This window comes from Ursus maritimus, unplaced genomic scaffold, assembly GCF_017311325.1.
Source record: "Ursus maritimus isolate PB19 unplaced genomic scaffold, ASM1731132v1 scaffold_8, whole genome shotgun sequence".
Lineage (NCBI taxonomy): Eukaryota > Metazoa > Chordata > Mammalia > Carnivora > Ursidae > Ursus > Ursus maritimus.
In genome coordinates this window covers 79,237,411-79,306,912 of record NW_024426996.1, presented here as the reverse complement: position 1 = coordinate 79,306,912, position 69,502 = coordinate 79,237,411, and the positions used below count along the sequence as shown (strand labels likewise).

The 69,502-nt window shown below is 59.4% G+C and overlaps 1 protein-coding gene across 2 annotated transcripts; it reads right to left on the bottom strand.

The window, feature by feature from the left end:
* Positions 1–23,205: 23,205 nt before the first annotated feature.
* CPZ (carboxypeptidase Z) lies at positions 23,206–47,104 on the bottom strand. Of its 2 annotated transcripts, none has more exons than XM_040624846.1 (11): positions 47,017–47,104; positions 41,360–41,392; positions 39,605–39,979; positions 36,684–36,896; positions 33,773–33,969; positions 33,019–33,180; positions 32,396–32,554; positions 28,835–28,970; positions 26,821–26,960; positions 23,944–24,043; positions 23,206–23,659 (listed from the first exon to the last, which is right to left on the bottom strand). In XM_040624846.1, exons 1-11 carry the CDS (start codon positions 47,102–47,104, stop codon positions 23,298–23,300), a joined length of 1,965 nt encoding a protein of 654 aa, XP_040480780.1. In that variant the 3' UTR covers positions 23,206–23,297. The 2 variants fall into 2 exon arrangements, with proteins under 2 accessions (XP_040480780.1, XP_040480781.1); XM_040624847.1 differs by having other exon boundaries at positions 36,684–36,893.
* Between the last annotated feature and the right edge of the window lie 22,398 nt (positions 47,105–69,502).

Here is a 69,502-nt window from a genome sequence, read left to right as displayed (position 1 = left end):
ATAGCACACTTGAGGGTGAGCTGTTGTAAATGTCCTCATTAACATCAGGACCGAGGCAAGTGTGTTTACCCCAAGTCAGCACAACTGGGACATCCCTGTAGCTCAGGAAAGCAAGACAAAATATAGAGGATAACAACATTTTTGGGGGGGGGATCCACGTTGTCACTATGGTCATCGGACATGACTCTTCTCCACAGAAAGCCCCAAATAATCTATGGATTCATTATTAGAATGAATAAGAGATTAACAAGGTTTCTGAATACCAGATTAATCTATTTTTAAATGCATTAATTAAAGGCAGGAGCTAATTTTTACAATAACAACAGCAAATACAGAACACCTAGCAATAATTCCTATAAAAGACAGGAAAGACCCCTGCAGAGAAAGTCATTAAGCATTATTGACAGAACTTGGGAAGACCTAGGTAAATGGAGAGGTGCACCATATTCATGGAGACAAAGACTCGTGATGTCAGTTCTCGAGATATCAAAAACCTCAAGATGTTGGTTCTCCCTAAACTGATGGACAGATTGTGATTCCAACTACACTTCTTTGTGTCTGTGTGACTTAATAAACTGATTCCAAAGTGTTCGTGGAAAAGCAGCATCCGAGAACAGCGGGAAGAGAGACTTGCCCTGCCAGATATCAGAAAATGTTATAAAGCTACAGTAATTCAAACCCTGTCCCAGCAATTCCGCTCTGAGGCATGTGCCCTAAAGAACTGAAAACATACGTTGTGTGCAGGAAGTTGCATGTGAACAGTCATTGCAAGGTTCTGAATGTTGGCCACACATGCGTTGACAGGGGTGGGTGAACAGGACATGTCCACGTGATGAGTTTGTGGGATACAGGTGAGGTTCAGTGGGGTGGAGTCTGGAGCCGACGACCAAAAAGAGTTCTTGAGGCACCTTTGGTGCAAAATGATGGTTTATTAAAGCACGGGGATGGGACCCGTGGGTAGAAAGAGCTGCTGCCCCAGGGTTGTGAGGAATGGACTATTATATACCCTCAAGTTGGGAGGGGCTTAGGGATAGCGTAAGTCTCTAAGGAATTTTGGAAGCAAGTTTCCAGGACCTTGAGGGGGCTAGCTACTGTTGGGAAAAGGTCATTACCGTCTAATAAAACCTTAGTCATGAGACCCTTCAGATGTATATCACTAGGCCATATGCTTGGGGGATGATTGCCAACACGTATTTTGGGGGTGGTTAGAGATAAAGGAAGTTTCCAAAGGAATTTTTATATGTTAAAGTAGACTTACAGGATCTTGGTGGAGGGGAGGGTGTCAGGCTAGGACTGCCTCTGGCCCTCAGCAAAGTATTAACATCCAGGCCGCTGAGTTCCTAGAGGAATGTCACTGTGCCTGTTTCAAGGACTTGTCAATGGGCTGCAGGTAGTAAGGAAATTTCATTGTGTCTACATACGTTCCCTTCTGGAAGCCAGGTTACTGATAGCTTTGTTCTTGTAAACTGCTAAGCATTTGTAAACTGAAGGAGACTCAAGTCTTGCAAGATGGTGGTATCTATAGGTTAACTGTTTCTTTGTGCTTTAGGGCAGCCAGGAGTGCCTGAGGAATGCTGCATACATCCCGGGGGAGGGGGTTGCAGGGTGTCAGCTTCTGCTTTGTCTTCAGCTTGCCCTCTGTTCCCTCATCACATGCACACGTGTCCACACTCACGACGGAATCTTACTCAGCCATAAAAAGGAAGGGAGCTCTGACACCTGCTACTGATATAGGAAAGATGACGTTAGCGTTTGAAGCCAACGGCCAAGAAGGAATTCTTGAGATGTCTTTGGTGCAAAAAGGTGATTTTATTAAAGCACAGGGACAGGACCCACAGGCAGGAAGAGCTGTACCAGGGTCGTGAGGAGTGGTCCATTATATACTTTCAAGTTGGGGGAGGTTAGAGAGAGCCTAAGCCTCTAAGGAATTTGGAAGCAAGGTTTCCAGGACCTTGAGCGGGCTAGCTGTTGCTGGGTCATTTACTACCGTCCAATAAAACCTTAGACCCTTCAGATGTGTATCAGTGGGTCATACACTTGGGGGATGATTCCCAACATGTATCTTGGGGAGATGGAGATAAAGGAAGTTTCCAAAGGAATTTTTATATGTTGAAGTGGACTCACAGGGTCCTGGCGGTCGGGCTAAGATTGCCTTTTGCCCTTAGCAGAGTGTTAACATCGAGGCAGCTGAGCAACTAGAGGGGGGTCACTCTGCCCGTTTCAAGGACTTGTCAGTGGGCTGCAGGTAGTGAGGACATTTAATAACTTTTCTTCTGCCTGTGTTTCCCACATCACTACCACTTGGATGAACCCTGCAAACGGGATGCTGAGTGAGGCAAGCCAGTCACGGAGGCCACCTGCTGCACAACCTTGTTGTGGGAAATGTCCACAAGAGACCACTGCACGGACGCAGAAAGTAGGTTCAGGCTGCCAGGGGTTGGGGTGGGGCAGGAATGGGGAGTGAGTGCTAATGGGTTTGGGGTTTCTTTTGGGGACGATGAAGATGTTCTACAATCGATCACAGTGATGGTCAGGTTACTCTGTCAGTGTACTAAAAGCCATTGAACTGCACATCTTAAATGGGTGAATTTTATGGTATGTGAGTTATATCTGCATTTTTTGGAAAAAGGCCCTCTTGGTACAGAATTAGGCAAACGGACCAGAGCAGGCTTCGGAGGGCAGGTCCTTGGAGGACTCACGCACCAGGCCTAGGTGTGAGCACACTTTCTGGCACAGGCAGACGTGCAACTGATGTTTGTTGAATGAATGCATGCACGTACGCCTGTGTGAATGAATGAATGAGCAAGGCCGGAGTTGTTTAGTGTCTGCCCTGGGGCAGCCAGCTGGTAGGTACATGGAGAAGCTGGAGTTTGAGTTCTGGTCGCTCTAGCCTCTCAGGCCCACCCCCTCCAGACACACTGAGGAGGGAGGAGAGCATAAGAGCTGGAGGAGGTGAGGGAGGGGGTGAGGGAGGAGGTGAAGGAGGAGGTGAGGGAGGCTGGTCCGGGAAGACGGGATAGTGGAAGCTCATGCACGATGATGTCGGAGGGGCTGGCCTCAAGACAGGAGGGCGAGGGGACCCAGAGTGGGAGGGTCGAGCCAACGCCAGTGGCCGTGCAGGTGACCCTTGGGAAGCAGCTGAGACATGATGGGAACAGTGGGACTACCTCCTGTCTGTGTGGTGACGGCCAAGGCTGGGACTTCTGGGGTTTACTGAACCTCCCCTCCACTTCCCCCCAAGCCACCCCCAGACAAAGAGGCCCCCAGAACACATGACGGCAGAGCTCAGGAAGCAGTAATTCTGACCTGATATGCAGTAAGGTGAGAGCCATGAGGCCCTTTTTATTGTAAACCTGTAATGAAACCCTTCTTCCCTCACCCCTCCCCGCCAGGGACCCTCTGGGCCAGGTCTCCTTCTTTATCAAACCACAAGGTAAAGATCGGTGGTGGCATCTGGCTTCCTCACGGCAGAGGGAGGGAGCAGCGCTCAGGAAGGCCCGGGGACGCGGTTGCATGAGTTAGGAGGGTGGAGCATTTATTCTTCTGCTGCAGTGAGAGCCCTCCCCACATGGCCTGAAAACAAGTTATTTTTGGCAGGTGCCAGGAAAAGCACGGGGGAGGCCCTACAGTGCAGCGGGCCTCAAGATCCCTCCGGGGCAGACGGACCCAGGCGCTACCTCTCACCCTCCAGAGACCTTGGCTGGGTCTCTTGACACCCATGCCTCAGTTTCCCTATCCTGGGCTCATGCAGCCCCAACTCCCGCCCAGGTCTCCCTCCGGTTGGCCAAGCCACCTCTGTGGTGTAAGCATGGGCCCCGTGGGATTTTTTCAGTGGATTTTTGCCTGGCAGCCCCATTTGCTGAGATCCTGCTGTGGGGTGTGTGGGGGGCCGTGGATGGATTTGACTCTGAGACATCTCCACTTGGAAGCTGGAGAGAGGCGGAATTACGTGGATGGCTGCACGCGCAGCGCCCGCCCTCTCCCCCACGCCCACACGGAGGCTCCCTGGTGGAGGAGGACCCACCGCCAGGGCAGGTGTCCCTTTGGGAAGGGACTTGTCACATAAGAATCTCAGCATCCTGGGACCTCTGGGACCCTCTGTATCAACATCGTCACGTAGAGAGAGGACCCTGCTCTGGTGTGCTTCACACCTGGGCCCTGCTGTTTGCACCAGCCTCTCCGGGCTGCCCCTCCCACTTCCCCACATGGGAGCCTTTGCCTCCCTGGCTCCTGCCCCAGCACCAGCACCCGCTGTGTCTCCCAGGACTGCGTCTCCAGGGTGGACTCGAGTCTGACCCAATCACGGCATCATCAATAAATCTTCTCGGACCCCCATGGATCCCTCCTCTGTGAACACCCCTTACCAAGAGCAGGCCCACTCGGGAGTCTGCCTGGAGGGGTGCATTCCTCTGAACGCTCACATCAGTAGGTTCATTCAACACCAACTAAGCAGGGGTCTGCCCGGGAAGAGAGAACACAGAGAGCACAGCGCCCCCTCCCTCCTACCGCTGTGCGTGAGTGTGCATGCGGAGGGCGCTACCCGCAGCGCCACAAGCACGCTGCACACGAGCCCGTGTGACGAGGAGCTAGCCTGCAAAGCCACAGAGAGCCTGGCTGGAGGTGGTCGTGTTTAGGTGGGGCCTTGACGGTTATGTAGGAGTTCGTTAGAAGCAAATTACCCAAAAAACAAGAAACCACATGAGGAATGGCAGGAAAATACCCTGCATCCCGTATGAGCTCCTGGCAGCCACCGTAACAAATGCCAACAAACTTAGTGTCTTCAAACAACACAGGTTTATCTCACACTTCTGGAGGTTAGAAGCCTGAAACGGGTCTCACGGGGCTACAATCAAAGTTTCGGCGGGGCTGGTTCCTTCTAGAGGCTCCCGGGGGGAAATCCCTCCTCTCTTCACCTTCCCGAGGCCGCGTGCGTTCTCCAGCTCACAGTTGCATCCTCTCCCATTTCCGTGTCCAAGCTCCTTCTGCTTCCTCTTATAAGGACCCTGTGTTACATTTAGGGTTCACCTGGATAACACAGGACCATCTCCAAATCTCCAGGTCCTTAACCACGGCTGCACGGTCCCCTTTTCCATAGAAGGTAACCCAGGCTTTGGCCGAAAGCATGAGTGGACCCTGCACAGCCACATCTGGCCGTTACCTGCCATGCTGGTCCCTGGGAAGGGTGGGGGAGGTGTGGCGGGACACAGGGCTGGGGGTCGGTAGGTAGAGTCTGGTCGCCAGTTTGGAAAGTGTTCTTAATATGACGAGTGCCCACAGTTTCAGCATAAAGTGTCAAGGTCAGAGCACCTGTAGAAAGTGGCTCTGGAGGCACGCCAAGCTGCAAACTGCAGGTGAGCTGCACCCAAAGCAGAAGTCTGGAGCCCCAGAGAGCAGTCCCAGGTCACGATGCCAGTGCTGGTCCTGAGGGGTGACAGAGGCACCACAGAGAAGCACACAGGCTCAAGCACCACTCACCAGCTCTAAGCACTGGGCCTTTGCACATGCCGTTCTAGCAGGAACACCCTTTCCTAGCTCTGCCCGGCGTGGCTGACGGCCACCACCTGTTGCTACGGACAGGCACATCCCCTGCGAAGCAGTTCAGAGCTGGTTCGGCTTGCCTGGCGTCTGTCTTCCAAGGACAGGACCTGTGTCTGTCTCCAATCTGCAGCCTCAACACCAAAGCCCATCGTCATCAGTGCTCTGTGAGATGAAGAATGTCGGGGTTCCCATGTCAGCTGGCCAGCAACGGGGACCCCCCACCCTGGGTTGCTCTCCCTTTCCTGGGCACTCCAGCTACCTGCAAATGCTCACCCAGCCCCTGGCTCAGCCCACCCCAGTCTGGTGGCCATGTTTCCTTTCTACCCCACCAACACCCCAGGCTCAGCCTCTTCACCCCAAACTCCACCAGCAGCAGGCAAGCACAGAGCTGTCAGATTTGGCCCAGCCCGGACCTGCCTCTTCCCAGCTGGGCGGGCGTCTCTGCCCCCCGGCCTCAGTCTCCCTTTCCTGCCAAGCCCTGCAGTCCAATCAAACCCCGCACACAATCTTATCCGGGAGCCCTGGCAGGACTGGGCACGAGCTCCTGCTCATGGGACGCTCCTCGTGCAGCCTGTCCCTCTCGGGGCGTAGGATTCCCGCTGGCCTTCTCTGAACCCGCACACGTGGGTGCCGGCCTCCAGAACCTGTGCGAGGGAAGGAAGGGGAGGGGAGAAGCGGGGAGGGGAGAAGCTGGGAGGGCACTGGGGCTGGCGCCCTGGGCATTGCGGAGGAGTACGTGCTGCCCCGTCCTTCCGTCTAGGACCAAGACCCCCACTGAGCACGCCGCCCGGGAGTTCAGAGGTGAAGGAGGCCCGTCCCATGTCCCTGTTGCCTGCGGACCTTTGTGCTCCCTCACCCCAGACGCAGCAGCGGTGAGGGGCACCTCAAGGCCCCAGCACCCCAAAGTGCATGGGGGCCCTGCCCTCTGACGAACACTGTGGATAGGCCCTCCGTGGCTGTCTGCTGTGGCATTCTCAAGCTGATGCTCTCTGCAGGCCGGCGTGTGCTGCACTGGGGTCCTCTCTCCTGGAGCCTCAGGACGGCTCCCCCTGCCCAAGAGGGAGGTGGGGTGGGCATGTGGGGTGTGAGGGCACCAGAGGGTGGCGAGGGAGGCTCACGTCTGGTGTGGTCAGGCTGCTGGGCATGGCGCACCCACATTATGGGGTCACAGTGTCCTCCTTCCGTGCAGGTGAGGAACCCTTGCTTGCCATCCCCCCTCCCAGAGCTGACAGGAACATGCCCCCAGAACCCTCGTGGCTGTCCCCATTTGGAGGCTGGTCAGGGTCAGGGTCAGAGACTCTTGTTCGACCCTCTCGGTTGGCCATGGGTGAGGACGAAGCTGAGAGCCTTCACCACGGTTCCCTCCTGACACACTGGGTTCCCACCTTCTGCTCCCAAGGGGCTCATCCTGCAGAGGGGAGGGCTCGTCCCGCGGGGGGGGGGCTTGTCCCACAGAGAGGGAGGCTTGTCCCTCAGAGGAGGGCTCGTCCAGCAGAGAGGGGGCTCATCCTGCAGAGAGGGGGCTCGTCCCTCAGAGAAGGGGCTCGTCCCGCAGAGAGGGGGCTCGTTCCACAGAGAGGGGGCTCGTCCCGCAGGGTGGGGCTCATCCCACAGAGAGGGGGCTCGTCCCGCAGAGGCCTCCTGCTCCACCACGGCCCAAAACCCAGCTCTGAGGGTAAAGTGTTAGCACCTCACTGCCACACGCCCTCAGTAACACTCTCCTCTGTCATTTGCCCCAAAGGGGGTCGACCTCTGACCGCTGGGCTGTTGGCTGTCAGGTGGGTGAGAACAAGGCCACCTTCCTAGTCCCAGCAGGAGCGAGCACCCCGATGCATCTCGGCCTTATTACGTACGTACGTGTACTTTCCCTCGTTAACCCTCTCCGTGCAGGTAAGGAGCTGGAGGCACAGAGAGGTCAGCCGCGCTCCTAAGGTCACACAGAGCTAGGAAGTGGGCAGCTAAGGAGCCCACTCGTGGGTTGAAGGGTGGACCGGAGGACAATCCAGGCGCTGACTGATGCAATCAGAAGGGAGAAAGGGTGGCAGACCTAAGAAGCCACATGTGGGGTGAGACGTCCCCTCCCCTCCAGGGCCAGACCCTGCGGACTCTGCAGCCCACCCAGAGCCTCCGTCCCTGGCCGTCCAGGTGAGCTCTCTGCATGAGAGACCTGCCGAGGTCCTCGTGCTCTTCTCCGCCCAGACCTCGTGATCGGCATCACCCAATGTCCCACTGTACCCACCTTGCCCACCCTCCAGACGGTGGCTCGGCGTGTGCTCAGGGATGTGTGGGAGGGGTGGGCGACGGCCCTGGGCCGGCGCAGGCTGGGTCCCAGAGAAAGGCTGCATTCAGCCAGCGGCCAAGACACGGCACCTTCTGTCATCTTGATGAGAAAACAGCCTTTCCATGTTTACCATCCCGGGCTGCTCCAGCTCGGCGGGTCCACGAGGCAGAGCCTCAGGCCCCAGGGGAGGGGCCCCAGCAGCATGCACGCTGGGGAGGGGCACTGGCCGCTCTCGCCCCATAGAGCTCCCTGCCACCCATGCTCTGTGCCCTGCAGACAGCCTGCGGCAGGGAAAGGGATTCTGGACCCCCAGGAGCGGCCGTTCTCGGGCGGGCCTGGGCGGGTGCCGTCCAGCAGCGGGGAGGGTGCCCCACCCCACAGTCTCCCCTGGGGTGGTCTACGGAGCGGCGGTCTGCCGGGATGGGAGATGTAGTTTGTGTATTTAGTTTCCCAAAACATCACCGCAGCATCCTCTCTGGAGCTCCGGGGCCGCCCGAGGGGCTGCCCAGGGACCCCAACTCCGGCCTCGATTTCCTTTCTCCAGCAGCAAGGACAAGCGCCCCAACGGAGGCTACTAGAGCCCTCCCACGACAGCAGCACCAGCGGCTCATTGTTCCAGCCCAGAAGTTTGGCTACTTAATGTACTGAAACAGCCGTGGACAAATTCTGCAGGTGCTCCACGTAGAGCTAGTTTGCTTTCCGGGGAGCCGGCGTCACTCCCACTTGCCCCTGGGGTCTTGCAAACACGTGGCCACACAGGCCAGCCACGCCACCACCGCCAGGCGCCCTCCTGGGGTTCCCAGGCTTACGTCAGCTACATCAGCCTCTCTGACAGGTATGGGCGCCACCCAGCCCACTTTACAGGACAGGACACTGAGGTGCAGAGAGGCCCGGTGACCATGCAGCTGGCGGACGTGTGGAACGGGGGCCAAGAAAAGTGAGCAGAAAGTAAGCTGGCCTCCCTGACCTCGATTTCCCCATCTGTAAGGTGGGAGCGATATCGCCCACCACAGGTTAATGAGTGCCTGGCTCCCAGGAAAGGCTGCACTGCTCTGCAGGGCCCAGACCCCCAGCACCCAGCTCCGGGGAGGTCTTGGGGCCACACCCCTGCTTGCAGCGTCCCTCCCACGGGCCTCGGCCCCAGACCCGCATGCAGCCTGCTGGGGCCCTGGAAAGAATTAGGCACCCCTCCTGCCTCTATATTCTCAAGGAGACTGGGTTTTATTTAAGTCTTTGTTCCCGAGAGTTGCCCTTCCGGGTTTTAATCCAGTAGATCTGGGCGTGCAGAGGAAGTCTGCTTCGTAGTGTGGCAGCTGTGGTGCAGCCTGGAGGCCGGGGAGCGTTCTGGTCAGTGGTCAGGAGGCATTCCTGTTCGGCCGCTCGTGGCCGGCAGGCAGCCGGCTTTGAAGTGTGTGGGGAGGGCCAGGCCCTGCTGGGGTAAGCGCCAGGCATGATTTCCAGCCACCTCTCGCCCCAGGCTGCACCCTGTGCCTCTCCGAGACCGACGACACGTGCCGGCAACACACTCAGGTCTCAGCAAGTCCGGGTGCCCGCTCAGGCTCCTCACAGGGCTCCCAGTCCTCTCTCCAGCCCCCGGAGAGTCAGAGGAGCTCAGCCGGGTTGGCACAGCCGGTGAGCGTCCAAGCCGGTATGCAAACGCTCCACAAGTCCCTTGCGTTCTTGCAGCCCTGCTTCTGGGGGCAGTGATCTGCCGAATGCCCGTCTCCCAGGGTTCCCTCTGCGGTGTGCAAGAAGGCGTTCCATGGTCAGTGGGTGGAGATCACTGGGTTAGAGGGAGCTGGTTTCCTTACTGCAGGACTTCTCAGAGCCTTTAACAGAATAACATGCACCAGGAATCTCTGAGATAATCACCCAAACTTCCTTGACCAATGGCCCCTTTGTTCCACGGGGCGCCTCAGAGGCCAGCTCCTCCACAGCACGTGGCACATGCTTCAGGAATGAAAGGAGAAAGCCCAGCCCCGAAGGCTGAGCCAGGCAAGTCCATTTTCTTCTGGAAGATGCTGCCCCTTCGTCCCAGCCTGGGCCCCACAGAATGTATTTCATACCTCAGCAACTTCTCCCTAGTGCCCTGCCCCACTCGTCCCTGGGGAGCTCTGTGATCCCATCAATAACCACACTCTGTCTCCTCCTCTGGGAAGCCCTCCTTGAACCCTCCCACCCCAGTCCAGGCCGAGGGGCTCACTGCCTCTTTCGTACAGTGACTGCATCTCATACTGACATCTGTCACAGTGCCTTTCCCCCGTCCTTCCTGGTGGCCACGTTGTCCCCCATCTTCATGGTCACCTCAGCCTCCAGCATGACACCAGGAACCACAGGCTTGCAACGAGCTAGGAGAGGACAGCTAGAGGGATGTTTAGAGATGGCCTGAATAGGCTGAAGTCACCCAGGTGGGACACCCACCGCCAGGGTCCGGGAAGGAGCCCAGGGGACCATTCTCCAGCTCATGGGTTTTTCCCTGGCACCAGCCCTGGGGGTACGTTCCTCCGCAAAACACTGAAATGAATTCATCACTTGAAATATTTCCCCTGCTTTGTTCTCTTCCAGACGTGTGTCCACACGTCACACTGAGTGCACAGGCCGGCAGCTGGCTTCTGTGTCCCAAGTGTTTAAGGAGCCCGTGAGCAGAAGCAGCGTCAGCCACGAGTCCTGTAAACAGCAGTTACGATATGAACTGGCCCAAGGCTGAGGCGAAGACCACGTTTCTACACACGTTGAGAGTCAAGAGGAGAGGTCCCATGGGGCCCCTTCCCGCCCCCCACCAGGGAAGCCGGGCTACAGGCTCCTCATCGTGAACCAGGGAGCAGGACCCCCACGCAGGTGGCTTGACCAAGGCCCTCCGCTGTAAACCGGGATAGACACCACCAGCCCGGCCCTGTCCAGTCACAACAGAGGTCTGGGGCTCTGGCCACATGGGAGAAAGGGGCTTTCTCAAAGGGTAAAGTCCTGAAAGCCCAGGGGGCCACGGAGGGTCGGCATTCTCCAAACTGCCCTGTGAAGTAGTGAGCTGCCCGTCACAGGCTGGGGGCCACCTGTCAAGGACGGGGCACCACCCTGCCCCTCTACCCACTGGTGATCGGGCCTCCTTCTCCCCTGGAATCACGGAGGCGTTGGAGCCGGTGGGTCGGAAGCAGCGGGGCCCCAGGGCCCTGGGGGCCCAGGCTCGGGCTGATGCTGATGTGCTCGGGCAGCCGAGAGCAGCTGCAGACAACTTTCTCGGGCTTTCTGAGTAATGAGTCCACTCTGACCGCTCCACCTCCCCCAAACGCAGCCCCCGAGCCGCCCGCCTGGGGGTGGGGGGGCAGTGGCCGGCCCGTGGTCAGCCTGTCTGGCTGCACATATTTGACCCCGGTCCTCCCTAAACCTTTTCTCACACCTCCAGAGCAGACCTCTGACCTGGGCCTGGAGAATGTGATCAGTGCCTCCACGGGCTGTTTATCTTAGGTATTAATTCTGGCGACGTGGGCTTGGCCGGGAGACCGCCTGACCCCTGATTCTGGGGCGACAGAATTGAACAGATTCTCTGGGCAGACTTCTCTGCCTTCACTCACTGGGGACAGCTTGTCCACCAAGCCAGTCGGGCCGTAACCAGCAGTGCGTGCTTCCTGCCTGCCTTCTGTCCAGGGTGCCTGCTCGGGGCCGGGCTGTGGGCCAGGAGCCCAGCTGTAAGAAATTCTGTCCCTACAGGCTGGTGGACCAGAGGCTCTGAAACCCACCTGCTCCTCCTGCTACGTTGGGCCGGACCAGGGCGGAGTCTGACTCTGGGTCAGATCTGAGTGCCGTCCATCCCAAATGCCTCTTCCAAACTCTGGGCATTGTCAGATGCAGCTGGATCCGACGGGGCCGAGAGACAGGAAAAGCTTCACCGGGAGCCTCTCCCCTGAGTTATGGGGGCTGAGACGGAGCCTCGGTAGCGGGACGAAGCTGCTCCCAGCCCGCGCTCACTGCATGTCTTAGGGCAGGTCACACGTCACCTGTAAGGGGTGGTGTCTCTATGGTAGGACTGTTGTTAGGGTGGGAGCAGCCTCTGACGTGAGCCACGCCTGGATCACAAAGCCCTCCCCACCCACAGATCGAGCTCATCACCTTATCCCCAACACCTGGCACGTAGTAGGTCCTCAGTAAATGCTTGCTGAATGCTGGGCACCGTGAATCACACAACAGCCCTATTTTCATCTTTGGTTTGAAGTCCAGGCTGGAATTTCCAACATGCATCACACGCGTGTCCAGGGGCCCCGGGGGGCATTCTGTGCCTTATCCTTACCTCTGACTTCACGTCGTGTTTCTCTTCCGTTTTCCCTTTGCCCAGATTCCCTCACTTCTAATTCTAGCCTGCTTTATGGCGGTGTCTCTCTAAGCTAATCTCGGACGTGCTGGGATATGGGATAGGATATTTTTTTCAATACCCCGTGAACAAATTCTCAAGGGCAACTGCATCTTAATTATAACCTCGTAATAAAGGAGAAATAAATGTAAGCAGGGGCTGTTGAGGTGTGCACGCCGTCCTCCCTCGGCCACGGAGGGCTGCGGCAGAACCTGCCCCACGAGGGACCTCACACCCCTGGGGCCCAGCACATTCCTAGCTCACGGCAGCTGCCGGCTTTGGAAGCCCTACTGTGTGCCAGAACCTCAGTGACCATTTGATTGGGTGGATACGATGCCGACTGGATGAAGGAAGAAGCCGATTCAGAGGCTCGAGCTGCTCCAGGTGACCCCACGGGGTGGAGGGGTTGGGAGGCAGCCCGGAATCTCTCCCAGGCCCGCGCCCTCGCTCCTGTACCACAGTCCCCGAGAACGCCGGGCATGCGTGTCCAGAGCCCAGAGTGGATCTTCTAAATCTCCGTCTGGGCTTCTCCTGGGACACGTCCCTGCTCTGCCACCTGCAGACAGGACCGGTGAAAGGGTGTCCCGCTGCACCATACCGCAGGGACAGACCCACTGTGTGGAGAGGAGGTGGCTCCGAGCCCTGCCAGCCCCAACAGCAGGCGGCTCCACACAGCCCCGCGTGTCTGAGGCTACAACAGCCCCCGGCCGCCTCGGGGCCTACCTGGGCACGCCCTGCCCCCACTCCCGCCCCCACCACCACCACCGGGCTGTGCCCCAGCAGCCCTGCCTGCACCCAGCAAATCCTGTCCCCTAACGAGACAGCTGCCCCCCAGTGACAGACCATTTCCATGTACAAATCAATTTGTCTCCACTGAGGGGAGAGAATTGCAAAGCAAACAAATTATGCACGCCCACCGCGCTCCGGGCATGCGGCTGGGGGCGGAGGTCGGAGGGATTTTCCTTCCTCCATTTCCCCCACAAAGTGCCCCCCATCCCCTGGCAGCAATGCTCCTTAGCTGCTGAGGGATAACCCCCGAATTCTGCGGCCGCGGCAGCGGGACTGAAGACCGGCCGACCGGCACTTGCTGAGGGTCTGGGCTGGTGTCCTGTGGTGACTGCAATTTACCACCATTGACTGAAATTCCCAGTCCTGGAGGCCAGGGGCCCAAAATCAAGGTGCAGACAGGGCCTCCTCACTCCCTCAACAGCTCCAGGGAGAAACCTTCCATGCATCCTGCACTTCTGGCCGGGCTGGCGATTGTCTCCTTCCTAACGGCCACATCCCTGGGCCCCTGCCTCCAGCGTCACGTGGCCTCCCTCCCCACCACGTATGCATGTCTTGTCCTCTTCCTAGAAGGACACCAGTCATTGGATTGGGGCCCACCCTACTCCAATGTGACCTCATCCTAACTTGACTACATCTGCAGACTAAGGCCACACGTGCAGGTCTCGGGGACTTCGGGGAGGGCACAATTCAGCCCACAATAGGGTCCAACTGCAGTCACCATCACCACAGACCCCCTGCATGGGGACTCAGTGGGCCCTGGCACCTGCCAGGGCTCCCAGGCACTGTCCCATCTGGGTCCCCAAGGAGGGAGAGCTGGCACACATAGGTGAGGGGAACATCCCCGGAGTGAGCCCAACCCCCCCTCTGTCCAGAATCGGATGTCTGTTGGCATGCCACAATGAGAACTCAGGCTGCACGGTGCTGTTCAGGCCCCAGGTCCTGGGGGAGAGAATGCCCTCCACACGCCCGTGCACGCAGAGGGCAGCCAGCCCCCAGCACACCCAGCTCACTGTCAAAGGCCACAGGGGCTGTCCATGCTTTCCCTCATATAACCCAGAGAAGGAGTATTTTCTCATCATCCCATTTTCCAGAAGAGTAACTGGAGGCTGGAGAGAGTTTAAGTAACTTGCCCCAGATGCTTGAGAAGGAGATGAGGAAGCTGGATTCCCACTCAGGCATCTGGGTCAGACGGGGGCACGTCCTGCATCCATCCCAGGGCCTCTCATTCGGCGGGACCCCGGGAGCGCACCAGCTCCCCCACCCTGACATTGCACAGCAGCTTTCGGCTACTTCATTGGGTGTTTTTCTCCATGCAGTGTGCCGGCATCCTTGGAAACTGCGCAGGGAAGCCTCTGTTACAGCAGGCTGACAATGAGGCACGGAAGTCCCGCACAGAGTAGGGGGAGAAGCCATGTCTGCTGTCATTCCAAGTTGGGATTGTTCCAGGAAGAACAAGGAGGAAAACCCAGGTGACACCCAGGGACCGAAGCAGAAGTGAGAGGTACCAATGAGGGGCCCGTTTCTAGTGGGGGCCACGCAGAGCAACCGCTCTGGGAGGGCAGCCAGATGATGGTGTGGGTTGAATTGTGTCCCCCTCAAAGTGCTGTAGTCCTAACCCCCAGGACTTATGCATGTGACCTTACTTGGGAGTAGGGTTGCTGCGGATGTAGTTAGGATGAGGTCGTACTGGAGCAGAGTGGGCCCAGAGTCCAATAGGACCAGCACCCTTCTAAGAAGAGACACACAGAGACAATACCGCGAGGGGCCACCAGGAACTGGAAGAGGCAGGGAGGATCCTTCCCTAGAGCCTCAGGGGGAATGTAGCCCTTCCCACCTTTGTCCCAGGCTTCCAGCCTCCAGACTGCGAGAGAAGAAGTCTGTGTTAAGCCCCCGGTTGGTGGAGCTTTGTTGCGACAGCCATGGGAAACTAATACAGACCCCACGACCTGGCAGGTCTCTTTGGCATTGTGTGATGCTTAACTTCCTGTTTTTCAGCATTCCAAATTTCCTGATTCTGAGATTGTCAGTGTTGAGGCTGGGTTGAAGCCTCACTTACCGACCCCCTGAACCCCCCTGTTCACACCCTGTTCCCAGCCCTGCTGGGAGCCACAGAAACCCCAGCCTGAGGAAGGGGCCAAGCAGATCAGATTAGAGGAAGCTCCAGTGAATCAATGGGGGGCTATGCTCCCCTTCACAAGCTGGTCACAGGCCACATGGCATGGCGAGGGCCCAAGGTCAAGGGTCAGTGGCTACTTGGTCAGGCTGGGACTTCCCACGGCCGTCGCTCAAGGTCCTCTGGCACCTGCAAATGCACAACAAATGCCCGCACACCTGCCTGTCACTTAGGGGGCAAGTTGAACGCAGAGAACTGCAGCACCCAATAACCATGAGTCACAGCTTCGGCTTCACCTCCCCTTGCCACCACAAGAACCCTGGAAAGGCAAAGGTGGGGGTGTGATGTGGGGTCTGCTGCAGCCCACCACCAAGGACCCCACAGGGCAGGTCTTCCTCTGTCTCCAAGACGCCCCCAGATCTCCAGTCCCTATGGGGTCAGTGACCCAGTGGGATCCCTCATTTTTTCATCTGTAGACAGGTGTTTACCATCCCTCCTTTCTCTCCATAAGGTTAGGGGCGTGGGGAGGGAAATGTTTAGAAATGGTCTGTCCTGGAGGAGCTGCAAAGTTGGCTTCCTAGAGGTGAGTCTCCCAGGGCCTTGATGGAGAAGGACAGCCTGAGCCTCTGGACCCAGAACAAGGCCTAAAAACAGTGTCCACTGTTTCTCGAATGGTCTCCACTGACAATCAGATGCCCCCTCAGACTTTCTCGTATGTTCTCGTAGCGGCTTCTCATGACAACCAGTTGGGGTCAGAGCCCCAGAGATGATTCAATAATTCAACCTTCTACTAACCGGTAGACCTACCAAGTGCCCCACACGGAGCACTGAGGGTGCAAGGGTGCCACTGAGGCAGAGCTCCGAGCGTGTACGTGCCCAGGTGCACACACTGGCGTGCAGTGTTCCCCTTGTTATTCCTGCAAGGATTTAAGACAGCGCCTGCCACAGGGGTTACCAGAGCAGGAAAGGAAAGCCCACAGCAAGGCAAGGTCAGCCCATGTGGGTCGGTAATACCCACAGCCCAGGAGGGAGGGGAAGAAGCCTTCAGGGCTGGGGGGGGCTCCTCCACGAGACACTTGTAGCCCTGGTGGTGAAGCTCCCTCCAGGGAGAGAGGAGGGAAGTGTGCTGGGTGAGAAGAAGCAAAGTCACAAGGGAGACAGAGAAGCAGCAGAGAGGTTGTTGGGAAGATGGTGCCCAGAGGCCCCTGGGGAGGCCGACCCAAGCAGGCCCCGCCATGCAAGACCAGGCAGGACCAGACTGGCCCATTTCCACCTGGCTGGCAACAAGCGGCTCTGTGACTCGATGAGCAGGAAAGCCCAGGTGGGGATGCCAGGTGCCAGGGGTGGGGGATGGGCAGCCCCGAGCAGCCCTGCCCTTCTGGCTGAGTCCTTGAGGACTGCAGCACGTGGGCCCCCGTACCCAGGCCACGTCTCAGCGTGTCTTTGCAGCCAGCAGCCTTGGAGGATGCGGTGACATGTCCCCCAGGGCATAGAGCGGTAGGTTCCCAGCCTGGCATTCCTGGTGGTGTCCACCTCCCAGTCACCCCAAGGACTCAGGGACAAGAGGACCACCGCCAGTGTCATGCTTAGTGCTTGCTGGGCCTGGAGTAGGAAACTTCCTTGTCTCTGGCCCAGGAGTCTCGTGTCTTGTGCCAGCATCCATGAAACAGTAGTGAGCTAAGGTGTTACTTTGTAATAAGGCAAACTCCCCGAGCCTGACCCCTGGGAGGTAAGAAGGTGGCGCCGTGCCTGAGGACGCCTCCTGCCATGGGCACCATGCCTCCCAGCTCCTCTGTGACAGGAGCAGAGCGCAGGAGCCAGGAGGCTGGTACGACCTCCCAAGCCACTCAAGACAATGGCTGTAGGTTTATTTTCCTCTTCTTCCTGCTCCTTTCTTTCTTGTCTCTTTTGTTGGTTAAAGGACAATCGGCTACATTCTATGGATCCGTGGGGAAGAAAGACTAGTTCTGACTGGGCTGCCAGTGAAGCCACGGGACAGGACAGAATGTGCACAGGGTCCTGAAGGACAGATCGAGGCTTCAAAGGACTCCTCTTCCTGCCAAATATTGTCCAGGAGCTCTGCCCTGGGGGCGCACACGGCCAGCCTGCAGACCGATCCCCCGCTCCCGTACCCTGGGTCTACCCTCCATCCTGCACCCCAGGACACAAGAGGCCCTTGTAAGCCCCAGAGCACCATGCGGCCGAGCGTGATCGGGTTCTCAGGGACCCGCTCTGCTGGTCGTGGAGAGAGGCACAGCCCGGGGGCACCCGTGGCCCAGACTCCCCGCGCACAGCGAGGCCGTTGGTCCTCCCTGCCCTGCCGGGAGGCATCGGACACCCTGCAATCTTGGTTAAACGGTGCGGTTAGTCTCGGCTGAGAGAGACGCAGACCGGCTGAAACAGGCCCCAGTTCTCTTTATTGAATTGGGCAGGTAATATTGGATTTATGGGACTCAACCTTCTGATGACAAAAATGATCTGTGTGGCCAAATAAAGATGAACGAAGCTCAGGGCCAACTCAGAAGGCCATTTCGGCCGCTAATCCACCTCCCGGGCTGCTTATCGCGCCCTGGGATGGTGTCATCTTGGAGGGTTGGGATATAAAGTACCCTTTTGGAGTTTTCTTAAGCCAACATTAGAAAATTGTGTATAAATTTAATCTCAGCTAAAAGGTAAAGATAGTCTACAGCCAAGGGGCAAGGCCGCCATCATCCAGCAACCGCTGTGCTTTATGTCCAATCAGACGCAAAACACGGGGAGAAAATATGGTCCTCTCAACTAATCAATTACATTTGAGTAATTGATCGTATATTATTATTGATGAAAGCCCACAAGATGTGGATTAGCAGGGAGTAGGTTCTCAAAAGATTAGATTTGTATACGAAAATGGAAGGAAAAACATGACTCTCATAAAATCATTTGAGAGTGGTTTATGGTTTAATGCGTGATGGGACATGGAGGCCAGGCCCAAACGGCTTCTGTCGTCTGCCTGTGCGTGCGGCCCACAGGGGGAGGAAGGGCCGCAGACGCTCAGGGGAGAGGACAGTCGTGAGCCCACGGGAGCTGTCGGGGGTGGGGGAAGGGAGAGGTGTGGCGGCGTGGCCCCATAGGGCCACAGCCGCGGGACAGTTGAAGGAAGGAAAGTGTCCCGTTTAAGGAAGCGCTCTCTCACAAAGGGAAATATCCAGACAGTCGTGGCTTCTCGGCGGGTGGCCAGGGACACGCTCATCCCCTGCCACACCCGCCACTCCCCACGTCCGTCCTTGCCAAGCTTGTCATTTGCACACCACCCAAATCAGAGGCCCGCTTCACTCACCCCTACTCATCATTCACTCTGACTCGTTCACAGAGCATCAAGGATTTGCGAGGACCTGCATGCCGTGTGGCAGCCAGCTGGGTGGAAGCTGGCCCCGCGGGGCTCACGTGTCCACAGGGGCCACAGATGATGGGAGGTTGAGCCCAGCGTGGCAGCATCCCACCGCTGCGGATGGATGAGGGGCTCTGGGAGCTCACAACCCCACGCCTGTAGCCTATAAGTCCTCTCAGCGCCAAGGTCCCCTCAGACCCGCACCTGGGGTCACTCACACCTCAGCCGTGGACACTCCTGCCACCGAGCCTTCTCGGTAAAATTCACGTAACATTAAATGCACCATTTTAAGCATCTTGAAGTACACAAATCATTGGGTTCTAGTAGACTCACAGAGCCGTGCGGCCACCACCACCGTCTGATTCCAGAATATTCCCATCCCCCGGAAGGACCCCACCCGTCAGCAGTCACCCCTCGCCCTCCCTCTACTGGGCGACAGCGGCACATCGGTCATGGGGCACAAGATCTGTCCAAGTAAGCTGCTTCCTCCGCGTTTAACTTTCATCATTTACATTTACGTCTCTCTGTCTTATATATTGAATTTCTGTTTTTCTGGGAAACAACCTCTTTTCCTCTACGCTTTTAATTTTATGGCCACAGAATTCATCTAAAATTCTTTTTAAAATATTTTTAAATCTCTTCCAGTTTTTTAGTTGGGTCTCTTTTCTCATTTTTAGAGTATTTTGTGTGCTTTCTTTGTTTACTAATCGGGTTTATGAGAGATTTGTCTCTTGGTGACCCTGTAAAAGAACCAGTGCTGGGGGAGCAAATGGGGGCTCAGTCAGTTACGCGCCTGCCTTCAGCTCAGGTCATGATCCCGGGTCCTGCTCATCGGGGAGTCTGCTTGTCCCTCTACCCGCCCCCTGCTCGTGCTCTCTCTCTTCATCTCTCACTCAAATAAATAAATAAAATCTGTTAAAAATAAAGAACCAGCTTTAAGGCTTATTAATACTTTCATTGTTTTGGTGTGTTTGCTTTCTATTTATGGAATTTCATGTTTTGTCTCTAACATTCTCCTCTTCTTATCTTGTGGAATTCTTAAAAGGTGATGGGTCAGGGACGCCTGAGTGGCTCAGTCGGTTAAGCATCTACCTTCAGCTCAGGTCATGATCCCACGGTCCTGGGATCGAGTCCTGCATCAGGTTCCTTGCTCAGCAGGGAGCCTGCTTCTCCCTCTGCCGTTCCCCCTGCTTGTGCACTTGCTCTCTCTCTCTCTCTCTCTCTCTCCCTGACAAATAAATAAGTAAAACATCTTTAGAAGATGATGAGTCAGGTCCTCGGTTCTCTGCTCCCCCATCAGTGGCGGTGCACCTGCTCCTGGGCACCAGCCACCATGTGCCACGGAGGAGCTGTCCTCGTCTCCTCTCCCTGAGTAGATTCTCCCCACAGTCCCTGTCCTTTCCACTCCAGCAATGTCATGCAGAGTCTCACTGTCTTCCAAAATCCATCCTCCCCTTGTGCTATGGTAACTTACGGACCCCCCATTTTATGGAACACCCTCCCATCCAAGAAAAAACTACAACTCCCAGCATTCTTTGAGGCAGGCTTGCCCATGTGACTGAGTTCTGGCCAATGAGATGTGAGCAGAAGTGATGGGGGCATCGAGGGGGAGCCTCACCCCAGGATGGTGGAGCAGCAAGTGGATGGAGCCTGGGGTCTCATAAAACGCCCTGCTGTCTGGCCACCCCTAGCCCAGACTCCCGTCCTGGAAACTAACTTCCATCATGTCAATCCACCCTGTGTTGGTTCTCTGCCATGCAGCAAATCCAGATGGTAAAGGGGGTTTTTAGGGGAGGCAGGTGGGAGCTGTCCAATTTTCCTTATTTCTAATTTGTCTAGGCTGTGGCCAGAGACTATCCCCACCTTTTAAATTTTCCTTAAGGTGTTCTTTGAGGGGAAGCACATTATCAGTTTTTATCAATGCTCAGTGGGTCCTGGGAAGAAGGTGCACTGCCCATTGGAGTAAGCCATGCCTCGTACACGTTCCCGAAACGGAGTTTGCTGGTTCCGTGACTCTGTTTCTCTAAAGCCCGGCTGGCTGACGGAGCCCCTGGGCTGGTCTGATTCCGAAAGCGACACATCGCAGCTCCTACTGGAACTTGGCTTGTATTTTTAAATGACTTGGCTTTCCATCGTTAGCTGCTAAGCTGGTTAGCCCCTAATGCAGATTTATATTTTACCTTAGTCATCACTTGTTTGATCCTCCAACGTCTCTCTCTCCCATTTACTGTGTTTGATCCCCAGTCCCACCTCCTGTACTGCGATGAAGCCCCGTCGTCCCGGTGTCTGCATCTCTTGGCTTCTCTGCACGTCCCGTATCACGTGCTTTCAAGCATCATCCTTGAAGTTCACACCGTTTTTTTGTTTTTGTGTTTTTGTTTTTGTTTTTGTTTTTGTTTTGTTTTGTTTTGTAATTCAGATCAGTGATCTCTGCTTCTTTAGCGGAGGGTTCAGTTCATGCACCTCTCTGGTGGTCTGCATTTTATTTCTTCCGTGTTTTTTTGCATTCATTCTGTTTTCTTTACTGTGAGATTTTTTTTGCCTTTGCCTCACTTCTGCTGCGGCTTGCGTTGCTCTTCACCCTCCTGTTCCCCTTGGCGGCGTCTGAGAGCGATGCTGGGCCACCTTCCCTTTCCCTACCTCCAGATTCAACTGCCAGCTCTTTTGCAACGATGCCGGCCAGCAGCAACGCCCCGGAGCACACACGCTCCTGTTGGAAACCCCTCTCACCACCATGCAGAGAGCCGGCCCCTGGAGGAGAGCTAAATCGGCTCCTGAAGCCAGGGCTTCAGGCTGGCCCTGGGGGGCTCCTGCCCCTCACTGAATCCCGAGGTCCCCACTGCTCTGACATCCGCTTCCGTCTCACAGTGAGCACAGCGGGTGGACCCCTGCTTTTAGCCTCCTCCGTGTGGGGGCTTTGTCTTAAGTTCTAGCAAAAGAAAAGATCATAGGAGCCACCAAAAGGGTCTACTGCCGGCCAGAAATAGGGAGCCCATCCTGTCCCCACCTGACCCTCCCACTGCCATGGTCCACCACCCACAGCCACGCCCACGCCTCTCATGCCATCTCTCCCCATGTCCTGGCATCCGCACCCCCACCCCCTCCCCAGGACCCAGGCTCAGCTCCTGGAATGTCCAGGAAGCCCTGCTGAGCTCTTGGCCCTCACGCCCCCTCCGACAGGCTCTTCTCCAGACAGCTGTGGATAGCAGGAGCCTCACACCAGTGTCCTGCCGGAGGGCCTGAGCTGCCGGCAACACGCTCTGAGGTCCCGAGGAAGCTCTCTGGGCCGCACCCACAGCAGTAAAGTGGGAAGAAGAGGCTGCTCCACACAGATGTCTGCACAGCGCCTGGTACATAGTGGAGCCAAATAAATGATGACCTTCAGAACCACTGGACGCGGGTGAGGGTAGGGCAGAGAACCCGGAAGGATGTCTGACAAACACTCCAGATGGGGATGCTATGCACGTGCTGGTTCTGTGAGCCCCCGCGTCCCGGACAGACTGAGGGCGTGAAGACACCCGCGCCCCGCTCCGGGGGAACCCCACCCCTGGTGCTGGGGCGCACCTGCTTCTCTTGGCTTGCCCCTGAAGCCCTCTGAGATGGCACGGGCCAGGGGCAGCCATCAGACCGTGCTGATGTGCCGGCGGGGGTCACGGGGCTGTTTAGCTGGGGTCAAGGCGGCACTGCTCACAGGGATCCCCCTCCAGGTGGGGGGCCCCATGGCACAGCCAGGAGCAGCCAGGAAGCTGCCACATTGCAGACGATCCTTCTATGGTTGGATTGCGTTCCCCCAGAAGGTATAGGTTGAATTCCTCGCCTCCAGTATCTGTGAACCTGACTGGATGTGGAAATAGGGGTCTTCCTAGAAGTGATCAAACTAAGATGAGGCGTTGGGGTAGCTCCGATCCAATATGCCTCATGCCCTTTTAAGTGGGAAATCGGGATAGAAAGGCAGACAGGCATAAACAGAAGACGGCAGAGGACGCAGGGAGAAGCTGACTGTCTATGAGCCAAGGACACAAGCCTGGCACATATCCTTCCCTCGCGGCTTAGAGGGCACCACCCCGTCCACACCTTGACCTTGGGCATCCAGCCTCCAGGACTGTGAGACAACAAATTCCCGTGGCTCGAGCCCCCAGCCTATGGCACTTTGTTACGCAGCCCTAGCTGACTAGCACACCCTCTTTGCCAGAGTTCTTAGACAGGCCGCTTGCCTCCCTGCCGGAGAGATGCTAGGACCCACAGACCTGCCTGACTAGAGACAGGTGCAGCAGGAGGGGTGCTGTGGGGAGTTAGGGGCCTGGGGGTGGGTCTCTGGACCTGCTTTGGTGGCATCATAAGGATGAGAAAAGAGCCAAGGGAGATGCTTCCTGCTGGAGTCAGGGCCCCATCAAAGCCCGGGAGCCTGGAGGTGTGACCTGCGGGTGATGCTACGGTCCTGCAGCTCTCGCCAGCTCTCCTGCCCTTGAGGTCACCTGCTGCACCCCCCCATTCCCCCAGCCAGGCTCTCCTGACCTTTTTCCTTTGCATCCCATCTGCACATACTCCCAGAGTCTTTGCCTCTGGTAGGCCCTGCACCACCGTCCTCATGTGTCACCTCCCCATGGGCCTCAGTGTCCCTATCTATAAGGTAGCAGGCCCCTCGTGCTTCGAGGCCTCAGGGCCCAGCCCCACTCCTGGCCGCCCGTGGGACAGCAGGGGCACCTGCCCCTGGGGCCATCCGGGTAGGTGAGACCAGCGTGCCTCAGGCCCAGAAACTCTCACCACGGCCGACAGTGAATAAAATGACTTTAATAAAACAGAAACAGCTTTACAGGGGTCTTCAGAGACTAAACCAAGCACCCGGAGCCTTGGGGTGGGTGGGGGGCTAATACCTGAGCAGCCAGCGTGGCTTGTGATGGCTCAGGGACGTGAAGTAGGACCACCACCACGGCTTGCTCCCGCCCGCAGATGGCTGCCTCCGCCCCTCGAGAGGCTCCTGGCCCAGCTCCTCGGGCTCCCCATATGCGCCTCCTGGTGGGTCTTGGAGCCCAGACCCGCTTCTCCGGGGCCCAAGGAGGAACTTCTTGGGTCCGGCGCCCAGAGGCTGGAGAATGAAGTCCACTCGGCCGGCCCTCCTCATCCGAGCGGGGATGGTGACCTTCTTGATGACCTTGGAGTAGCCGGGGGCCTGAGCTATGACAATGTGGGACCCCGGAGGCAGCAGTCTCCAGTAGTCGCCATCCGGGGCTGCCAACAACCAGAACACAAGCAATTCTCAGACCTGGGCTCACACCGCGCTCGCGGTGCGGAGACTTGGGGGTCCAAGGGGCATCATCCTGGAGGGCAAGCAGACCCCGGATATTCACCTGCTTCCGCACTGGCCTGGAGCACCCTTCCCACCCGCTTCCCCAGCCAAACTCCTATTCATCTCTCAAAGCCCATGCAGGATGAATGGAGTGGCCTCTCCAGGCGCCAGGAGTGACCGCTTGCGGGACCAGCCACCACGATGTGGGAACCAGGAAGGCGCTCACCTGTGGTGATGTCATGGCGGATACCCTTGACCAAAATCCGGGCGTTCTTGACCGGCTTGCCAAATTTGTCCATCACCACACCTTTGATGCCGCGGTGCACCTGAGGAGACGGACAGTGAGGGCGAGGGTGTGGTGTCTCTAGAGGACCCGGCGCCCAGCCCAGCCAGCTCGCGCCCCTCTGTCCTCGGAGCCCCCCTCTGGGCTTGCGCATGACCCTGAAGTTCTACTCGAGGGTCCACCTGACCACCTCTCCTGGGCCGGGGGTGCTGAGCAGAAAGCCTGGAGCTCATCTCAGCTCCCCTTCATATGTAGAGCGGGTCGGTGCGGCCGCTTCTCCCTGTGCGTGGGCCCCAGGAGGACACGGGCCCAGGGTCTGGACCCTCGTGTCAGTCCCAGCCGAGGCGCCAGCCACTCTCTGGTCTTGAACAAGCTATACTGCTTCTCGGCACCGTCTCCCATCTGTAAAATGGGCGCAGGTGTTGCTGGAGAGTGGGCATCAACACACACGAAGGCCCGTGGCAGAGCCGGGACACGGGACCTGCCCACCCTCAGTGTGGACAGGTCTAGACGCGGCACGCTCCGAGTGGATGCCTTCAGACGAGGAAGCTGCACGTGCCAAGCAGAGCCCGGCGCAGAACTGCCTGGCCTTGTTCACACTCCTTCTCCTAAAACTGTCGACAATAAACAAGCCAACCTGCCCTTGCTCTATTGGACTGCAAACAACTTGGGGCCTGCAGGTCATGTCAAATGAAGCCAGCGTGACTGGGTGGGAGGGGAGACAGTGCAGAGAGACTGTTCTCTCCCACGGGGCTGCCTCCCACACCTGCAGTGCCACCCCAGGCCTCCGACCACCCCTCCTGCCCCTCCTCTGCTCAGAACCAGCCAATTCCTCTGCCCCACACTCCTCTTCCTCCAGGAAGCCCTCCTTGATGACCAGCCACATCGGGGGCCTCCTCCAGGGTCCCCAGTGCTGGGCTTCCACACTCCCAGCCCTGATCTCGCTGTAATGTCACCATCTGCCCTCCTCTCCCCAACCTAGGGGAGAGACCAGACACGTAGTAGGGTCTCATTTCATGTCAGCTTGCGCGGGCTAAACTTTGTTCTGCCCTTGCTTTTGGGCTGAGGAGTCACCTTCCTGCAGACCCAGGGACGTACGCTCTCTGGCAGGGAAGGAGACATGGTGCGCACGCCCCTCCCCTCCCAACCAGGGAGAGGCAGACACCCACCCAAGGCCTGGTCAGCATCACCGTGAAGAAGGCCTGCATGGGCCGTGACAGGCTCGATCCTTATCAGAAGCCCCAGCGCGGCCTTCCCAGGGCATCGTCCTCAGGGGCCAGCCACGCCTGGCTGCGCAACCCGCCTGCCACCCTTCCTCACTCACTATTAAATCTTTATACCCCAAGACCTCACATACAATATTCACAGAGCAATCCCAGCCCCATTTAAGGCTCCTTAAAACTAATTTTCACCAGACGGCCGTAAAATGAAATGAGCGAGGGGTCTGGCCCAGACCCATTACTGCATGATGACGGGCCCTGTGCGGCGAGAGGTCGCAGGCGCACCCAACAACTAGAAGCCCCAACAACACTGATAACGTCCAGCTCTTCTCCGGGCAGATGGCAGTGGCTGCTGATCCAGGAGGCCCTGCTTGGTTCTTGCCTGGAGAAAGGTTCTTGATCTTTCTGGAAAGGATTCATTGACAGAACTGCGGTTTGGGGCAGGCAGATCGGAGTGTGAGCTCCAGGCAGTCGCTGGGCAACGCTGGACAGGCCCTGTTGCTGTGTGACCCTCTGTCTCCTCCTCTGGTTTTCTCGTGGTGGCCGAGAGCCAGGCCCAGGAGCCCACGCGTGACCCAGCAGCCCCAGGCCAGCACGGTCCTTCCCTGGTACCTGTCCCTCCACCCACAAAGTGGGGCAGCCCCTCCTAACGCCCAGGACTGGTGTCGGGATTCACCCCGTAGGTGGGGGTGCCGGCCGTAACGTGCTATGCACGTACAACCCCTCGTTGTCCCCTCCGGGCAATCCCGTGTCTCCCGCAGGGCCTGCTTCTCACGGGGACATGGAGCCAACGTGTGAGTCACCGGAGTCTTGAAAACACTCAGGAGGCATCTGCGAGCCATGCAAGGTTCCGCCTCACCGCCTGCGTGCCCGCCCCTTGGGGTTACCATCCTCAGACCCCCACCACGCCCCTCAGCTGTGAGTCACACTAGCAGGAAGGACTGGCACGCGGTCACCACGCTGCTGGGGTCCACCCCCGGGGACCACGAGGACTGTTCTAGACCGTTCTCAGTGGCTTCTGCTCAGCAGCACCACCTATTTCTGGCTGACCGTGGCCCCAGGAACGCAGTTACCCTGTCTGGCTGCCCCACCCTTCCCCCAGCAGCCAGTGCCCTGACCTCTGAGCCCGAGGGGCAGACATGCTCCAGGCCCTGCCGCCCAGAGCATCATGCTGAGGCTTCCCCCCAGCCCAGTGCCTAGTCCATTGCTGTGTCCACACTCCTCACTGTGGCATGGGGAGCCTCCCATGCCCTCTGCCTGAGCTCTTCCATTGCCCGGTTTCCCTACTTCTTCCGATGTAGCCCTTGTGTCACCTACCCCAGGAAGCCCCCATGGCCTCCGAGGCGGGTCAGGTGCCATCCCTGGGCCGCCTTGGTCCCTGCATCCTCCTTGTTCGGTGGTGCCCTTTAGGCCGTGAGAGCCTGGCTGTCCTGGGGACCCCAACGCATGCCCCCTGAGGTCCCAAGCGCCCCCAGGGCTGGCCGACAGCAGGTGGCCAGTGAACGGATGGACGGCTGGCGAATAAACAAATGAGGGGCAGCTGCGCACCGGGTCCCCCCAGCGCCGGCCCGGCTGGCGGAGCAAAGCCGCGGGGGCTCACCATCTCCACGAAGTTCAGGAGGGGCTCCTTGTTGTGCTGCCAGAGCGTGTAGAGGGCCTCCTCCGGTGGGAACTTGACGCAGCCCAGCTCCACCGTGATCTCGAAGCAGTTGCTGTGCAGGTAGTTGAAGTCGGACATGCCTGCGGCACGGTGGGGGCGGCCTGAGCGCGCACGCTCGACATCCGCGCGCTCGACATCCACGCCCCCCCCACCACCCGCGCTCGACATCCGCGCGCTCGACATCCGCGCGCTCGACATCCACGCCCCCCCCGCGCTCGAATATCCGCGCTCGACATCCGCCTGGTCGACCGACATCCACGCGCTCCACACCCACGCGCCTGTGCTAGACATCTGCCCCCCAGCGGGGCAGCCGCGAGTGGCTGCTGCCCTTATCCCCACTTTACGGGTGAGCAGACCGAGGCGCGGGGCGCTGGCGGTTCTGACCCAGGTCCCACAGGGAAGGGGCGGAGCTGCACTTTGAACCCAGGCGTCTGGCACCCAAGTGCTTCTGCTTACGCTCTGTCCTGTGTGCCCCTCGGTGGGTAAGGAGTGAGCCAATTTCCATCAGAGACACATGCGCCCCTGGCGGCCAAGCCTCTGGCCGCCTCCTGGCCTGGACTCCAGTGACCACAGTGTCCATGTACCTAGCCAGTCCCAAGAACAGCCGGGGAGGAAGGTCCTCCAGCCCCCGCTTCCAGGGAAAACAGAGGCTTCGCAAGACCGGACAACCAGCCAATCAAGTGGCAGTGCGGGGCCTCCAGAAAATCGGGCTGATGGCCACCCACCCACTCCTGCCCTCTGCCCCATCTGCTTCCAGAGTTTCTTGTCCAGTAGAAGCTACACCCGGTCTCCAGGGCAGGCCTCCTGCCCGGACGGGGCAGCGCCTGCCCTTCGGAAGTCAGCAGCCACTGCTACCAACTTGACCTTCACAGCCCGCAGGGCAGCCATGCTCCAATCCACACGGCGGCCCCTCTGTCCTTGGCCACTGGCCCCGTGCTTTCCCTGGCTCTGTGTCCCTGGGGCGGCAAGCCCGGCTGCCTCTCCCGGGCTCAGACCCACCCCAAGGGTCCCTTGCAGACCCTGGACATGGGTCATGCTCAAGACTTGAAATCAGGGAACCATGCACCCGGGCCCTGGGAGGGAGAGAAGCTGCCCTGTGCCCCCGGGAAAGGCCCCCCGTGGCCGTCTTGGGGCAGTAGGGGCGAGGTTGCCGAGCAGGGGTGTGAACTGGCTTCAGCACAGGAGCGGATCATCCTCCTGCCCACAGCTCTGCCACCTGTGGCATGGACGCCGATGGGCCTTTCTCTTGCCCGAGCCCAATTTCCTCATCTGCCAAATGTCCCCAATACGCAGTGTCGTGCCGGGGTGGAGGGGAGGCAGGCGGAGCGCAGGAGCACATGGGCCCTGCCCAGCCAGTGCCCCACAGGGCGCACAGTGTCCCACGCACCCCACTTTGCTCTGTGTCATGTCCAACTGGACACAGGCTAACGTGGAACTTCAGAAAAACTATGAAGAAAGTTTAAGTGTAAGTATATCTCATGCAGTATTTGGGACACACTTATACATACTAAAAATGCTTCATTATTTTTCTGAAATTCAAGTTTCACTGGAGTCCTTTATTCCCTCCGGCACCCCTCCTGCCCCCAAGAGGCAAAGAGAATTGGTCACAGGTGGGGTCACGCACTGTCAGCGCTCACGAAGGCCCCAGCAGAAGCAGCAGAGGGGCTGGAGTATAACTCTGCCACACCTGTGCCCTGGAACGTCCTCAAGACAGCAGCAGAACCGAAGCCAGACCACACCCACACGGCCTGGTGCACCTGTGCTGCTCCCCCACACTCCAGAAGTTCCAGAATCCAGGTCCCAGAAAGAGCTGCTGAGAGGAGATGCCGGCCGCCCCCCTTCCAGCCCCTCCCAACCTCCCCCTCCCCCCCACACCCTCCCTCCCTCAGCTCTCCCCTCCCTCATCCTGCCCAACCCCTCCCCCCCACCTCCCCGCCCCCACCTCCGCCCGCACCTCCGGTGAAGCTGTACCAGTCCGCCCCGTTGATGATGCTGCCCCTCTTCAGGAAGTTGCCGCCACACCTGTTCTCTGACCTGTCCATCATCATGGGGTGGACATCAGCGTAGGCCCTGGCCAGCAGCTTGAACATCTTTAAAGGAGACCAAGGGACAGGTTTCTCGTGAGGCCAAGGCCAGAAAGTGGGGCACCCTGCAGGACACTCTCAGCGCTGGGGGCAATGGAGTGAAGAGGGGTCTGCAGCACAGGTAGGAGGGGGGCTGGTGTCCACACAGATGGTACAGCACGTGCAAAGGCCCGGAGGTGGGAGAGCCGGAGCTCGGGGCACCTGCGGTGGGTACCTGGCGCGTTGTGGAGCCCCTGCACACCTCGCTAGGGAGGGTGGGCTTTCTCCCAAGAAGGGGGTGCACCGCAGGGATGCTGGCAGGGCTCCCCAAGGTCAGCTTTGCAGTTTCCCAGGCACCTCCTACAGAGGGCAGGCCTCGGGAGGCGGGAGGCTGGGGTGGGCCTCATTTTCACTGACTTCACCGCTGACTTCACCACCGACTCCTCTGTGATAACCATCGCCCCACGTTCCCCGGGAACGACCTGTGCCTGAGGGTGCCCCCACCTGCCACCACACACGTGCGGTGTCCACTGTGCTGCGTGGAGGACATGGGACACGGGGCCTGCCCTCCTGGGGGGAGCCTTAGGGGCGGGCTCGTCTGAGTGTGTCCACAGCCCCTGCCCCGGCGCAGCACTCCCCCCCATGCCGCCCCCACAGCAGGCAGGGCGCGCAGGTCCTCCTGTGCCTGCGTCCCAGCACAGGGACAACTTGGGGTGGCAACTCCCAAGCTGGGGTCACGTGGATAACGGGGCCCAGCGCACTATGCTTGTGACAGCCCCACGGCCCTGGGAGAAGTCTGTCCCGGCAAGGGGACCCTGCTGCAAGAAGGGGGAGGCTGGGCAGGTGGGGTCAGGCCAGAGCGAGGTCTCTCCGGTGGGGCACGGCGACTCCAGGACCCGGGGTTTGGGGAAGGATGGGTCCAGTGTCTCCAGGGTGGGGCCGTGCGGTTTCAGCTCCATCCCTCAGACACAAACCAAGCACCCAAAATACAAGGCCACGCACGTCCTGTAGTCACCGAGGTCGGCAGACGGGGTTGTCTCGAGAAACCTGCCTGGGTCCCCACCTCTCTGGCCCTCCCCTGGCTCCCTACCCACCCCGCCTGGCTCTCCTTCCTGTCACCCATCAGTCAGCCCCCCACACCGCCTGCCCTCGGGAGAGCAGGTAAAGTCATCAGTCCCCAGAGCCCAGGGATGCACAAGCGGCAGGCCCCGCTGGGAACAGGCCTGACCTGGGGGGCAGGCGCAGGGCAAGGCCGTCAGGAGGCCGGCCGGCTGTGAGTGAGCGAGGTGGTGGGTGCCACAGGGTGCTAGGAGGGGCAGGTGTGCACTGGCATGGGGGGGGCCTGTGCAGGAGCTCAGGCGGGGGCCGCGGGGAGGAACAGCCTGCCTGGGACCCTGCAGACACTGTCGCTCTCTCTCGCGGTCTGCGGGCTGGGTTGGGGAGGGTTTGAGGGGCAGGACAGAGCTTGAGCCGGGCTTGGGAGTAAGATTCTGGCAGAAGGGACAGGTGTAGGGGGACAGACGGCCTGGAATGGCACCAAGAGGTGCTGTCTCTCATCCACGGGGCACCACGGCAGTTCGGGGGAGGCGACTTGGGACACCCTGGCCAGCCCCTCCTTGTGCTCCCCCCCAGCCCCCTCCTGGGACCCTGGTTTCCACAGAGACCACTGGGGGCTGTGGCCCTGAGCACGATCGATCCGTGATTGATGGCTGGTGGGGAAGACTCTTATTTTTCTGACTCTGGCGGGACTCGTTGAGGTGAACTTCCGCCCCAGGGACATCTTCATGCATCTGCCTCTGGATTCAGACGCTGGGCCTGGCACCAAGGGCTCCTGCCACCGAGGGTTCACGGGCCTTGCCCCACTGTCAGCCCCGCCCTCTGACAGCACGGGGTCAGGGGCAGACCCTAAGGGGACATCACCCAGCCCGGGACACTTGCTGGGCTCCGAGCACGGAACCTGGCACCCCTGCACATCCTAGGCCTGTGCCAGCTGCAGGGACGTGTGGGGGGGAGGGAATGAACGGACGAAGCAGGGCAAGAAGGAAGGGGCGCAGGGACAAGCCACCCAGGGGACGCAGGAGTTGGCTTCCCTGAGGTCCTAGAGACCGGGCCCTCCATCTGCTGACCCCGCTGGGTGCCTGTGGGAAACTGCCTCCTCCTTCAGGCTCTGCTGAGACAGCCGCCCCCTCAGGGAAGCCCTCCTGAAGGCCCAGGACAGGCCGGGGTCCACCCTCCAGAGCGGCGTGCACACACAGACGTGCGCACTCCCCGCAGGCCCCCGGCCCCCGGCAGCCCTCTGTCCTGGTCCTGCCCGCTTCTGGCTCCCCCTTCCAGCCCGGATGCGGACCCTCAGTGCAAGGGCTGGTCCTGCCTGACGCAGACCCACAGACCCGCATCGCGTGGGGTCGGGAAGCTGGGGGAGGCTGAACTGACCTGCGTGGCTGACAGAGGGGAACGAGCAGGGACCCGGGCTCCAGGCACTTGTCCACGCAGCCCCAGCTCCCGGTCCCCACCCTGCCCTGAAGCACAGGGCAGGCCTGGCTCCCCACTGCGTCCAGTCCACCAGGAGGCCTGATGGGGGACTGAGCAGACAGCGCTGACCTTTCCAAGACCCCAGGCCGGCCAAGGCCAGAGCGTCCAGCTTTGTCGTGCCCAGAGGACATGGGAAGGAGCCCAGGGGCTGGCCTTGGCAGGAGAGGGTCACTGGGGCAGTGTGGGCAGCTCCCCCAGGACATCTGTCTGTGGGCCCTGAAGTACCACCCACTTCGCCTCCAAAAAATGGAAAGTGATCAACTGCCACCTCCCAGAAGACCAGCCTGCATGAGCTCCAGGAGCGGGCCAGGGAGGAGCCCCATCGGGCAGAGGGGGGTGGAGAGGGTCCTGGCCATCATTACATTGTCTCCTCCCCTGCTGGCCTGACCAGTGAGGGAAACTGAGGCCTGAACAGGGGAAAGGCCTCTTCAGACCCAAGGGAATCCAGGGCCAGAATTCCTCCTCTGATCCCGCTGTAGCCCTGCTCCTGGAGCCGGCCCAGGGGACCCTCAGCAAAAGGGCAAGGCCCACCAGTGTGTGTGTGTGGGGGGGGGGTGGCAGCCAAGAGCCAGACCGGTGCCATGCACGCTGCAGCACTGCCCTCTGCCGGCACTGACTGGAACCCCACCCTCTCCCTGCGGCCAGGTCGGGAGAGCGCTGGGCTATAGTTCGCACCCGAAGGGCTCTCCGCTGGGGACACTGACGGAAGGTGGTGTGTGACCAGAGGAAGGACAGGCAGCTTCCAGCTGGCTGGAAGGCTTCCTGGAGGAAGGGCCTTTAGAGCTAAGCCGGCAAAGCTCCAACTGTTCCTGCGACTGTGTGGGTCTCAGTGAGCTCAGAACAGGGAAAAGGCCAGGCCAGCCCCAAGGGCACCTCACCGCAGCCTCCCCTGCACACACAGCAGACCCGGCCCCTCTCACCTTCTCATCAGGTGTGGGAGAAAACATCTTCTCTTCCTGGGGGTGCTTGGAGAAGTCAAAGGGGTAGGAGACCACCAGGTCTCCCCCATGGAGGCTGGCCGAGAGCACGAACGGGGCGGTCCGCATCCATTTCATTATCGCCTTGGTCTCCGGGGCCACCTGCCCAGCAAAGATGCAGCGGTTGTCAGAACCAGGCATGCCCCTACTGGCTACCCCAGCCGTGCCCACAGGCTCCTCCAGCCTCTCCGGGGCCCCGCCGTCCCTGCCTGCCCCACCCCGCCCTGCCCAAAGGCCCTTGCCGGGCCCTCAGGATTCCCTTCAGGTGCCACCAGGCTCTCCCACCTGCCCACACCCCTGCCTGAAACTCATTTTCCCACCTCCTGGGGCCGTCACTTCCTCCAGGCAGCCTGCCCAGAGAGCTGAGCACCTGCAGCCCCAGGGTGTTTTCCGCACGTGTTCCCTGAATGCCAGCAGCCCACTGAAGAATTACCCCCATGTCCCAGGCTGGAAGCAGAGACTCAAAGGCTCAGGCTGCTAACCGCCAGGCTCTCCCGTGACCCCGGAATAACCAGAGACCCTTCGAACGCGTGCCCGTGTGCAGGGTGGGCGGGGGCAGCTCCTACCTTACCCCACCAGTAGTGCTGTGGGATGGGGATGTGGTCACTGCGCACACCGCGGGACTCGGCCAGGCGGTAGTATTCAGACGTCAGGTCAGGGAAGTTGCGGTTCAGATCCAAGTTCTGTGCGTTCTGCCTCCCGCTTGTCCACCCGTTGTAGCCGGCGCCCTGAAAACACAGGCCACCCCCGTCCAGGGGTCAGCACACTGCACCCTGACTCCTTCCACAAGGGAGGCCACGGGGCTGGGCTGGGCTGAGTCAGAGGCCAGGGCTGCCGTTTCTCTCCGGCTTTGATGAACTTGGGAGCACGTCCAGCCAAGCTGTCCTTGACCTCTCTCCCATCTGTCTGGCTCCTCCCGTCTGGCCTCCTTGCTGAGCCTCCAACCTCAGGGCCTTGCACTGGCTGTTCCCCTGCCTGAGTCCCCCCAGTAGTTATGTGCACTGATTGTTCCCCACCTCCACTGGGGCTCTGCTCAAAGTCACATCAGAGAGCTTCCAGCCCTCCAGCCACCATGAGATGTCCCCCTGCCCCGTCTTCCCATTGGAAGATTTCTCTATAGAGCACATCCTCGTTTTCACACACCACGGAATGATCAGTGTGCCCCCACCCCCAGTAGGACCTTGCTGACGGTGATGCCTGCTGAATGCCCATCACCCAGAATGGTGGGTGCACACAGACCCCCAGTCACTGCTAGTGAATGAACAGATGGGAGGGCGTCGAAGTTAGCAGCCCACGGGATCCGGGGTAGGGGGCACTCACCTCGGCAGCCGCCACCTCGTACCCGTCGGGGTTCATGGAGGGCAGCAGGTGAATGCGGGTAGTGTTGAGCAGACGCTGGATGCGGGGACTGCCCAACAGGTACTCGGAGCACAGGTACTGGGCCAGGTAGATGAGCATCTCCCGCCCTGCCACCTCATTGCCATGGATGTTGCCGATGAGCTTCACCTCAGGCTCCACTTGGGGGAGATACAGTGACCTGAGGGGTCGTCTCAAACCCTAGGGTCCCCAGAGACTTGAGGGCCCACATGGCAAGGCAGGCTGGATGCTTTGGGACCTGTTCATACTTGTTTTGGCCCAAGCATCTCTGTGACTAATGAGGTCTCATCAAAGTCATGACTTACTGAGCTGATTTCTTAAGTTTAGCCACAATTATTAGCAAAACACATCAAGGATATTAATTAATAACAATAAATGTCATCATTGCTCTGTGTGAATTTTATTCATGGCCACTTTCTACATTTGTGTAGTAAATTAAGGTGCACATTGGTGCTTAGGTGGGAAGGCCCTCAAATGGATGGATGGATGGTTGGAAGGAAGGAAGATGGAAGAATGGATGAATGCATGAAAGGATGGAAAGATGAATAGGTGGATAAGTAAATAAACATTTAGATATTTCAATAGAAGAATGGAAGGAAGGATGGATGGATGGATACATGGATGTTTGGATATTTGAATAGAAGGATGGATGGGTGAAAGATGGAAGGATGGATGGAGGGATAGAAGGATGGATAGAAAGATGGAAGGAAGGATAGATGGATGGATGGATGGATGGATGGATGTTTGGATATTTGGATAGAAGGAGGATAGGTGAAAAGATGGAAGGATGGATGGAAGGATGGCTAGAAAGATGGAAGGAAGGAAGGAAGGAAGGAAGGAAGGAAGGAAGGAAGGAAGGAAGGAAGGATGGATGTTTGGATATTTGGATAGAAGGATGGATAGAAAGATAGAAGTCTGGAAGGAAGCCTGGATGGATGGATGGATGGATGCATGGATGGATGGATGGATGGATGGATGGATAGATGGATGTTTGGATATTTGGATAGAAGGATGGATGGGTGAAAAGATGGAAGGATGGGTGAAAGCATAGAAGGATGGATGGAAGGATGGATAGAAAGATGGAAGGATGGATGGATGGATGTTTGGATATTTGGATAGGAAGATGGATGGGTGAAAAGATGGAAGGATGGATGGAAGCATAGAAGGATGGATAGAAAGATGGAAGGATGGATGGAGGGATAGAAGAATGGATGGATGGATAGGTAGGTGGATGCCCGGATATTTGGATAGAAGGATGGATGAGTGTAAAGATGAAAGAATGAATGGAGGGATAGAAGGATGAATAGATGGAGGGACAGAGATAAAGATGGATAGGTGATGGATGGATGGATGGATGGATGGATGGATGGATGAGTGGATTGTGGTTAAAAAATAAGAGTCGACCAGGAGCCTGGCAGCCTTACTAACTGTGTGACCTTGGGAAGTCAACTCTCTTCTTTGAGACTCACGTTGCTCATCTGGAAAATGGCATCTCTTTCNNNCCTAGCTGTGCACAGCCCAAGGACTGCAGCTGTGAAAGCAAACACCCATGTCCCTCCTGTATTCTGAGGGTATAAATGACCCTGAAGCTTCCCACAATGGTCACTTTCCTTGGCCTTCTCCCAGGGGACACCCCTCACCACATTCCAAAGCTGCACATCAATCTGAAATAGGAAGAACCCTATCTTCATCCCAGAGTACCGCACAGGCTGGAGTGGTAGGAGGCAGGGTGGGCCAAGGAGGCTGGGGTGGGGCCAGGTGACCTCTGACCCTTAACAGGAGACAGGGCTTTGGGCTCATGACATCCCTGACACCTAAACCACTAGGATGAAAGTCGGGCTGAGTGTGGCCAACCCAACAAAGGTGCCAGAGCCCCTTAACCTCAGATGGTATATTTTTCAGTAATTAAACAACCAAGGGTCGAATGAGAATGACTTCTGGATTGACCCCGTGTGCCTCGCGTGGTCACGGGGATAGACCAGCAGAGGGATGGGGCCAAGGAAGGGCTCCTGGCAGAGGCGAGAACTGGGGCCCGTGCCTGGATGCCCTCAGTGCCCTGGAGGGGTTCATGGTGGTCTTCAGCTCACTACACAGGACACAGGCCACCCAGCCAGGGGCTGAGTCTTCTCTAGAATCTCTTGCATTCTTAGCCAGCCCCCTGAGCTCCTGGCCACCCCCCAGCCCCTGAGATGCAGGTTCACGCTGAGTTCTGTTCAGCACCCTCACTGTGCAGGGCAGTGAACCGGGGCCTGCAGCGAAATCTGACCTCCGGCACCAGCACAGCTCTGGAGAGACAAGAAAGCCTAGCATTTTCCATGCAGCTCTGCCCCGTCTCACACCAGGCTTAATGGGCTTGGTTTTCGTAATGGAGGAAGTGCTTCCTTCAGATTGTCCTGTGAGATTACGTTCACCAAGCCGCTCGAGGAGCCAGCGTGAAGTGGCCAAGACCAAGCGAGCACATGCCTGCCCGGGTCTGAGCGTGCCAGGGAGAGGTTGCAGAAACGACAGAATGCGCAGAGCACGGTTGTGCTTCTCCATGGACGGACAGGGGCCCACATGCCTGCAGCCACGGGAGAGCCCCCGCTTCTCTTCCCCAGACTTGTGCGGTGACGCTCCCCAGGACGGGCCCCCAGCTCCCATCTCCCCGTTGAGCCCCAGCAGGCCCTGTGGGATGTGGCCACGTGCCCCAGGGCACCAAGCAGGACACAAACCCTGCCCGCTCCCTGTCTGCCCCCATGATGGGGACCCCGGCCCCGGGCTTGCACACCCAAGCCCAGCAGGCCCGGAGCCCATTCCTGGGAGCTGGCCCACACCCAGACCTCTCTCTGGGGCCCTGTCCACGGCATCAGCTTACTCAGCTCGTGCTGCCCAGGGCGGGCCGAGAACTCGATGACCAGCAGCTCCTTGCCGTTGAAGCTCCGGCCGATGCTGTAGGTCTTGGCGACGTGGGGGCAGCGGGCCGCCGTCCGCTTCAGCACGCGCACCATCTGGGCGTAGGAGTGGTGCGCGAAGCGAATGAAGGTCGGCGGCAGGCCTGAGGGCGGCGCCTCCTCCACGTCCAGGCCTTCTGGGGAAGAATGGGGGTGTTGGGGGGGCCTCCAGCTGCCCCCGGTCGCACTCACCCACCAGCGTCGCTGCTCAATGGCCAGCCCCCGATGGCGGCTCGGTCTGCCCCCACCTGGTTCCCTTACAACCCCTGGGACCCTGGCCACCCCCAGCACCCTCACACCCCCTCCCCTGCCACCCTCGGAAACTTGGGGTCCCCCTGGAGTGGCTCCCCAGTCAACCTGCTTCTGTTTTTATTAAAACCCCCTTTACGCTACTTAATGCCCTCAGCTAGTAATGCACCCAGCAGGTGCACGCGGCTTCACGGTTGCCGAAGCCGCGACAACGAAGAGCGTTACACAGTGACGGGAAAACAGACAGCATGAAGGCGCAGACGTACCCACAGAACCCGCGACCCAGAGAAAACCGCTATTTGGGGGACAGCCTCCCGACTGTTTTCCACAGCCGCCTCGCTGTAATCATGGTGCTGACGCAGGTTCCTAACCTGCTCTGTCTACACTGCTTCGCAGTGGAGACGGCTTCAATGCCTCGTCAGTCCGGCACCCACTGCTCTGAAGGGCTCCTTGGAGTCCACCCTACCGTGGCCACGATGATGACACACAGCGAGGGTACCGTGAAGGGGGAGGGAGAGTGGAGGGATAAGGAGGGCAAGGGAGGGGAGGGAGAGTAGAGGGAGGGGAGAGCAAGAGGGAGAGGAAAGAAGGAAGGAGGGGGAGAAGGAAAGAGAGGAAGGGAGAGGAGGTTAGTGGAAGAAGGGGAAAGGAGGAGGGAGGGGAGGAGAAGGGAGAGGAAGAAGGGGAGAGAGAGTGGGAGGTGGGGAAGAGAAGGGAAGGGAAGGACAGCAGGAAGGGAGAGGAAGAGGGAGGGAGAGGAGGGGAGAGTAGAGGGAGGGGAAGGAGGAGGGAGGGGAGAGAGTGGAAGGTTGGGGAGGAGAAGGAAGGGGGAAAGGAAGGGAAGGGAGGGAAGGTGGAGGGAGAGGAGAGAAGAGGAGGAGGGAGGGGAAAGGAGGAGAGGGAGGGGAAGGAGGGGAGAGAGAGTGGAAGGTGGGGGGGGAGAAGGAAAGGGGTAGGGAAGGGAGGGGAGGGGAGGGAGGGGAGGGAGGGTAGAGGGAGAGGAGGGGAGAAGAAGGAGGGAAGCTTCCCCACGCCTACTCTAAAAGGTCTCCTTGGGAGAAGCCCCTGGTCTTCCAGGCCGGGCTCCATCCCTCCGACAGGACACAGGTGCCTGCCCCCCTCCCTGTCCGTCTCTGGACCGAAGACCAGCTCCTGCAGGCTGGTTAACAGTTAATTCTTTTCCCTCAGCCTCTCACTTGCCCTGTGGTTTTCTTTCTGCTCAAAACGGTTTTGAGGGAGGAAGAAAGCAGACAGAACCAGCAATTTGGTGGCAGAATTGCCCAAAATAATCTCTCTCCGGCCACCTCCATGGGCTTTCCCAGGGCAGGCGGGCTGGGCCCAAGGGACGTCTGGTTCTCTTCCTCTGCACCCCTGCCCTTTCCCGGTGCTGCCGCGGCCGGGTCTCCTGTGTCTGCACAGGCTCACAGCTCCTATCTGCTGGCAGAGCGCTGCCTGCGGCACAGAAGCCTGTGGGTGGCACAGTCCCCCGCCCAGAGCCAGCTTGGGGATCAGTCCGGCAGGCGGCCAAACGAGAAGCCTGAGCTCCGGGAGGCCGGCACAGACAGGGTCCCAGATCTCCATCTGTGTCCTCCCTGCCATCTCAGGGTCCCAGCATGGAGCCATGTACACGGCAGGCACCCAATGGCTGTATGCTGAATGCACAGACCCATCCGTGGTCTGACTCCGCCAGGCAGACGCTGCCCCCCCCCACTGCTGTTTGCCTTCCTAGAGCTCCCACTTTGTCCTCTATGAAGCTGGGGGGGTTGTCGTGGGTTGTGGTGAGTGGCAGTGTGGGTGGCACCCAGCGCCACATCACGTGAGCCTGGCCACGAGTGTCCTGACGCGAGTGCGGGCCACACTGGGGACGATGAGGTCCTGCCTGTCCAGGGCGGCCCACGCTGGCCACACGTGGTCCTTTACACTGAAGCTTCCAGCCATTAAAATCAAATAAAATCAAAATTGAGACCCTGGGTAGCAGGGAACACATCCCAAGCACTCAGCAGCCACATGTGACCGGTGGCTGCTGTCTGGGACAGCATGGGAGAGAATATTGCGCCACCACAGAAAATTCTTTCAGCCAGGGCTGCTCGGGACTGTGCTGTGTCCTGAAGGGCCGGCGCTCAGGACACCCGTCCTTCCTACCTGCTCTGGAACGCCCTGCCAGGCGGCCCCCAGGACCTCCTTGCACACCTGCTGAGACGAGTGGCTCAGCACCGCCCAGGGCTGCCCATTCCACCCCCAAGACACCAAAGCGGAGCCCCTCCCGCTGCCCGCTGCTTCCTTGAGCCCACGCTGGGGAGTCCGGCTTCTGCCAATACCCTACACGCCATCTCTCTGGCCGACCACAGGCAACCCTACAGGCCTCGTGGGGGAAGCAGCCTCCCCACAGACCCTGGGGCCCAGCCGGAGCACTGAGGTCCTCAGGAGGGGCCACAGCGAGGACTCAGGCCCCCCGGGGCCGGCCGTGCTCTTCCACATGCCCGGCTGGCCCAGGCACCAGCCCCGGAGGCCTCCTTGTGGGGGGATGTTTGCCCACGGTGACTCGGTGGTCCTCCCCCAACACCCGGGCACCAGTGCGGCCCCGGGCCCCACGCACCTCGCAGCTTCTCCAGCGGGTCATAGCAGCCCTGCTCCACGCTCGCAAAGTAGCGTCCGCAGTCGAGGAAGTAGGGCCAGGCCATGTCGATGGCGTCGAAGGCGGGCTGGCAGGCCTCCCGCAGCCCGTCGCACACGTGCCGGCAGGGCCTGCGCACCCGGCCGCCCTCGCAGCGGGGGGCCAGCACGGCGCAGCCCAGCAGCCGCAGGTCGGGGTTGCACTGGCCTTCCAGGAGGTGGTGCAGGACACTCAGCAGGATGTACTCGGAGCTGGACTCCACAGCCTCCCGGGACCGGTGCTCCAGCAGGGTGGGGAAGGTGGTCTGGTTGTAGGCCACATCACTGCAGGTCTGGAGCTGCATGTCCACACACGTGGCTGGGGGCAGGGGGACCACCGGGTCACTCCTTGCCTCCGTGACCCCCATAGTCACCCGTCAGGCACTCTCTAAGGGCCCGCCCTGCCGCCCCAGAGCCCCCCGGGGCCAGAGCCTACAGGGATGGGCCGCCACCGTCTGGCAGGGGAGGACCAGACAAGGCCCCTGAGACTAACGAGCTCCACTCCTCCCTGGTGAGGGAGCCAGGGCGGCCACTCTGGGCCTCGACTGCCACTGCTGCAGAATGGGTGTGGGAAAGCCAGCCTCGCCGAGGGGCTGCCCCGTTAGGGGACAGGAAGGAAGCCAGCAGACTCTGGGTTTTGCAGAAGCAGGTGCAGACCCTCCCAGACTCACAGCCCCAAAGCAAACGAGTCCCCAAAGATGCACCCAACTTGGACTGCCTCGGATCTCCAGGAAAGTGGAGATCACAGAGTGGTTAGCTCGGGCTCAGGGCGTTGAAGACAGGGCCAGTGAAGACGGCCACGGCTCAGCCCAGCCTGACCCAGCTCTGCCTCTCACGCCGGTGGGTGTCCCAGGTACAGGGACTTTGCTGTCACTGGGCGTTTTCTGATGTGATCATAACCCCTTTCTCTCCAGCCCAGTGTGGCTGGAGACCCTTGCCAGCCCCGCAGCCCTCTCCAGCACGGAGTTGAGTGTGCGGTCATCCCCACGCTGCCCCTCCCTGTGACCTCAGGTGCACCTGCCACATGTGGCAGCTCATGGGACAAGTGACAAGATTTTGCCACTTTTCAAAGTTTAAAAGGATGGGGTGATTTCTGCTCAGCGTTTCTCTGCTGTAAACATTTTAGATATGTCATTGACTTTTGCATTGAGAATATTCCCTATTTTTCAAAAAAGTCCAGTCCCTTCCCTTGGAACACACCAGACGCCCAAATCTGGCAGGAGCGGACTTGAGAAGCAGTAGCTGCCTGCCTGATCTTCAAGCCCGCACCCCGAGGTCAGCTTTCCCTTCCTCATGTTCCCCGGGGGAAGGTCGGGGTCCACACAGGGAAAGGGGTTTGCCTGGCAGCTGCCCCACGGACCCGACACTCAGGGAGCTCACAAGATAAAAAGCGGACACGCTGTGTACGGCCACGTCGGACCCCAACCAGCCGGGGGGGCGAGGGGAGCAGGGGTGATTGCAAGGAGCACTTCTGGGACAGAGCCAGGGGTGGGAAGCCTGGCTGCACGGAGAGAGGGTCCTTCCTCTTTTGTTTTGTCTAATTTCCAGCTGTTTAAGAAGGGGCTTGGATTTGAGTATTGGCCCTTGTTACTAGTCAGCCCCTGGGGAACTGTGGGTTTAGCTCTCTAAAGGCCTCGACAGCGTGGAGGGGCTGCACCGCTCCTACAAAGCGAAAATGAGAGAAGTCCATGCATCGTACCACTGTCTGCAGCCCACGGCCCATGGCATTCACCTAGAAGAGAAAGGACAGCGCTGTTAGGGGTGTGGGCCCCGGTGATCCTGTCATCGCAAGAACACACATGGACGACACTGCTTCTGAGGGCAGCCGGCCACGCGCCCGGCCCTGTGCTAACACCCCGCGAGCTCCATCTCATGGGGCTGCACCCCAGCCCTCCGGTGATGATGGAGCCCTTCTCCCCGCTCCGCAGGGGAGGAGCCGCTGTCCCGGAGAGGAGCCGTGGTCCCGGAGAGGTGCCGTGACTTGCCTAAGGAAAGACAGCCAGAGCGTCGATGTGGGTGTTACGCGTCCCTCCAGGGCCGCCCGGGCTCCTTTGCCAATCACCATGGGTAAACACCCCGCAGGGGCCCGTTCCAAGATTCCAGCAGTTGAACAACCAGTTCCGGCAAAATTCCCGAATATCTAAGAGCCATTCTCGCCCCACCCCACCAGTAACTCTGACCCCACGTTATTCCAAGTCCCCCAGAGTCAGATGGGCGCCGGCTTTCCCCAACACCCCAGAACACTCTGCAAGAGCTTCGTTCCACTGTCTCCTGAACTGGGGAGAGGAGGACCCACATGCAAAACTATCCTTTCAACCATGGGCTCCCAGGGCCCGCCTCGAGGCCCAGGCAGGTAGACCCGACAGTGAGAGCCCTGGGAAAGCCAGTAAAACCAGCCTTAATCATAACCCCACCCTACGAGCTCCCGAGCTCCCGCTCAGACGGCCCCGAGTGCTCTGGGAGCTCCAAGAGGGAGGAGCTGCCTCTGAGGGAGGGAAATCAGCATGAGATTTAGAGCCTGGGCCCGGGCAGGAGTCCCGGGAGGATAGGGCAGGCTGGGTGGCAGAAAGAGTGGGAAACAGGGGGGAAGGGGGTGGGGGGCCGAAGAAGGCTGAAACAGAGGGCAAAGCCCGTGTTCTAATCCTGTCACCTCACACAAAACCCGGGGCGGACCCGCGAGTCTGGGAAGGGTGGGAGCCCCTCTAGCAATGCACCATAAGATCTGGGCGCTATGAGAACTTTCCTGAGTGAACAAACACGAGCCCCCAGGGCGGGAGCAGCTGGAAGGTGGGCTCTGGTCCTGCGGGGCTGGCCCGGCAGCTCCCCCTTTCAGGACCCTCTGCACAGGGTTTGCCCTCTGTGGACCAGGCAATCACAGTCCCCGACCCCGCTGCAGGCCAGCTCCCAGCGCCCTCACGGGGTGGGACTACAGGCACCCCCTCGCCGCCTGGTTTCCACTCTCAAAACTGGCGAATGAGGGATCCAGGCAAACGCTTGTCTGTGTGCAGACGCTCTGCGGGAACACGCCTGCCGCCCGGGGACTCGCTCTCTCTCCTCGTCCGAATAATACGGTGAGGGAGCCCAGTGCGAGCCAGGGGGCAGCGGCAGGCAGGGAGGATGCCCAGCACTGGACCTAGACAGCCCGTGGTCACGGCAGGGAGACCCTGGAGTTGCTCTTTTGTGCCTCTGTTTCCCCATTGTACGTGGGGTTTTCCATAATCACGTGGTGGGAATAACACGAAGGTTCTACAGGACGACCCACATTCAGTGCCCGGCACAGGACGTGGTCCAGGATAGAAGGTCCATAAATAATAGCTCCGTTGCTGTTACTGTTTTATAACACCCCTGCGACAACGGGCCACAGGTTCTGGGCTGTCCTAGGTGGCTGGCACCACTTGGGAAAAGCAACAGACAAGAGAATAATTATCCTAAATAATTTTCCTAAATTTTGCCGGTTCTAACGCAGCAGAGGGCTGCAGCGTGCCCACCTGTGCCCACCTGTGCCCACCTCAGGTGGCTGGTGATGCGCACTGGGATGAGCTCACTGGCGGTGAGAGAGCTCGAGGACCCCAGGCAGGGAAAGCCACCTCTTCCCCTCAGACACAGGGGAGGGCATTTCTGGGCACTCTGCCCGACACTCCAAAGTTTTTATGGTCTAACATGTTCCCTAACCCCTTGCCCACTGTCCCCTGCAGGATGAGAGACATGACAGGCTGAAACAATACTTGGGAAAAAGAGGGGCGCCTGGGTGGCACAGCGGTTAAGCGTCTGCCTTTGGCTCAGGGCGTGATCCCGGCATTGTGGGATCGAGCCCCACATCAGGCTCCTCCGCTCTGAGCCTGCTTCTTCCTCTCCCACTCCCCCTGCTTGTGTTCTCTCTCTCGCTGGCTGTCTCTATCTCTGTCAAATAAATAAATAAAATCTTTAAAAAAAAATACTTGGGAAAAAGAATAGGAAACTGACCCAGGACCCAGCCTGGAACACTGCTGTTATCTGGCTGTCTTTGCAGCTAAAGGCACCGAGTTCACGCCAGGAGAACGGGTAAAAGCATCAGATCCATGCAGGGCCCTGTGCACGAGCACCTGTGCCCTATACGGACTGCTCGACCCCCGGATGCACGCTCGGTCGACTCCCTGCCACAGCCCGTGCGAGCTCGCACAGGGGCCGATGCCGTGACTCGGAGGTCTGTTCAGGAGCCCAAGCCTCATCGACGGCCGGGCCCAGGGCCCCTGGCTTCTCTGCCTATACCGGCGTCCGTGTGCCCGGAGCGCACCTGCCGTGTGTCTGCGCCGAGCTGCAGACTTGTTCAGACTTTGGCACGTCCACAGAGCAGAAGGACTCTCCGTGGCCCGGGACCCCTGCGGCCTCAGGAAAACACACAGCGAGGAAACCAGGAGTGGACCAGTGACCCCCACGTCTGCCCCCACAAAGCTAGCAGATGCCACACAGGGGCTGGATTTGAGTGGATGTGAAGGGATCCCTCCTGGTTTTGAGTGGGTTTGATCTGCAGATGAAGAAACTGAAGTTGGGGGCTCAGTTTCCTCTTCTGCGCAAGGGGGTGACAATAGCGCCCATTGTTGTGGGGGAGGGGGGCCGATAAGGTAACACCTGGGCCCAGTAAGGGCTCCACAGACAGTAGCTCGGGTCACATGGGCAGAAGGAGGGGCTGCCCATCATGACCTCCATGCTTGTGGGATGGACGAGGGGACGGCACCTGCTGACGTGGCCGCCAGGAGCCAGCCAGACGGCTGGGTGGACGTGCTTCCTGGGGCTCTGCTCTCACAACGCACCACGGGCTGGTAAGCAGACACGGCACGTCCAGCGCGGCTGGGGGCCGGCAGCCGGAAATCAGGGGCTGGCAGGCCCGGCCCTCCCGCAGGATCTGAGGGAGGGTCCTCCCCGCCTCTCCCAGTCTCTGGGCTCCCGACAACCCCAGGCTTGTGGCTGCACCCCATCGTCACGTGTCCTCCCTGGTGGGTCTGTGTCCCAATTTGTTCCTCTCCTAAGGACACCTGTCATCGGACATAGGGCCCACCCAGAGCCGCTGTGACTTCCTCTTGCTTCGACTGTATCTACAAACCCCCGCTTCCCAGGAAAGTCACAGCCACAGGTACGGGGCATTAGGACTCCAACATTTCTTGGTGGGGGGACGCAACTCCACCCAGGACAAGAGGCAAGCCCCAGTGTGCGCCTTCGGGGAGCTCAGGGCTGGGGTGGGGTCGAGAGAGGAGTTGGCTGCTCAGGCTGCACCGGGCAGTGTGACCCCCCCTCCCCCAGCACTCGGGGCAGTGAGCCCACGCCGCCACCTGCTGTACGTGGGAAGTCCTCACCTAATCTCAGACCCAGGACTAGAGAAAGAATGTAAAAGACCTGATTCACAGTTTGTATATTGACGACACGCTGAAACAATATATTGGCTTAAGTAAAACTGGTTCTTCAGGTGAATTTCACCTGTGTCTCATTAGCACTTTCGTGTGACCACTAGAAAATGTAAACTTAGCATGGGGCCAGCATCCTTGGGTTTAGAGGGCACCCATCCAAGGGCTGCTGCTCCTTGGCAGCCCGCACGTGCCCCTTACACTATGTGACCACAAGGTGTCAGCACGTCTTCAACGAGGGACCCAGGCTGAAGGGGCTGGCTGGCTCCCTCCCTCCCTCTTCAGCAGAGGAGAGGTTGTTGGTTCCTGGCCAAGGACTCCTCTAACAGATGAGAAACCTGAATGAGGCCAGAGAGGTTGGGACATCTGCCCAAGGCTACACAGTGGAGAAGAGCACGCAGGATCTGAACCCAGACTGGCCTGGCCCCTAGAACCATGAACACTGCCTCAGCCCACAACCTCCCCGTGGAGGCCTGGAATAAGGCAAGGACAAGGGCAGAGGGGAGGGGAGGGAGGGGTCTAGGCTTGCTCTGAGGCTCCAGGACAGGTACAGGAGGGACACAGATACAGTCCTCAAATAGAGCAGCCTGAATGCAAACTGCCCTGTCCACAGCCCGTGCCAGCCTACTGTCTGGAAAAGTCATTCTGCTTCCTCAGACTGGGACCGCACATGGTCCACTGTCAGGAGTGAAGATCAGACTAGAGGAAGGATTTCTTCTAGAAACGGTCACCAGTGCCACCACGGGGCCTCAGCCAGAGCTCCCCCCGCCCCCATTCCTCAAGGTGAGGAAGGAGTGGTCTGTGCAGCCACCCAGGGGAGGGGGCTGCACTTCTCCCTGGGAAAAGGACAGGTCAGGGAGGATTTCCTGGAGGAGGGGGCCATGGTCCCCAGCAAGCCTATGATTCTAGACATTTCCTGGGGTCTCACAGCTCCAGGGGAAGGTCCATCCACGACACAGTGCAAGTTCTATCTACATCCTGCCTGCACACCTGTGCACACGCGTGCACACGCACACACACATGCACACACTCTGCTTGGGCCTTTCTGCAGCAAGGGGGAGGAGGAAAGAGGTGAGGGCGGGGGCCGGAGTTGAGGCGGGGGTGAAAACCCAGGCAGAGAGGGAGGGAGAAGGAAACATTGGCATCGGCACATTTGAGAGGGGCATTCTGCTCCGGGTACACGCACTTGGCTGGGCCGGCACATTCTCAGGTATCTACAAACCCCGGCCCTTGAGAGATGCCCAGAACCCTGTGCCCAAGGGGCCCCCACCCTCTGGGGACAGAGATGTCTGGTGCTGCTAAGGACCCCGAGGACAGGGGACTAGATGAACCTCCCACTCTGAATATAAGGGGAAACTGAGGCCCGCTCCAGGAGGGGCCAGAGCCCAGGACTCTGGGCTCCTGCCTCCACCCCTCACCCCACACTCTCAGGTGAGACCACACAGGCAGGAGCACCCCGGTCTCCCTGTCCCAGAGCACTCCAGGCACATGCACTCCCTCCCCAGGCCACCACGCCCCCTCCCAGGGGACCGCGCCCCCTCCCAGGCCCTCCGAGCCCATTTCCGGAGATATTGTTGTCCACATCGAGGCTGGAGGTGGCAGGGAGGGGTCAAGAGTTTGCTGCCGCCCACAGGCTGCCCCCTTCCTGGAAGGAACAGACACCTTGGATGGCCTGTCCAAGGCAAAGTCTTGGCACCTGCTCCCTGGGACCCCAGCCGCAGGGCGCCCCACCCGCTGTGCCCTGACCAGAGGAGGACTCCTCAGGGCAGGCACGGTGCCCCTCTGCTGCCCCAGCTGCCTGCGGCACTCCACCCTGGGGTCCCAGCCTCCCTGTACCCCGAGAACCCAGTGCCCCCTCCCAGCAGACCATGAGGTCCAAGGTCACGGGCGCGCGCGCGCTGGGGGACGGTCGTGCTCGGGGCCAGGGGTCGCTGGCGGGGTGGTGGGAAAGTTCCCGGGGTGGGGTGGTGGGTCTTACCGGCGGGCCCCCGCGCGAGCGGGCACCCGGGCCGGGAAGCGGCGGCGGCCAGCGCGGCGAGTAGCATCAGCGGCGGCGGGGGCAGCATGGTGGGCGGCGGGAGGCGGGCGGGCGGCGGCGCAGTGATGTGGCACTCGGGCCGCGGGGCGAAGGCCGCTGGGCTCCCGCCCCCCAGGAGCGCGAGCGCGGAGTCGGGTTACAGCGCAGCGCAGACTCTGCGCGGAGGGATGCCGGCGGGAGGGACAGAGTCGAGCAGCCCGCTTCCGGCCCAGGGCCCGCCCCCAGGGCCGGGCGCACCCCCCCCCAGGGGTCGGTTACCCTTCTCCCACCTGAGGGCCTGGGAGCTGACCTCTAAGCCCCCTGCTGATCCTGCCTAAAAACCGCTTTTTCTGGACTGGGCGGGTCTGGGGGCCAGGACCCACCTGGCCCTCGTGCAGACTCCAGCTGGCCGTGAACCAGGCCATGTCACTCCTCTGTCCCACGAGGGGCGGAAGGATGACCCTCCCACGGACCCAGGGTGTAGGAGAGTCCGTGGGGTATCATTAGGTACCAGGAAGGGCAGGCGGCTTCTGGATGTCCTTGGGCAGCTCCTCACCTCTGAGCAGGGTCTCTGTCTGCACCCTGGGGAGTAGCCCCTCCTGGAGGCTCCAGCGGAGCCGTGCAGGGAGCCTGGCGCCAGGGTCCACAGTGAAATGTGGCAGGGTGTCACTCAGCTCATCAAAGGGCGCAACAGGCCAACCCAGTGGTGGCATAAAGTCTCATAGGGGTGAACCCCTCCCCTCTGGATGAGGGGGCAAAGGCAATGGGGGGTCAGGGGGCTAGACAGTCTAGTGCAGAGAGCCCGGCCTCCATGACCTGACGTCTGGGAGCTGTGGGAGGACACCTGCCCACTCTCCCCAGCCCGTGGCTGCATCGCACACAGCCATCTGGGCAGGAATTCGAGGGGCCTGGGAGGAGGGAAGCCCGGCACCGTGGCTCCAAGGTGAGGGCACTGTGGTCCCGGAGCCCCCAGCTCACTGTCTGCAGAGAGCCTCTCTGTCTTCCCGGGACCAGGACTGTTTTGGGACTCAGCCAACGCTTTTGAAGCACCCCCTTCATGGAGCTCGGCAGGTGCCGACTCTGCTGTCCAGATGTGCACACATCTGCCTGCCAGCCCCTTGTCACAGCCCACAGCTGCAGTCCAGCCCCTGCTGTGCTCCAGCCCTGGGCCCTGGGTCCGCATCCCAGCAGAGTCACCGGGGCCAGTCCCTCCCCTGCTAGGCCATCGGCCCAGACGATCTTCAGCACCCATGTGCCTTTATGGGACTCCTGTACCAACTGTCCTGGGCAGCGGGGAGGCCCGACCCTATAGCCAGATGCCACTCCGCCCTAAGACTTTGGACAAGCCCCTTAACCTGGAGTCAGGATAGTCATGACAGCGCGGGCTATGGGGTAAACGCTGGACAAGGGCGTCAATCCATCCCTGGTCGCGAGAACGAGACGCTTACTCCAGCTCATTGACTCTAGTTGCCCTTTCCGGCATTCGATGCCCCAGGCCGCCCTCTGTCCTCCCAGATCGCAGCTAGTCCTTCCAGAAGTCTCTGGGCTTGCTCCAGCCCAGGCACGCTCCTTTGACTTTTCCATCTGGGGTCTCTGCTCTAAGCTGGGAGGGCGAATTCAGACCCCACCCTTCCTGAGTGCCAGCTGGTGGGTGCACATTCTCGGGGAGGTTTTCGCCCTCCTCTCCGTGGGCCAGGGGAGGCACATGAGTCTCCTTGCTGTCCCCTCTCGCAGGCAGGTTAGGTTCTCACGGACACCGGGCCTCCAGCCCGTACGTGGCCAGATTTGTGTGGGCTTCTCCTATTACAGCCCTCATTGTGGGTTTGCTTTTCTGTCTGAATGGTGTAGAAACTAATGATACTGTTTCAAACCAGTGGTATCTGAGATTTGGGAAAGAGAAAGGGTCATGTTAGCTATTGCTATTTTTAAGGACCCAGTGGATAGAATTTAGTAATCCCCCTGGGACCTACCTCTTTCCTCCCCAATTAAGTTGGATGGAACTGTGTCTCACCCAAGTCTTCTTGTCCAAGAGAGGAGGACACCCTGCCAAGTGGTTTGGCAGGGGCGAGGCCCAGGCAGGTTAACCCTTTCCCAGGGCCAAGAGTGGTACAAGTCCTCCCCAGCCCCCAATCCCTGCTCTGCCCAGCCGCCCAAGGGATAATTGGCCAAGAGGGGCAGGGCAGCACGTGGCCAGACCTGCACCATCAGGGTGGGGCACAGTGAACCAGCAGATAGCCCCAGAGCCTGAGCGGCAAGAGCTCGGTTGCTCGGCCAGCGGTGGAACCCACATGGCCACTTGCAGGAAAGGCCACTGGCGGAGAAGCCTCACAGTGTCACGGAGAGAACACAGACTCTGCCAGCCCATACAGGTCACTTCACCCAGTGGCTCACCCTGAACAGTGGTTACTTCAGTGAGCCTGGAGCCCCCCACTGAGAAGGTCCCCTTGCCCATCTCAGGGCTCACGAGGGGGGGTCCACCCTGCAGCAGGGAGATAGTTCCCTTTGGTGCAGCGCCCAGACCCCACCCCTCCCTAAGCTTCCTCTGGGACAGCACTGGCCTCCCTGAAGTTAGTGGGTCTAACTTATCCAGAGAGCTCTCTGGAACCGGCTCAGCGCTGCCCCTGCTGGGCCCTGGGGAGACATTCTCATGCAGCGCAGCCTGGCCTGGAGTTGCCAACCCTGTGCGGTGGGGAGTCGTTCCTGGCCTGTGGGGTCTCAGGCCCTCTGGGAATCAGATGGGAGCTAGGGATCTCCCCATCCCTCAGAAGAGTGAGTGCTGTGCTGCGTGCCACTGGCTCGTGCCCTGGGAAAGCACAACGTTTGCAGGAGGACTGAACCCCCATGGGGCAAGTCTAGTCCTACTCTTCTCGGAAGCCCAGCAGGGACCCGCTTTCCTGGTGGTTAGACAGCTGGCTTCGGGCTGCTGCAAAGGCAGCACTTTCCCCTTTGCAGAGAAATGAGAGACCTTTGAATAAAATGTTTATTCAATCACACAGTGCTTGGGACATGACACCATTTTGCAACACATTGAAGTGTGCATGAAAAGGATCTTTCAAATTAAAAAAAGGCCACAAACCCAAGACGAAAGATAACATAGTGAGTGAGAATGTTCTAGAATGCCCAGCATGGACACAACTAGTGGACCTCACCTGGGAGGCAGGTGACCTGTGCCTGAGTGGTCTTCCAGAAAATTCCCTGGTAGCTTCAGGGAAGGCAGAACGGGAGAGGAGCAGTCACCACCTGCGATGAGCATAGTCTCTTCCTAGCCGTGGCGTTTTCCAGGGGACAGGATATACATACTTCCTCGCATGGATTTAAGGCTTCCTGGCAAGGCTGTGGCAGTGCAGGGTCCAGCCCAGCTCGCTGGTGTGCTTCTCCCCCGAGAGAAGTTCCCAGAAGGAGAGAGGGTTCGACCTGTGGGTTGACAGCCTGCTCTGAGTTACATGCAAGACAACAGAGACGAAGCTCTCCTTTGCAAGCACAGGGGGTGCCCGGGGGACCCCAGGCTCTAGGTCCGTGTGCTTCCTGTGAACCAGGTGAATGAACTCCCTCACACCGCAATGGCCAGCCCAAGGCTGGAATGTGGCTTTCCTCCAACTGCCTGGGTGTCTTTTTTAACTGCTTCCTGACCACATATCTAGTTATTATTATTCCTAAAAATAATTTGTTTTCTTTGAACTGCACTTTGTAATTCAAAAGCACTAAATACATCCTGCTTCGGGGAGGCATTGGAGAGTCGGCCCAAAGCAGCCAAACGACACCCGGGGGGCTGGGAAGAACCTGGCGAGCTGTCCCCAGCAGGCCGTACGCTGTCCCTAGTGCCCCGATGGGCCCCAGGAGCATGTGTGTCTGCCAGGGAGGGACCCAGGACCTCGGTGGGGGGCCAGCGCCGCGGGCTCTGCAGCATCCCACAGGCCAGGCCCTCCCCGAGAGTCCATCCTGCCACACGCTGGGCCCCCATCCTGCAGGCGACAGCGGGCCCGGAGAGGTGAGCAAACAGTAATGAAGGGGAGTGGAGAGGGAACCGTGGCCATTCACCTCTTACAGAGGACCTGTGACACGCTGCGCGCCATTCTAGTTTCGAACCGTGAACTAGAACAGAGGTGCATGCAGGTGCCGGACGCTGTCCCATGGCCTGTTCAGTGACAGTGACTGGGAGTGCTCCCCCTCCCCCACCAGCCTGAGGGAAGCCCCAGCCTCTCTCGGCTCCCCCCAGTGCTGAGCAGAGTGGCTGCCAAGGGAGCGACCCCCACTCTCAGCAGCCGGTTGGGATGCAAGCCAGGACCTGGGGGAACCGCTGGCGGAGCTGGGGTCCACCCAGGGGGTGGCGGCAGCCCGGCCACAGCTCAGGCCCTGGCCCCAGGGAGGCCCCAGGGAGGGCTAACAGTGACAGAGGGCGCGAGACCCACTAGGCTGTCCGGGAGCTGACAGGTGGTTCGGCAACAGTGACCATACCCACATACACACCCATGCTCTAGGCTTGGAAGGTTCTAGAGGTTTGGAAGTTTCTAGAACCACAGAGAGTACGGATGACAGCCCATTACTAGCTGAACGGCTCTGTGCACGCTCTGTGCACGCTCTCTCAGCCCTAGGCACGTGTCTCCAGTGACGGGCATCAGGGGACGGAGCTCGGGAGCAGCACAGCCGGGTTAGTGTGTGAAAAGAGTTGCCTGGCCGGGGCGCCTCCCGCACCAGAAGCAGGAGCCAAAGCGGAGCCTCCTAGCCACGCGCGGGGATGAGATTCTAGTGTGGCCAGTGGTTTAACCTGTAAGCATTCATATACGGAGGGCTGTGCAGTTCCTCCCGGAGGAGTCGCGCTCCCTCGGCAGGGAGTGCTCGTGCTTCGCTCATTTTGTGATTGCTGCAGCTATGTTAGCGCTCTTCTCCGGGGAATTGTTTTCAGAACGGTGATGCATTCTTGGATTCTTCTGTGGACACCTTGAAGGTGGATTTAAGCTGGTTAGAAATATCACAGTCCCCTTGAGCCCGGTGGTGGTGGTGTGGATGGAGAAGGTAAATGCGCCGGGGACACAGTGATTTTCCCTTTCTGTTTCTTGGTTATCGCCCTTGGGTTGTATTGATTCACATGACAGAGTGGGTTAAGGTCCCAGGTATGCAGCACCCTCACCTCCAGGAGTCTGCAGTCTGGGGCGGGGCTGGGGTGCAGACGACACAGAGCCAGGGAGCTGCCCCCACACTCAACCCCTCAATACCCCTCCCTCCCTGGAGACACCGGCCTGTCCCCGTTGACCTGCGTCTCCTGCCAGCAGAAGAGCCCGGAGAGGCAGGACTCACCTGGAACCTGGCACAGAGCCAGCACGCAGGAGGTGCTCAGCAAACGGTAAGTGAGTGAGTGAGCCGCGCCACATCAGGAGGGCTCGTGGCAATCACGAGAGGCTCTATTTTATCTTATCCACGGTTCCCACTAGGGTTTGGGGACGTGCGTCACGGAGAAGAGAGCGTGAGCGGCCTACATCCCCGAGTGCGCACAGTGGGAACGGGGCTGCCAATGTGTGCACTGAGGCCCTGCGGCTCTTCCGGCCGCTCACGTGTGTGCGTGCATATGCACACGCACGCTCACATATACACACGTGGGTCCTTACACACCTATATGACATAAAAGTAAAAAGCTAGCAACAATCAGCATACTGTGGCTGAGTAATCCAGGCTCCCTCGTTATCCATTTACAATTTCAAAAGCAAATACTGAACCTGGGTCACGTGGAGGAGCTCTTGAAACTCCAGCACCCGCCCCCCGCACATGCACACGCGCACGCACACTCATGTGTGTACACGCGTGTGCACACACAGACACCGTACCAGATCAAATTGCCGGTTCACAGGAGAATGCCACAGCTGGCTCTGTCCACGAAAACCACATGCACACATGCAGTTTCTAAGAACAGGAGACACTGGCCAGGTTTCGTGCGAGGAAGCACGACGTTGCCTGTGATCTGTGAGAACTCCGCCCCGTCCCGGGGCCAGATGGGCAGGTGGCCAAGAGCACTGACTCTGAAGAGCTCCAGCGGGAGCTTCACAGAGAGGACAGAGCCCACTTCACTTGGCACAAACGCTCCAGAAGCCTCCCCCAACCCATGGGAACCCTGGGTGCCCTCCCAACCACGCCTAACAAACCAAATGACCCGAGGAGACAGACAGCCTGAACAGACAAGTCGAACTCCCAGGGCATCCTAGAGCCTCTAGGAGAAGTCTGTTGCGACAAACCCAGGAGCCCGGCACCGTGCCCAGTGCAACCCCCGCCCCTTGGGTAGGCAGCCTGGGCCAGAGGCTGAGGACCATCAGCTCCTCCCAGGAGCCACTTCCTTCAGGGTGTCCTTCTGCCTCGGCCTAAGATGGGGTGTGGGGACCGCACAGGGAAGCTGACCACAGTAGGGGCCTGGCCATGGAATGAGAACCCCAGGAACCCCAGAGACAGGAACACAGACCCAGGTGCCCTCATCACAGGACTGCAGCCGTGACACCCACCGGGCCCCTTACATGCAGTCTCCCCCAGTCTCCTACCAGCTCCAGGCCAGGGCCTCCAGGGGAAGGGATGGGAAGAAGAGCAAAGAGAACACTCACCCAGTGTGACAGTGGCCTTGGCCTGGCCCTCCCCCTGGGATCCCGGGATCCACGCCCACGGGTGCTGAGTCAGGCCTGGGTTGATCCCAGACCACCTAACTGGCTTTAAAACTTCTTAAGATCAGTAAGAGTCAGGTGTTAGACCAGACAGACCCCACACCTGCGTGGCCCACTTGAGTCTCCCCAAATAGGGGCAGCTTTCTCATTTACTGCAAGGGTGTGGGGCTGGTGCTGTCTCTGTCCCAGGGCCCCAGACAAGAGCTGAGGTGAGGCCCCGCTGCCTCGGGTGTGGAGGAAGGGCCCCGTGGATGTCAGCTTCCCTCCAGGGCCCCAGCGGGGAGACCTCAGAGGCCGGCCTGCCTACCTGGCTGAGCCCACTTCCCAGCAGCTCCCAGGACAGGGGTCTGAGGGCCAGGACCCACCTGGTCACAACATATGGGGCAAAGCAGATGACGAAGGACCGATGAAGATGCCGATCTGTCTGGCAACTGTCGGCCATGATGCTTCTGTCACCGGGGCAGCACTGGGGGGACAGAACAGAGGACAGAGGTCAGGGCACCCGGGGCGGGGGGCAGAGCTGAGCGCAGAGCCGGAGTGGGCAGGTTCCAGGGTGATGTCCAGGCCAGAGAGCCCGAGGAGGAGAGAGAGGAAAGATGATGGAAAGAGGTGAGTTTGGTTTGTAAAAGTGACATAACGGAAGGCCGGAGAGCTGGAAGGAGGGGATGTTTCCTGCCTCCCCCTCCAAGCCGCTGCCCTCCCCTCCCCACTAGCTCTTCCTTCCCCCTGGGACAGAGGGATCTAAGTCAGTCCCGCAGACAGAGGAGCACAGCTGGATCCTCATGGAGGGTGAGGGCAGAGGGAGAGGGCCTGTGTCCTGAGGCAGTAGAATGGTAGGGAGCTGGGGGGAGGGGCAAGTATGGGGGGAGGGAAGGTGGGAGGAGGGGTAACCACCAGCAGTGACACCAGCTGGAGATTCCATGGGTAAATGCATGCCAAGTCGGGAGCAGACAGAAGCAGGCAAACCCTCTCCAAGACCTGAGACCCCAGATTAGGCAAGAGCACTGTCTCAGCAGGGCAGAAACTGGAAGGAGGGTTCAGATCCACACCCACCTGCCCCAGAAGAGGAGTGACTGGCTCCTCCCACGGTGGGGGAGCAACCCTTCTCCCATGGCTCAGACCTCACGGTTTCTGCAAACACTCACTGTGGGCACATACTCCACAGGCAAATGCAGACCCTAAGAAGCGCCTGGCCCTTCCAGTGTGTGGACCCACTGAGAGTACAAACAAGCAGATGTGGAAACCCTGGGAGCAGCCTGCAGGGGAAGCCACACAAGGAGGGAACCCCTTGGGCAGGTGTTGCTGCCTGCAGGCTCCGGGAGCCAGCCCCCAGCGGGAGCACAGGAGCCGGGTGCAGCCCTCTAGGCTGGGTGGGGACTCGCAGGCCGACCCGCCGGGGCGCAGGTCCAGGAGCAGCACAAGACCTGCATGGTGACGATGTCGGAGCCCCGGCAGTGGCCCTGCACCTCCCGCAGCATCTGGAACCAGGTGAGGCCACGCACGGGGATCAGCAGTGCAAAGCCAACAGCATGGAGTTTGGCGGGCCGCCGGCAGGGGAAGCAAGCAGGACCCAAGGCACCGCTGCAGAGCAGACATGAGCAGGAAAGCACCTGGAACGTGCAGGCCAATGACTGTCCCCACGCCTAGACCAGCCTGGTGAATGTAGCAGAGCGTGGAAACCCACCCACCGCCAGCCACTGGTCTGCACTCAGCGCCGCGGTGCTTAGTACTGAGTTGGGCTCCAGGAAGGTGTCCAGGAAGCCCACGGCCTGGTAGGCGCTGCGCCCAGATGGCGGCCACCAGGGCAGCATGAAGGGCATGTCTAGTGCCGCCAGCAGCAGGTGGCCCAGGGACAGGTTCACCAGGGAGGCGCCCCAGGCATGCGCAAAGCTCAGCTCTGTAGGCGCAGCAGAGCAGCACCAGCGCGCTGGACAGCAGCGGCACGGCCAGCAGCGCCTCTCCTGGGCCCATGGCGCTAGCGTCTGGCCGGGCGCCCCACGGAACAGTGGCGGCAGGGGCCTGCGCTCATGGTTCTGCTCCAGGCGCAGGCGGGGAAAGTGGGACGGCGGACGAGCGCGCTCTTGGAGTCCCAGAGATCCAGAGTCGACCGTCAGGGTTCGGAGAGGCGCGCGAAAAGCAGTGGCAAACACGGGGTCCCCAGTGCCTGGCCAAGCGCCCTGCGCTGCGGAGCTGGGAGCGGCCGGGGGCGGGCGGAGCGCTTTGCCGCCGCACCGGTCACCTCCTGCGGCGCTGTCCAGGGTGCTGAACGCACTCGCGGGCCCTGCGCTCTGCTCCAAGCTGCCTGCGGCACCGTCCCGGGGCTGAATCTAGGCGGGAGGGTGAGGGGTGCTGGGGTCACGGAGGTCTCTGCAGTAGCCTTGTGTTTTCTTCCCACCACATGCAGTGGCTGGAGAGAGCTCCATGCCCTTCTGCCACAGACCAGGGCAGTCCTTACAATGGTTGTACCTTCCACTCCTGAGCCTCCTGGCAGTGACTCACACGCAGCTGGGATGCTAAAAAGCTGTCTGCTTCTCCCCGGTTGTGTCGCCCCTTTCGGCGCACCTCCTCTTCCCCTGCACTGGCACCAAACTGGAATCCCAGCGGTTTGGGGGTGAGGGGAAGCAGGGAAGTGGGAGACTGAGGGGCAGGGAGCTGTGCCGGATGGGCGGAGGCAGCTAGAGGAAGAAAGCACGGGGGCTCCTGGGTGGCAATCCCCTTTCCCAGCCCCAGCTCAGGGCTAGGGAGTTGATCTATGTTTGTTGAACCAACGAGGGCAGCAAGAAGTGGAAACTGTGTGTGAAGAGAAATGAGGGAAGGACAGAGATGAAGAAGGAAAAGTAAAGAGGAAAAGAAGGAAGGGAATGAAGGGTAAGGGAGAGAATAGCAAAGAGGATGAAAGAAGGAAAGAGGAAGAGCCTGGGAAGCGTGGTTCCCTGCTTGGTGCAGTAAGGAACCTCCTTTGGAGCTGAGCTCTGCCTTTCCAGGTGGCTCTTGGAGCCCCTGAGAGAGGGGGTGTGTCTCTCTCTCCCCTTCTGCTGGCCCCTCTGGGCTCCTGAACCTGTAGGAATCTTCCAATCCCTTCAATGGCCGTCTGGCAGGACAAGAATGGAGAGAAGGCACTTGGAAGCTGCCAGGTTCCAGGAAGCTTTTTTGCACCTTCTCTTTTTGGCAGCCCCAACATGAAAGGAACCAGAGGCAGCCTCTCAGCCCACCTTCCCTGGCCCCACTCACTCATTCTCACCCAAAGAGAGTGCAAGCCTAGCACACTCCCAGGGACAGCGTGTGGCTATTGGGGAGGGAGCTCACCCTCATGGGGGTCTCCCTGGTGCCAGTGCTCTAAGGACTGGAGAGAATGCTGGTGGCTGGGGGAATAGGGTGGACAACCTTCACTGGTCCCATCACCCCTGCCACATAACCTTGGGCAAGTCACCTCTTGGGTTTCCTTTTCTATTATGTGTAACAGGGATATTAATAACTACCAGTCACACCAGCCTAATGTGTTTGCAATTAGGGTTAAACTAATAAATATACATAGAGGGCTTCAACCTGTGCCCAGCACGCAGTGAGTAGTCCGAGAAATGTCAGCCTTTATTGATTATGGCTCCATTTTATAGTTGGGGACAGGCAACTCAGATAAGCCAAGTGTCTCTTCCAAGGTCACATAACTAGAAACCAGGGGCTCTGGGAATCAAACTCGGTCCTTCTGGCTCCAACCCAATGTCCTGTCACCCCTCCACACAGCCTCCTACAGAGAGGCCATCACACGAGCTCCAAGCCCAGTCTCCATCCTCCAAATGCGGTGGCTTCCTCTCTCGCTCTCCCTCCCACTAAATGCTTTCAAATCCAAGAGAAATTCTCATCAGATCAGAACTTGTCTGAAACCAGAACTGTAATGTCAAAGCATCCCACCTGATTTTCCTGGGAAGAGCAGCCAGCTCTACAGCCCCAGGTGTCAGAAGGGCATGGGGAATAGCTGGGACAATGAAGGTGGCCATGACAGCATGGCCCCAGGGGCTCCCCCGTCCCTCCAAGGCTCTTGAGGGCCCATCTGTGGATTGCCGGATCAGCGGAGGCATCAGATGCTTCACGGGGAGACTCCAATACAGCCAGTGACAGCAGCTCCTGTCCCCTCTGAACATCTCCAAGGAGAGACAGATTCCAGACAGGTCGCTTGGGGGGACTAGAGCATCATTCCGAGACGTGCGCAGGAAAGCTTTGCCCGCCAGTGTAATGAAAAGGCAAGCCATCTGTTCACCCACAAGGATTTCTGGGTGCCTGGACCGTGTAAGGGACCATGCCAGACAGGACACAGACTGTGCAGACTAACAAGCTTTGGTCCTCACACTTTGATGAGCAGAGAGAAGACTGGACAACATAAGATCTGAAACACAAGTGCACTGACCTCCTCTGGGAAATAATGACCTTATTTTTAAAAAGATTTTACTGATTTATTTGAGAGAGAGAGTGAGTGGGTGCAAAGGGGGAAGGAGACAAGCGATCCCCACTGAGCAGAGAGCCTGACTCAGGGCTCGATCCCACAACCTGGAGATCATGGCCTGAGCTGAAGTCAAGAGTCGGATGCTCAACCCACTGACTGAGCCAGCCAGGTGACCCAATGATCTGATTTTTCAAGACAAATGAATTGACCGATCGTAATGAAATACTGTCAGTTGTGAACCAATTCATTTCCACAAACGTGCACTAGAAGTTCGTTATGTGCAATCGCGGGGGGGGGAATAGGTGCGAGGAGAGAAAAGAACACGTGTTAACTGAGTGCATAGAATTTTCCTTAATAAGAAGCACATTTCATTATTGAGCTTATCTCACTTAACCATATTTGGTCCCCGCCACAGCCCCCGGGGTGGGTACTCCTTCCCAATTTCTCAGATGAGGAGGCAGGACAGAGCACTTGGCTCTGGCTCTGCCTCAGGAGCAGAAGCAGCCTTGCTCGAGCCAGAACGGCAGTCTCTGTAAGTGTGTGAATCCAGAGAGCCCGAGGGGGCCGTGCTGACCAGGTCTTCCAGGCGCGTGGCTGTGGGCATCCGTGGTCGCAGCGGCAGAAGGAGCCAGCACGAGCGGCTGGGGCAGGATTCGGAGGGGCTTTGGGCAGGCTCCCAGCAGCCACTGAGGAATCTGGGGCAATGTGGCCGCATCCAAACATTACTGAGTGGAGCTGGACCTTCAGGACCTAATGCGGAGCTTTGTCATGGAAATGCGGTAGAGAGAGAGAGAGAGAGAGAGAGAGAGAGAGAGAGAGTAGGAGGGCCTAGTGAGGGCCACGCCCCTAGTTTTTGAGTACTTTTTAACGTGCGGAAAATATTTAACATTTTAATATTTTTTCTCCTAAGATAGGAAGATAAATGGATTAGACCCTACGTGCCATCCTACCAAGGGTTTAAACTTTTCATCAGGAATGAGATTTGAAGGTAAGGATAGTAACTGGTATTCTATTGATAAGGCCACAGGGCTCAAACCCCTGGCGGGGGGGGGGCGCCCAGCCAGCAAGATCTGAGACCTGAGGCTTGCAGAGGGGTGACAGGTGCTAAGGAGGTGACCTTACAGGCATGTCTCTGATGCCACACTCATCGTCGTCAACAAACTAGTTAGTTCCTTAGTGAAGCATAGAGAGTCTCAAAGCACCAGGGAGCTGGCATCCGAGCATGCAGGACAGAGATGGGAGCAAGCCAGAAACTGGACATGACCCCAGTGGGACGGAGGCTGCTGCAGAGGGAGGCCCAGGGCTCCGGGGGCCCCCAGGCGGTTCCTGATGCAGCCTAGGTCTCCCCAGAGTCAGGACGACGAGAGTCAGGCCAAGAAGGGGCAAGTACGAGATACTTGGATAATGCAGACAGGCTGGCGGGAAGCTCTCAGGAGTGGACTGTGACAGAGACAGGCGTGAGAAAAGCTCAAAGGCAGACTGTGTGAGCCAGGTTTGTCCCGAAGGCTGTGGGATGGCAGCCAAGGGCTGTGGCCGGCCCGCCAGGGGCTGTTTGGGTCCTTCGGTCTGGCAGCCCTGGAGGCCTTTGGGGTCTTGGCCTGTGCAGCCTGGGCTCCCACTGCCAAGAGCTCTCGGTGGGTGAGAGCCCTACCCTGAGTGAAGAACCCCTTGAGAGGGAGGAAGGGGGAGTCTCGGAGAGGTCCTGGAGGCGCCTGGGGCCCTGCCTACCTGGGCCGCCTCCATTCGTCCAGAGACCCCACAGCCATCAGACCACACCACACCCGTCACCTGGTTTTTCCCACTGAAGCACTTGAAACTCAGGGCCACCTGCTTGGGGTGCCCCTGGCTCCCCACCCCATCCCACCTCCAGCAAGAGCAAAAGGAGACCCCAGAGCCTCCTCCTTCCTCAAACACAGGGACAGAAAAATTTCCCGTGGGGCCGACACCCCAACTCAGTGTCGGCTGGTGCAAGTCTGGCTCCAGACGGCGGGGGAAAGGGTTCTGGTTTGGAGCCATTTGAACCCGGGCTCAGATCCCGGCTCCCGGTCCCTTCTGAGCAGTGTGGACTTAGACTCTCCGAGCCTCAGTCTCCTCGTCTGTGAAACAGGAACATGACTGCAACTGTCTGAATGTTCATGTCCCCAAAATTCAGTGTGGAAACCCTACCACCCGGCGTGATGGCCTCAGGAGGCGGGGCCTCTGGGTGGAGCTCAGGGCATGAGGGCGGAGTCTCTACCGTGTTGTGCAGTCTCTGTTGCAGGAGCACTAATCGCACTCACGGGTCCTGTCTCCCAAAGGCCCCCGTCCTGAGGCCATCACACCGGGTGGTAGGTTTCCACACTGAATCTTGGGGACACAAACATTCAGAACTGTGCCCCCAGTTAATAGATGAGGGGACCAAGGCTCAGAAAGGCGCAGGCCACACTGCTCAGAAGGGACCGAGCCAGGATCTGAGCGCGGGTGACACCCCGCCCCAGGCACGAGCGGTGCCCACCTTCAGCGCACACCCTGCCGGCATCACAGGTAGCCCCCAGCCCGGCCCCCAGCCCTCTTCTGATGGCAGCGGGTGCTCACGGGCAGCTCCTTACATGCTCCTCCTGTGATCCAGGGAGGGGAGGGTCCCATGCCCACGCTCCCTCTGCCCACACCTGTTCCCGAAGGGCCTGCACATGGTGAGCTGGTGAAGATGCCACAGAAATCACTTTAAAAATCACTAATGCGGGTTGCAGACAACAGAGGGCTTTACTTTCCTTATTTTGGCCCTGGAGAAATCGAGTGCCAGACAGGCCGGGGCACGGGCCTCGGGCCGCACAGCTGAGAAGGGCCCGAGCGCTGGGTCCTGTGGTCACGAGGGGGCGTGGAGGGCCCCGCCACAGCTCCGCGCCTGGGGGTCGGACTTGGGGGGTTTCTACTTGCTGCAGCGTCCAAAGCTTCGCCCCCAGAAGAGAACTCAACCCCCTGTCACTTCGTACGTCACGGACCCACCTGTTCCCACCTGTTCCTTCTGTCGTGAGCCCTGCTGAGCATCACCTGAGGTCCTGAACCCCTTCGCCCGGCAGACACAGGGTGCCGCTCCAGGCAGCAGCTCCGTGTCACGGAGACGGGCACAGGTCACGAACCCCCGGAGCGTGACCTGCGGAGGCGTCGGCATCCAGGGCTGCAGCCTCGGGTCTGCCTGTGGGGAACAAGCATCTGGCAGAGCAGGTGAACCCGGCTCAGAAGCTCTGTCCCCGAAGGAACAATGGGGTAAGAGTAAGAGAAGCGCGGGACAGGTGCTTCCCAACTGTCGGTGCCCGTTCCCTCCCCAAGCCCTGAGGGCAAGAGCAGGGAGGGGTCACCAGCACCTCCCGGGGTGGCTGGCACTGCTGCTGAGGTGGCAGGGAGGGCAGGCTCCCCACGCGGAGGGAGTCATCAGTGGCCTGCGGACCACTGGAAACAGAAGGACCGGCTCCTGCCCCCTGTCCCACTACTCCGTCACTGCCCTGTCCATGAGGCCCAGCTACCGGCGTCCAGGAGGGGCAGCCAACAGACCCCCGTGTGCAGTGAGACCAGGGTTGGAAAGGAGGAAATAGGGGTCCCCCAAGCTCTTAGAGGGAGTGACATCTAAGCCAAGAGCTGTGCGCAGGTGGCTAGCCAGGAGAAGACTAGAGTGTTCTCAGCAAAAGGGACAGTGCAGGAAACTGAGAGGCGCTAAACCTGGTAAGGAACTGGGCTTGATTCCCAAAGTGGGGGTGTGGTGGGTACTGTGGTGGGCTCCTTCTGGTGCTACATGATCCTGTGCTGCTGGGGTGCAGGGGAGCCCCCGAACTACCCCACTTGGCCCAGTGAGAAGACAGCAGGGCCCCAGCCTGGGACCCAGCAGGGAAGGAAGGTCATGAGTCCCATTTCACAGATAGAAAGACTGAGGCCAGCAGTGATTTCCTCCTTCCCAGCGTGGCTTCCTTTGGATTGTATTGACTTTGGGGCAAGTCATTTCTCTGTTTTCAAACCAAAAAGATCGCACTTTAGACTAAAATTCTTTCTAGGAACCCCTCGTTCTGTTTCCTGAAGGAACCCCAGCTGGCTGCCCCCATACAGAGAAGGGACCCCAAGGGGCTTGACCCCACCTATGAGTGCTCTGTATCGCTGCCCCCTGGCCCCCTGCACCACACGCTCAACCCAGCCCTCGCTTCGGCCCTTTCGACCAGCCTGGCAGGGAGGAACTCTCACAGGTGCTCTGAAGGAGAGAAAAGTGCGGGGCAGGGAGCAGGAATTCATGAGAGGGGAAGCAGAGTACACGGAGACCAGCAAACAGACAATGTAACATGTTGTTCCAGCCTCCCAGGGATCAAAATTACACAGGAAATGAGAGACACTGAGTTCTGCACCCTTAGCTGGGACCTGGGAACGCTGCTCCCCGGAGAGGGGGGAAGGTGGGCGCGGTGAGCCCTGCACCCGTCTGGCTGTGGGCACTAAAAAAGGCTGATCCTTTAGCATAGAAATGTACAAGTCCACCCTATGAAAGGCCTACGGCACCTGACGACTGTTTATCTGGCATTTAGCACCAAGGAGGCAATCACGTGCAAGCCGAGGTGTGGGCACACAGAGGTCCACTTGCTTTCACTCGTCACAAAACCTGGGGACAGTCGGTCCCTGCTATGCACAAGGAAATTCTGGGGGCCGGGGGACCCAGGGGGGAGGTCTGGATCTACGTGCATGGGAACCCGGCCAGCCTTCTTACTGAGCTAACAGAAAGGAGGAGATGCCTGAGATGGCCCATGTTACATAGGGTCTTACCTCGAACCTGTGTGTGTGGGCTCATGTGTGCCTGCGTGTGCTGGTAGGTGTGGGTGTCTGTGCAGGGGCTGGGGAGGTGAGCATGTGTGCAGGTGGGTGCAGGGGTGAGTGTGTGTGCAGGGGGGTGTGGAGGTGAGTGTGTGTGCAGGGGGGTGTGGAGGTGAGCATGCGTGTGTGGGGGCGGGATTTGCGTGTACCCAGAGAAAACCCTGACATGAAGTTCACCAAAGGTTCAAAATCGATTTCTCTTGGAACAGGATTTCGTCTGATTTTTAACATTCTTTGTGATCTCCTGCATATTTCTTTTTACTTTTATGACATGCATATCCCATTTAAGAAAACAAAAAATGTTATTTTCCAGAGAATCTTCCCTAGAGTTACCCTCAGAGGAGCCACGGAAACACACATCAGCTGTTTTAGGTGTTGTCCGTCCGGAAGAGCAGCCGAGGTCACGTCCTCCACAGTCCGAGTCCGGGGGTGGGGCTGGAGCGCCCTCTCCCCGCAGCCTTTCTCCTGGGGGCAGCCGCCCTGGGGGTCCCAGCGACTCCGCGTGCAGAGGCAATTCCAAGGACCACGCTGACTATTCATAATTGAGCCCACACTGCGGGAGACCCTCGGGCGGGGAGCGGGGTGGCCTCTCTGAGGTGGGGCCAGAGGGACTTCATGGGGTGCAGACGGGGAGCAGGGCACGCTCTGTAGGACAGCAAGTGACATGGATGGGCAAGGGGCCCCGGGGGCTCGCGGAGGACCCGCAAGCCCAGACGGTGACCCTACTCATGCGTTCCTGTCTGTGCTGCGTAACAGATTGCCCTGGCACAACACCATTTACCGTCTGTGTCTCTGTGGGTCGAAAGTCCGGGCAGGGCTCACAGTCTGACGCGGCGGGGCTGCGACCCACCTGGAGCCTGGTCCCCTCAGCATCCAGGGTCACTCTCAGGCCCTCCCATGGGACCCTCCACCTCCAGAGCCAGGAACATGGCACGTTCCCACAAATAAGCCCTCGGGAGGGGAGATGTTCCTGATCAGGTCAGGCCCCCCAGGATGCCCCCTTCCTTAAAGTCAGGTTCCCGGTCTCACCCCCATCCCAGGGGAGCCGATGATCCCGGCGCGCACCCAGGGGCAGGACCTCGGAGCCATCTCTGAATGCCGCCTCTCCCACCAGGGCAGCCACTCCCCTCTCCCAGCGCTGCCCTAAGCACTTAGCACAAATTAGCAGGGCCGTGGTCCATGGTCTCGGCATCCACCTTTGGCCCGGCCCAGCCCTTCAGCATCAACCACTGCCCAGCCTGCTACACAGGCCCGGCCCCGCCTGGCCCGGCCAGTCAGAGCCCGAGGGCGAGGAGCCCAGAGGTCACCAGGGGGCATGGTTGCAAAGCAGCTGGCCCCCAGACCCCAGCTGAGGAGGCCACGGCCCAGGGCCCTCACTGCTGGCCACCTGCAGCCCCAGGAGCACAGGGCTGCCTGGAAAGCTTCCGGATGTCTCTTTCCCACCCTTCCAGAGCTGAAGGCCCTCCTGGGAGGGGCGGCTAATGTGGGAAACAGCTGGTGCAGAGGCTCAGCTGCCCTGGGCATGGCCGCTGAGGTGGCAGCCTGGCCTGGGTCCGGGCTGCGGGGCTCAGCCCTGGCCTTGCAGCCTGGGATCTGGGCCAGGCCCCAGCTCTGCAATCCTGGGATGCCGTGGCATGGCCTGGGCCATGCTGGATCCTGTCACTCCTTTTACAGGTGGGAAACTGGGGCCCGAGGCTTCTAGACTTCCCGTGCATTTCTCACTCAGTCCTCACGTCCACTCTGGGAGAAAGGGGGGATCACCTGCTTTCAAACACGAGGAAGCCGGGCCTGCATTAGAGACGTGAGCCGCCAAGGCCACAGGGGGGTTAGGACGGGCTTCCAGGTCCCTGTTGCATTCATTCCGCGCACGTGTGCTGGGCCCTGGCTCCAGGCTGGCCCCGGCTGGCCCCTGGGGCGTGGACGCAGATGCTCCGCCGTGCCTGACCTCCGTGGCCAGTGGCGGTGACGTGGGCACAGCAGGGAGATGCTGGAGGGCCGGGGCGAGCCCCTCGACCAGCTGCAGCTCTCCCTAGATGGAAGATTTCATTGGCCACTTGGGAATCTCTCCGCTGGGTGGGAGGTGAGGAGGGCCCTCAGCCGCACAGATCCCATGGCCTGCAGGCCACATGCAGACCACGCCCTGGGGGTTTCCTGGAGACCCCCAGGGATCTGCCTCTTCCCTCACCCCCAGCCAGGGGTCTGCTTGGTGGGGGCTTGACTCTGACAGGTCGCACTGCTCAGTCACCCACGCCCCCAACCTCCCTCGTCCCCCTGCACAGCTCGTCCTCAGTCACGCGCACTGGGGTCGTTCCTCCTCCTGCTCAGCACAGATGCAGGTCCTGTCTATCTCCTTGGACATCAGCTTTCACTTGGATACCTCCAGAAATGGGGAGCTCACTTACTTGTAAGGTAATCCATCCCCTACTCTAATGTTTTGGACATTCTTCCTCTTAACCTCAGGTCTTTGTACAGACCGTTCCCTCTGGCTGGAGTATTGTCCCTGCTCCACCCAGTGTCCACTGCTCAGGCTGGCTCTGACCCTCCTTCCGGTCTTCCTCTAGGAAATCTCGGACCCTTCCTCAGTCTGGGGGACATGTCCTCCGGCGACCCCACCAGTCCCGTGCCCTGCTTGTTATGTCACCACTACATAATTACCTGCTTACATTTGGGGCCCTCCCTAAACTCTGGGGGCCAGGGACTGCATCGTGGCACCACCATGCCCCCATGCCAGGCCTTAAGCCACCCCCCCGAAGCCTCCATTACTAATTCACATTCTCCCCGAGAGAGCCACACAGAAAGTCGTTATTTTCAGTGGGAGGAGAGCCAGCTTCCCTGGCTGCACACGCACATCCCCTTCCCAGAGGAGTGGGCTTCTGTAAGTCAGGGGCTAGGCAGCCGCTGGCACCCAATGCTGTCCTCCCAGCCAGTGTACTGAACAATCATTTACAGGCCCGTTTTATAGATAGGGTACTTGAGTCTCAGGTTTTTAGTTGATAATGGAAATCAAGACAGCGATCAGAATTTGGCTCAGCTAAATGAGAAAGCAAACCCAAATGAGCACAGAAACAATATAGAAGTTTTGTCTCTCCCACAGGTAAGCCCAGAGCAGGGACTTCCAGGCCAGAGGCAATGGGTAGTCGCATGATCATGCAGGACCCTGGCTCCGTCCTTTTGTTCTGTCCTCCTTACAGAGTGGCTTACATCTTCAAGGTCACCTCCTGGTTCAAAATTGCTTTTGGAGCTCCAGCCATCACACCCAAATTTCAGGCAGAAAGAAGGAAGGGGAAGGGAGGGAGAAATAGCCCAACCCCTTTGAACATTTCGCCATAACCCATTCAGCAACTCCCATCAGCTCTCTTTGACCGCGCTGGGTTACAAGGGAAGCTGGGACATGGAGTCTTTCAATGACACATTACCAGTGTGCTGATCAATGCTCTCAGCTTCATTTCTGCCCCGTGTGATGGGGACGTGTCTCAGGCTCCCAGGCCAGGTGGCCTTCAGTTAGGCTCCGGCGGTGGGAGATGTGGCTGGGGGAGGGGAGAAGCAGACTCTCTGCCCTTTCCAGGTTCACGAAGCATCTCTAGATACCTGCGGTGACAGCTGTGACAGCTTCGGTGATGGTCGCAGCTGGCTGTGGCCACAGAACTCCGCCAACAGGCACAGACACGGGCTCAGCCCACCCGAGTGAGCAGCCCCGATCTCGGGTCATCACCCTCCTCCAGCCTTCCCAGATCTCCGATCGCCTGTCAATCCTGGGAACTCGGCGGCCAGCCCAGCCCAACAGGAACTGCATTATCGCTTGGTGCTCCCAGGAGTAACCCCTGTCCTCGCATCAGTCTGGCCACACCAGGGCGAGCAGAGCTCTCCGCCTTGCTACCCATCGAGGAACGGGCCCCAGCCCTTGGTAAGTACGCTTCTAGGTTCTTCTGCTACCTCCGGGGGCCGCAAACAAGCCACTCGACCACCAAATCCACAACAGGTTTGGACTCAGATGTGCAGACCCCAACAGTGCTGGACTGCGGGGCGGGGGGCGGGGGGCTTGGGACACAGTTGACCAGGGCCCCTGCCCCAATAGGACAAACATCCCCTTGGGTGAGCGTGAAATGGCAGACAAGCAGGAACCAGGGTGCAGAACGAGCAGGCCACCGGTCACACCCGCAGTGCACGTGACCCGGAGCCTCTGTGCCCGCACTTTCTCATCTGCAGAGCCTGTGATGGCCGCCGCAGCTGCGAGCATGGCCAGCATCTCCCAGGACAGAGCATGGCTCGGAGGCCCCTGGGGACCTCACAGGCTCATCCACAGGAGACTCACCGATGCTGAGCGTGCCTCCAGGAAGCTTGGGCCAGAGGCTGTAACCGCTGACCAGGGTCCCCTTGGAGCTGGCAGAGAAAACGTGGAGTGTGGGTGGGGGCGCCGGCCAGACTCCACCCCAGGAGAGCACAGACAGAGCCCAACCGGGACCCAGTCCTCCTGCTCCTGGCCGCAGCTCTCTGCAGGGCACCTCATCACTGTCACCTGGCCACCTGCTCCTGCCAGGTGGGGCTGGACAAGAGAGAGGCCGAGTAGAAGAGAATTGCCGGGAAGTTAGGAAATGGCCGCTCGCAAGAGCTCCATCTGAAAACTCCAGGTGCCCTCCTGCGCCCCAGGCCTCCCACCACGTGTGCTTTGGCTGTGGCCTCCTGCTTCTAAAGGCGCAGCATGCCATGTGTGGATCTGCTTGCCAACGATGGGCCAGGGCCGTGCCGGCTTCAGAACCCGGAGCCCTCTGTCCTCAAGTGCCAGGAAGAGCAGCTGGGACACTTTCTGGAAGGGGTCCATTCAGCCGTTCACCCTGCCGTTCAACGCCCTGCACTGGGTTCCCAGGGCAAGGCAGGGCACATGAAGGGCACAGACTTGGTGCTCTCCTGTCCAGCGGCGGGGCTCGGGCGCCTGTCCCATGGGGCTGTTGAGAGGCTCGGTTGTGGACAGAATGACAAAGCCCCCCTTTCTGAGGGGTGTGCTTAGTGCCCTCACATCAGCTATGCTCAACATGCCTGCAGAACAGAGCCTAATCTGAGATGAGCGGGTGGTCCTGCAGGTGGTCTGGGGGGCAGAAGCCGGGGGCAGGGGGCGGTGTGAGGCCTGGCTGGAAGACCAGGTCCTGGGGCATGGGTGGACCACCTGACTCTCCTCCCTGGGTGGTGTGCTGGCAAACCTTCTCCCAGGAAAGCCGAGAATGAAGAACCCCGATCTGAAGCACCTGCCAATTTCCATGGTGCAAATACGCCTCTCTTGGTGACTCCAAGCTGTGGACCATTTACCAGCTGCCCCCCACGTTCCTGAGTACTTAACAGTCTGCTCTCCAGAAGGTAAAGGCCACGCCCCAGCAGCTGCCCCGCCCCCCCACCAGCCATTTGTCCAGACCATCTGTCCACTCCACCCCCAACTCCGTGACATGCAGCCCCCATGAGTTCTTAGCAGCCAGGCTCCTAGCTGCCCCCAGAAGGCTTTTCTAAACAATGAAATGTCCCACTTTCCTCAAGGGGCCCATGTCGCCAGAGGGCCTGGGACCCTGCCCAGGGCAAGACCCCTCCCAAGAGGAGACTCCTATTTTCTTTGTGTCCCTCCCCGATCCAAGGGAAGGAGGACTCACACCTGCACTGAAGCGCCCCCACACTGTCCCAGGGCCCTGGCTGGACACTCGCACTTGGAGCCCATTTCACAGACAAGGAAGTGGAGTCTCCCGGGAGTGAACGGTCTCCACTTGGGCTTGACGGCAGAGCCAGGATCCCAGCCTGGGGCTGCCTGGCTCCCAAGCTCAGGCTCTTCCCTGCACCCCTCTGCCTCCCAGAGGGAGAGGAGGGCAGAGCCTGGGTGTGAGTGGTCCTGCTCAGGAGCATAGCCAAGCCCCCCTCCATCCTGACTTCCAGCCCACAGGCTCAGCCAACCCGCCGTCCGACCCTGCTGGTCAGCTACCTCCACTCTGGGCTGCTCGGTCTCGGCAGCCACCTAGGTTCCCACCATCCCGCAGCTGCCCCTGCCCTGAGGAGGGTCCCCAGGTGGCCAAAGGCCCCGTGTCCGCCCACAGACCAGAGCCCCCCGGGGGGCAGCCCTGCTGAGCCACCTGCTTCCAGCCATGTCTGTGATGACAAACCCTTGGATGGCTTTCGGAGGCCCTCCTGGCCCAGGGTCAGCTTCCCTGACTCAGGGTGTCCGGGGAGAAGAGGGACCCACAGCAGAGAAGCAGTGCTGGTGTGTGAGTGACCTGTTTGAAAAGGACCCAGCTGTCTAATGTGTCACAAAGAGACAGGGGCTCAGGGGGAGCAGGGAGGACCACAGCAAGGTGAGAGTGGCCAGCTGGGCCTCAAGGGTGGGCATCACTCTGGTGAGAGGTCGGGAAGCTGGCTGCGGGGCATCTGGGAGCAGAGCTGGACACTGCCGTGAGGGTCGGGAATTGCACGAAGCTGCGAGCTGGGCAGCGGGCTGTTGTCTGAATGTCCACTCAATCCCCCCGCTGCCCCCAGGACGGAGTAACTGCTCTTGCCATCTACACGGGGCTTCAGGACA

Bases quoted from the DNA above. Each gene is read 5' to 3' on its own strand.
- CPZ (XM_040624846.1), bottom strand. From the start codon at position 47,104: ATGCTGCCCCCGCCGCCGCTGATGCTACTCGCCGCGCTGGCCGCCGCC. The intron at 33,970-36,683 runs GTAAGCTGATGC...ATCTCCCCCAAG, and splicing joins CCCTGGGCAGCACGAGCTGA to TGGAGCCTGAGGTGAAGCTC. The intron at 32,555-33,018 runs GTAGGAGCTGCC...TTTGCTGGGCAG, and splicing joins AGCACTACTGGTGGGGTAAG to GTGGCCCCGGAGACCAAGGC.